This window comes from Cavia porcellus, unplaced genomic scaffold (genome assembly GCF_034190915.1).
Source record: "Cavia porcellus strain 051 isolate PalLab524CR breed Dunkin Hartley unplaced genomic scaffold, mCavPor4.1 scaffold_22, whole genome shotgun sequence".
Classification (NCBI taxonomy): Eukaryota; Metazoa; Chordata; class Mammalia; order Rodentia; family Caviidae; genus Cavia; species Cavia porcellus.
This window is the reverse complement of record NW_026947505.1, coordinates 65,610,855-65,682,943: the sequence shown is the minus strand read 5'-3', so window position 1 is coordinate 65,682,943 and position 72,089 is coordinate 65,610,855. Positions and strand designations below refer to the sequence as shown.

Below are 72,089 nucleotides of genomic sequence, written 5' to 3'. Positions count from 1 at the left end.
TAGCTGGTCTTTACCTCAGTATAATATAGGTCATCAATGACAAACCATCAGCCAGCATCATATTAAATGGTCAAAAGCTGAAGGCTTTACCTTACAATCAGGCACAAGACAAGGATGTCCCTTATCACTGCTCCTATTTAATATAGCACTGGAAGTACTAGCCAGAGCAATTAGACAAGAGAGAGAAATAAAAGGGGTAAAGATAGGAAAAGAGGAAGTTAAATTATCATTATTTGCGGGTGACATGATACTCTACATAGAAGATCCCCAAAACTCCACTGAAAGACTCCTAGATATAATAAATAAATTCACCAATGTAGCTGGATACAAAAATCAATAGCATTTATATACAGTATAAATAAAATTACAGAGAGAAATAAGAGAAGCCACACTCTTCACACTAGCATCCAAAAATATCAAATATTTAGGAATTAATTACACAAAAGAAGTAAAAGATCTATACAGGGAAACTATAATACCCTAAAAAAGAAATAGAAGAAAATCTCAGAAAATGAAAAGACATCCCTTGTTCATAGATAGGGAGAACAAATGTGAAAATGTCCATTCTCCCAAAATTTCTGTACAGATACAATGCAATCCCAATGAAAACACCATCAACATACCTCATAGACCTAGAGAAATCACTCTTAAATTTCATCTGGAACCAGAAGAGACCTAGAGTAGCAAAGGCAATTCTAAGCAGCAAAGGCAAGGCAGGAGGAATCACAATCCCTGACTTGAAATTATACTATAAAGCTAGTATAATAAAATTAACATGGTACTGGAATAAAAATAGATCTGAAGATCAGTGGAATGGACTAGAAGATACAACCATAACTACCAACACACTCAATCACTTTATCTTTGATAAAGGGGCCAAACAAGTTCACTGAAAAAATGACAATCTCTTTAATAAATGGTGCTGGAAAAATTGGCTCTCCATATGCAGAAAATTAAAACTGGACCCATGGTATCACCATATACTAAACTAAAATCTAAATAGATCAAATATCTGAATATTAAAATAGAAACACTAAATCTTTTGGAAGACAAAGTAGGTAAACATGTTGAAGCCATAGGTGTAGGTAGAGAATTCATAAATAGGAATCAAACCACATGGGAACTAATTCCTAGAATCAATAACTGGGAACACGTGTTATTAAAAAGTTCTGCATGTCAAAATAAGTCTCGAGCATAGTGAAAAGAAAACCCACAAAAGCAGGAAAAAATCTTAGTTAACTGTCCCTCAGACAGAGGACTTTTGCCTAAAACATATAAAGAATTAAAAAAAAAATCAGACCCCTGAAACTCAAGGACCCAAACCAAAGTGGGCATGCGAGAAGAATACACAGATTTCAGATGAAGAAAAAGAAATGGCAAATAAATACATGAAAAAATGTTCATCACTGTTAATCATTAGAGAAATGCAAATTGAAACAACACTGAGATTTCATCTCATTCCAGAAAGAATGGCCAGGATAAAGAAAACTACCAACAACAAATGCTGGAGAGGATGTGGGGAAAAAGAAATTCTCCTGAACTGTTAGTGGAAGTCAGTCTGGAGATTCCTCAAAAATCTGGGATTGTAGGTCCCATTTGACCCACCTATTCCACTTCTGGGCATATTCCCAGAAGAACTGAAAACATCATAACACAGTAATATATGTGCACCCATGCTTATAGCAGCACAATTTGTAATAGTCAGATGTTGGAAACAATCTAAGTGTCCATCAACTGAGGAATGGATAAAAAAGATGAGGTATTTTTATACAGTGGAGTACTACTCAGCTATAAAGAATGATCACATTGAGATATTTGCTAATAAATGGGATCAAATTGAGACCATACTCATAAGCAAAATAAATCAAACTCACATGTATAAATACCATATGGTCTCCCTAGTGTAAAAAATAGTAAGACTACATAAGAGTTTATGGTAATAGTGATTCCCCCCTTGCATTGTTTTGAAGCCTTATAATGATCACAGTTGTAATATGTTTGTCCTGGTTTTTTGATTTTCTTATCTGTGATGGTATGAACAGCTAATTTGAGCGGAACAAGTCATTATAATAGCCAGTACTGATATAATATCATCTTACTGTGAAGTCCAACCATGCTCTTGGGCTTCTGTTTCCATTGGCTCTATCATATTGTACCTTATTGGATTGAATCATGTGTGAAAGTATAAACAAATTTCCTATGGAAAATGAGATAATATAGTAGCCATTGTTTGTTTTCTGTTATTTGCTTCTGAAAACCCTGTATTTCTGTATTTCATGTATTTTGTATTTTTATTTCTTGTAAAATTCCACAGTGTATCTGTCTGGGCCTGGGCTCTTCTCTGTAGGAAAGGACTTAATTACATTTTCAATTTCATTGATAGAAATTGGGTTATTCATCAGTTTTATATCCTCTTGACCTAGCTTTGGTACTGCATATGTTTCAAAGAATCTGTCTATTTCTTCTGTGTTATTGAACCTATGAGAGTAGAGGTTTTTGAAATAGGTATTGATGATCTTCTGTATTTCTACAGGGTCTGTAGTGATTTTGCCTTTTTATTTATTGCATGAATTTGAGCTTTTTCTTTCCTTTTTTATTAGGTTGGCTAGGGGCTTATCAATATTATTTATTCTTTCAAAGAACCACTCTTTGATTCATTGCTTCTTTGGATTGTTTTCTTAGTCTCTATTGCATTAATTTCTGCTCTGATTTTTATGTTTTCCTCGCTTCTTTTGGCTTTGGACTTGACTTGTTCTTTTTCTAGATGTTTGAGGTATAATATCAGGTTATTTTTCTACTTCTGTCGCCAGTGCTTTTAGAATTTTGATTTTTCTAATTCAGTAGTACAAAATGCCTTTCTACATTTTTATGTCCTCCTCACTTCCTTTCATCATTATTTTATGCTTTTATTGTAAAGATTTGTCACTCCTTGGATAACTTTGTACTGGATGTTATTTGTAGGAATGGCAAAAGAGATTCATCTTTTATTTCAATTTCAAATAACTGGTTATTGGAACATAGCATCACTATTGAGTTTGTATGTTGACTTTATTTCCTGAAATTTAGTTGAATTCATTTATTAGATTTAAAAGTATATTTATGGGATCCTTGGCTATTTTTCACAGATTATGATATATGCAAGCAGTGGAAATTCATATTCCTGTTTTTCAGTTTGGATGATTTTATTTCTTCATCTTGTCTGATAACTATGGCTAAAGGCGTCCATTCAGTGTTGAATAAAATTAATAAAAGTGAACATTTTTGTCTTGTTTCAGAACTCAGAATTCTTTTATTGTGCGTGCATTCAGTATGATGTGAAATTAGCTTTCGACTTCTTATATATTACCTTTACTATGCTGAAGTACATTCCTTTTGTACCTCACTTATTCAGCAATTTTATCATGGTGATGCAAATCTAAACAGTGATGAATGTCATGAGGATGTATGAAGTGGTTTCACAAAACTAAAGACTGAAACTCAAGCTTCTGCTAGTTTTTAAAGGATCATCAAAGAATAACTCATATTATGAGGCTGTGGGAGAAGAATGTTTGCTGGAGAGAAATCAAGAACTTGACTTTGAGCATGTTTAGTCAGTGATGCTTATTAGATATCCAAAACATGCTATGTAAGCACTGTGAGTAAAACATTCAGTACTGAGATATGTGATGTGATAAATGTGTAAATCTGGAAATCAAAAAGTAGATGTCATCTTTAAATTCAACATAGTCAATAAACATACATAAAGAGTAAAAATAAATATCCAGTAGAAGGGTCCTAAGGGCTGGTGGCACACCAGATTTAGAGATCAAGAATACAAAAAACTGTCAAAGACAGAATTAAGACCTGCAAAGTAAAAAAACTGTGAGAGCTTTACTCAGAGGAAGTTAGATGGAGAGAGTCAGGTGTGGAGAGGGACACTGCATCAAACAGTTCTAATAAACTATGATACAACTAACAATTTACCATTTGTGTAATGGAATATCTGTAAACTCAGATTTATAGCACCACTATTCACAATAGCCAGAAGCTGGATACAACCCAGATACCCATCAATGGATAAATAGATAAGTAAAATTTGATAAATGTATTTTTTTCACTCTTAATAAGAAAGGAAATTGTAACATTTTCCAACATCACTGAACCTTTAGCTAAGCTAAGTTCAGCACTTAGCTGGGATACATTAAGCCAAGTTCAGTTTCAAAATAAAAAAATACCATGTGACACCATTTATATGAGGTAGCTAGTGTAGGCAAACTCCAGAGATAGAAAATAAAATGGCATTTGCTGGGGGCTAGAGTGGGGATGATGATGAGATTTTGTTTAACAAGTAAAACATTTCAGTTTTGCAAGATAAAAAGTGCTGTAAATAGATAGCGGTAATAGTAGCAAAATAATTTGAATATACTTAACATCACAGTCTATGATAGCAACTTTTATATATGCAATGTTTATCACAATTTTTAGAAATGATCAAGAAATTGGCACCTATGAAAAGCTGGAGAGCTGACAAAAAACATTATTATATGAGCTTTTGTTTTCATTTTGTTCAGCTTTTAAGAAAAGAATAAAATGTACATAATTTGAAAGAAAAAAGAGTTGCATATAAATGCTTATAACAGTTTTAAAGAAATAACAAGAAATAGAAGGACAGATGACAAGATTTATAGCAATGTCATTAAACAAGAGTGAGAGGATGCAATTCAGTTAAGTAAGTAAGCAGCATATGTATGTCTGAAAAAGGAATGAAACAAAAGCATAAGGCGTATAAGACCGCATAGAAGTTGGATTGTAATTTTTGACTACAATATACATCCTAGCAGAGCAGCTTTGTTCTTGCATTGTCCACAGACCTTTCCTTTTATGTTGGGTTTTTCCCTTCTAGAACAATTTGCCATTTTGTAATTAATAGGTTGTTTCACTGGATCTGGAAGAAAAAATGAACCACTTTAGCAATTTAGATTCCATTCACAAAATGATATTTAGTTTCCTAACTATACCTTTCTAAATTCTCAAATAGTATTTAAATATTAGTTGCCTATAAAAATTGTTATGTAGCAAAATCTAATCTGTCAATTCATAGCAGTGTACAGAGCAGACCCTGGCAGCTCATGTGACCACAAGGCCACACATACCCACCCATGTCTACTCTGCCTAAAATTCACTTGAGCTGAAAAAATCAAACAGTAAAAACATCCTGCTGTTGATAGAATGCCTGTGTTATTTGTGCATTTTTATGTATCAAAATAAAATCCACACAAGACAAGTTCTAAATATATGAAACAAACATATCTAATATTGTTCTACAAAATTATGGAAACTATTCAAAATTAAAATCATTCATGTTCCAAAAATACATCTTTCTTCTTTGTGAATGTTTGTAGTTCAACATTTAAATTTGCATCTCCCTATTTTGAGAGTCTTGTGGCGGGGCATGTGTGTAAAATCTATCTGCCAGTCCTGACCAGGGGTGTGTTGTTGAAATTGATGGGTAGGAAAGGAAGGGTGTGCCATGTGTCCCTGAGGAGAGGTCCTGGCACAGAGATCACAGGTGTGAGTCGTTTTAAGAATGATGGCTTTTAGAGAAGGGTGTGTGACTATTGGGGCCAAAAGTTTGTAGGGCCTGAGATCCTATATGAAAACAGTTGTGTAAGTCGGTGATGATGTCTGAGGCCTGTTGATGTGGGAGAACAAGTTTAGATCCCTGAAAAATCCATCCCTGAGTGTTTTGTGTGTAACCTGGTTTATGAAGTAGCTGTAACTGCTCTGGTGAATAATTGGGCTGAGGTAGACTGTTTGGGACTAATGGGAGAAGATGAGAAGGGCAGGGCCCTTGTGCAGCTAACTTGGCTTGTGAATCTGCAAAGGCATTGCCTTGAGCAATAGGATCTGTAGAGCTTTGGCGTCCTCTGCAATGGATGACTGCTGCCTGCTTTGGAAGTTGGGCTGCCTCTAGAAGCTTAAGGATAAGGGGGCATTAATAATGGGGGTTCCTTGAGTGGAAATAAAACCCCTTTCTTGCCAGATAGAGGCATGAGAGTGTAAGATGCTAAATGTATACTTTGAGTCAGTGTATATATTTATAATCTTGTCTTTTGCTAGTGTAAGGGCCCTTGTAAGGGCAATAAGTTCTGCCCTCTGGGAAGAGGTCCCAGGTAGCAGTGAATTTGCCTCTATAACTTTTGACTGGTTAACTATTGCGTATCCTGCCTTCTTTTGGTTGTCTGTGTTTGTTGAACTGCCATCTATGAACCATGTGTCAAAGGCCAAGGAGAGAGGTGTGCTACTGATGTGAGGGAAAGAAGTGGGAGTCATCTGTAAAAACTCTATACAGTCATGGTGAGGATGGCCCTCTGAGGTGGGAAGTAAGGTTGCTATATTAAGAGGACCACCTAGTTGCAATAGAGATGCAAGGGTCTTGAGAGAGAGCTAAGTGTACCTGTTGAAGGTGAGAAGGGGTCATTAGGGCGGGGAGCACCTTATGTGAGATAAGGTCACATAGGTGATGAGGTGAGTGTACTGTAATAGATTGTCCTAATGTAAACTTTTTAGCTTCCTGTGTCAGGAGGGCTGCAGCTTCAAGAGCTCGGAGACAAGGAGCCCATCCTTTTACTGTGTGATCTGTTTAGATAAGTAAGCTACTGCTTGAAAAGAAGGTCCCTTTTTGTGTCCTAGTCCACCTATAGCATTGTGGCCCTGACAAGTAGTGTATAGGATGAAAGCTTGGGTGGGATTAGGGAGGGTAAGAGCCAGAGCTTTTAGGAAAGCCTCTTTTAGTTTTTGAATGGGGGCATGTATGGGCCTAGTAGGGTCCAGGGGGTTCTGATAAGGAACCCTTAGCAGCCTTGTAGAGGGGTTGAGCTAGGGCTGCAAAGTTAGGAATCCAGAGACAAAAGAAATTAGCTAAACCTAGGAAAGATGTAACCTGCCGTTTAGTTGTGGGCACCTGGAGATCATGAAGAATTGCCTTACCATCTGAGGTGATGGAGGTGAGAGCAAGACCTAGGTATTTGACTTTTGGGGAGGCTATCTGGGCTTTGGTGGGAGACACCCTGTATCCACGGTTAGCAAGGAAATTAAGAAGACTGGCTGAGTGGTGTATGGCCAACATATGGGATGGAGAACATAATAGGAGGTCGTCTATGTATTGAAGAAGAACACTAGGTTTGAGATTGAGTTCTGTGAGGTCAGTAGCAAGAGCCTGACTAAAGAAGTGGGGACTATCCCTGAACCCCTGGGGGAGTACTGTCCAAATAAGTTGTTGAGACCTGAGAGTGTCTGGGTCAGTCAATGTAAACGTAAAGAGGTTCTGGCAATCAGGGTGTAGGGGGATAGTGAAGAAGGTATCTTTAAGATCTATAACTGTAAAGTGAGTAGTGGAGGGAGGGATATGAGAGAACATGGTATAAGGATTTGGCACCACTGGGTAAGTTGGGGTAATGGCACTGTTAATCACCCTAAGGTCCTGTACCAGGCGATAGGACCCATCAGCCTTGAGCACCAGGAGAATGGGAGTATTGTGGGGTGAATGGGTAGGTTTAAGAAAACCATTGTCTAAAAGCCGCTTAATGATGGGTTTAAGTCCTCTTAAATGTTGGGGGGGGGCTATGGGGTATTGGGGAACACAGGGAAAAATTGAGGGATCCTTGAGATGGATTAAAACAGGCATGGCATGTGTAGCCAGAGTGGGATTGGATGTGTCCCAGACCATGGGGTCAACCAAAGAAGGAGGGAGAGGGGGGAATGGCTTTGTGACGCATTGTGAGGCAGTTGGAGGATTAGAGATGTGGGGAGAGAGAAAGTGAAGGAAAAATTAAGCTTTTGAAGAAGGTCTCTACCTAAAAGGGCCGTGGGACATGTTGGGATTACGAAGAAGCTATGGGTAAAGAAAAGGGTCTGGAATCTGCATGGGATAGGCCCAGTCTGTAAAGGTTGATTTGGCTGGCCGTCAACGCCCACAACAGAAATCAGAGACTTAGTATAATGTCCTGAAAATTTATAAAGCACACTATAGGTGACCCCCGTATCTACAAGCAGAGATATTATTTTGCCTGAGACCTCCAGTGAGACTCGGAGCTCCGTCAAGGTGACTGGAGTGGGGGCTGTGAGCCCCGAGCCCCATCAATCTTCTGTAGCAAGTCCGAGCAGGTCAGTCAGCGACGAATCTGGCATTGACGAAGTCTCCTGTGAGAGCAAGGGATTAGAGGATGGCCTAGTCGCTCGCTGGTGCCTAGGACAATCTCTATTCTAATGCCCTTCATCTTTGCAGATTGGGCAGGGCCCAGGAGGAGTGCCAGGATTGGGGCAGTCTCGTGCCCAGTGTCCTTGCTTATTGCATTTGAAGCATGGTCCGGGTGGGACTTGGGCAGCCACACCTTGTTGTGGATTGCTTGTTTTGGGAGCCCCGAGTGCCACTGCTAAGAGGTCAGACTGATATTTAGCAAGCCTTAATTTCTGAGCTTGCTTCTCCTCTTTCTGAAGCTTATCTCTGTTGTTGAAGACATGGAAGGCTAATTTAAGCAGATCTCCTTGTGGAGTCTGAGGGCCTTGTTCATCCTTTTGTAGTTTTGCACGAATATCAGGAGCAGACTGTGAAATAAAATAGGAATTAACTACAATCATCCCTTTATGAGAGTCTGGGTTTACATTGGTATATTTAATTAAGGTTTCCCGAAGCCGATTTAGAAACACAGCCAGGCTTTCATTAGCCTCTTGGACCTGTTCTAAAAGCTTGTTATAATTACTGTGTTTGTGAGCAATCTTATTAAGGCCCACAATCAGACACTCTATCATCTTATGTAATTTTTTTGAACCTTGACCATTTTGATAGTTCCAGTCACGGTCTTGGTCAGGCACGGCTACAGGGTCAGGGTCATTGTCAGTAGTATTCGCCCTGTGTCTGCGGTCAGCTTCCTCGTGAGCTGCTTGCCACAGCTGATTTCACTCTTGCAAGCTAAGGGTGGTATTTAAAATCACATAAACATCTTTAAAATGCAAATCATAGCAATTGGTGATAAATTCAAATTGTCTGATATAATTTTGTGGGTCGACAGAAAAGCTGCCCAATTTATGGGTAATCTGAGACAAATCAGAAAGAGAAAATGGCACGTGAATATTTACGAGGCCTTCAGGGCCAGCTTGCTCCTGAAGTGGCAGCAGAGCCTGAGGAGAGGAACGTGGAGGAAAGTGCTATTGGGCAGCTATCCGCCTGGTAGACGTGTGTGAGTAATTATCTGAAGAGCGGCTACCGAGCAGCTGCTGTTTACCCTGTGAGGAGGAAGTATAGGCAGATGACATTGTATTGCGTGGCTTAAAATGGGTGTGACAGGGCGGCTGTTGCTGTTTCCAAGAGGAGCCACTAGAGGGCGCCCGTTGATCGTGAGACCAGAAAGAACATGGTGGCACCCTGTCGCCATGGCAACCAAATGAACATGGTGGTGTGCCATGTGACCCCTCTGAGCATGGCGGTGGCCCATCACCATAACAACTATCTGAACCCAGTGGCACTCTGTCGCCACGCGGCCTGCCTGAACTTCCGGAACATGGTGGCACCCCATCACTATGGCAACCAATCGAACCCGGTGGTGCTCCATGTCCACATGACCCGCCTGAGCCTCCGGAACATGGCGGCGCCCCGTCACTATGGCAACTAAGCAAACCGGACGGCGCTCCATGCCCACATGATCCACCTGAACTTCCGGAACATGGCAGCGCCCTGTTACCGATATAGCTGCCAGAGCATGGGGGGCATGGCGGCTGTCCATGGCGCAAGCTAGAAAAATCACACTGTGTGCCAGCGGGGCACAATGAACGTGACCTAGTGTGGTACGCGGGCAGTGAGAAGGTATCAGAAGGCAGAGCAGAGCTGCCGGAAGGAGCCTGCATCTCGGAAGGCAGAGGGGGAGACGATCCGCACAGAGGAAGGTAACTGTGACACATTGAGACCCGCACAACTGAGGGAACTGGGCACAGGGGGAAGGCCGGCGAGGGGTAACAGGAGAGAACAAGCTGGGTAAGCAGGTGGCAATGACGCAAAGACGGGGAACATCTTCAAGCGAATCTTGAGGACAGGATGGAAAAGTTTGAGCCGCAGTAGAGGTGGCCAAAAGGATCTCAGCGGGAGCACAAGATTTAATGAGGGATTGGCGCGTTCTCAGAACCAAAAATGCCTCTATGTATTGGAGTTCCATGACTCTTATCGCTGGCCTTACAGAAATCATAGAGCATTTGTAGAATTGAAACATCGAATGTCCCTTCTGGAGGCCAGCGTTTGCCAAGGAGTGGGTAGGTAGGCCAAACTTCCTGGAAGTAAAAAGTTAATAATTTAGTTTTTATGGTATTTTTAATTTTTAAAGTACGTAAATTGGAGATTAAACACTGTAGAGGCATTTTTTGGGATGTAGGAAGTAAATTTCCCATCAGTGAATAAGGCAAGCAAAAATCTGGTGGCCCAAAGGAAAAGCTATCACCAATCCCATAGCGCCACGAGGCGGGGCTAAAGCGAACGGGGGAGAGACCAGTCGACTGGGGCGGGGCCCAGTGATAAGAGTCTTTTGGAGTGTGCTCACCTTAAATCAATCGGGGCGGTGGTGAGTGGAGGCAGCTGGCAAGAGATGGAATGTGTCTTGGCAGGAGGAGCGCAGAGTTAGGCCGGGATGCTTTTGGTTCGTGAATCGGCGGGGGGACCCAATTGGGCGTGTGTCCCAAGAGTCAATCACCTGCTGATCGAGTCACAGGGCACCAAATGATAGGATTATCTTCAGAGGATAAAAGATGCTTCCAAAAGTTGAGGAGTATAAGACAAAAGAGGCCTTTATTCCGAGAACATTGGGAGAGAAGACTGGTACACTGGCCACTGGAATCTGGCAATCTCTCTCGTGGACAAGTGGTGTGGGGGAATATAAATAGCCTAAGCTTAGGGCAGTGCCCTAAGGCCATTAGAGATGCACAGGTATTTCATTGGCACACGTTTGGCACCAGGGACAGGTTCTTAGGGATGGGGGTATAGGGTTACAGGTAAATCTATAGGGGCGGGGGAGGCAGGAGTTCCCTAATTCTGGCTGAGGCTTTTCTGGCTACAGTGTCCGGTCTGAGCCAGCAACCCTTTCACTAAGGAACCAGATGTCAGTTCTGCATTTGGTGACTCATTTCTGGCCACTAACATGGGCAATGTGATATGGGCACTTCTGCCTCCTTTGGCAAAATATTGGAGAAGAAGGTCAGCAGCAAGAAGGTCAGTAGGAAATTCAGACAGGGAACATGAGGTTACTAACAAACCCTGCAGCCAGAACCAGTCTTTCTGACATGACAACACCCTGAGCATGGCATCTGTTGCCGATATTCTAGTACATGATCAATAGCACTGCTTGGATTAGCTGTGCAAGAAGACACAGGAGGAAGGCAGTGAGGACTTTTCAGCCACTGACCTCAGCTTCTCAAGGTCACCTGTGCTGAGTGCAGAACCTAATCTTCTCTCCTGTTCCTGAGTATTTCTTTCAGGCTTAGTCCCTTCTGACTTCTGCCCTAAAACAAATGATATTTGTTCAAATCCCCCAAGGGTGCTGAGTCACTCATTTGGACAGTAAGAGCCTAGGAAGCCGGGCTGTTCCTGTCTCACCTGGTAACATCCTGGTTGCTTCACTCCCCATGATAAGGGGACATTCATAGGCATCATGAGATACTTATCTTCTTCCTCCAGCTACTCCTGGGCTCTGATTCAGCAGCCCTCCAGGGTTTCCTGGAGGGAAACATCTCAGAGAGGAGAGTAAACCCAGAAGTTTTGTATTGTAGCAAACCAAATCTGTTCTGTGTACTTGCCTACTTCTACCTCTTTTTAGGCTGGGCAAAATCCTTCCAACTGCTGTTTCCAAGGATAATTCTATGCTCATTATGTTCAGCCTTCTGTGAAGCTTTAGGCAGTTCTAGACAGGTATGGCAAAGCAGCCAGGACTTGATTTAGCTTCTCACTTTATGTACCATTCCTCTTTGAAGCATATGACCTTCCTGGGCCCAGGGCACTGCCTTTCAAAAAGCAGCACAATATATCCTCCTGCCAGCCTGGGATGCCTTACCCAGTATTGTTCCAAAACCCAGTCAAGCTCAACCCCAGGCCAGCTAATGCTGCTCTTTGCCAGTGAGTGGGGGCCAAGGCCAAAATGGTTTTGGTAGGGCTGGGTTAGATGAATTTGATGTCCAAGCCCAAGTGTAAAAGGTCCTGAAGAGCTACTCAGCTTGGCTCCTTATGTTCTTGAGTCCCTGGAAATTTGCAGAGCTCAGTGGTCCAATTGGGATGTGACTTATCTGGTGGGGATGGTGCATGGCCCAGATAAACAGCACCTCTCTTCTCGGACTGACCAGTCAGCAACCAGACTGAGAGGACCTGCCAGGAAGCAGTCAGCAGGGCTGGGTGATCTTGGGCAGCCCTGTAGCACTGGTTGCTGTGCCTGCTCCTGGTAGCCAAAAGGGAGGGGCTTTTAGTCTAAATACCTCAGGTGATTTTCTAGGTGGCCAGTGGTGCAGCAAGGGGGAACCGACTTGTGAGGAGCTGTGGCCATTGTAGCATGACAAAGTGGTAGGCAACCAGGGCAGGGAAGAAAGACAGCCTCAGGATGTCCATGCAGCAGTGTCCAGAAGAATCCTGAGATGATGATATTAGAATGCCACAGGGACATAACAGGTGTAATTAAGAGGTGCTCATTAAGGCAGTGAAGACACTGGCCAGCTGTGTGTGGAGGGGGAGTGGAGGTGGGGATGGAACACTGGAGCAGAGCTGCAGCAGCAGCCTGCACAGCTCCAGCAGGGCTGCTAGGAATGAGGAAGTCGCCAGCCTGCCTGGGGTTGCTGGGCAGCAGCTCTTCTGGCCTGTAGTCTCTGGCTGCAACTGCACTGAGCCTGCCCTCAGCTCCAGCTTCTTACCATGGGAATTGCAGCCTCCAACATCCCCTGAGGAAATTCTCTTTGTTTTGCATTGTTTCTGCTTCTGCAAAATCTAACATTGGCTGAGTTGTGCAGGTTTGGGGTGCTGAATGCAGAGAGCATGGAGTCTGCATTGCCATAGGAGGGTAGGGGTGGTAAAAGGAGGATTTTCAGGTGCTGCTGGAAATGTGCAGGTGCACAGTGATTCTGGAGACTTTACACACAGAGGGAGAATGCTAGTGAACTGTAGGGAAGATAACCCTGACAGCACCATGGCAGATAACGTATCTGCAGCTTCTCCCAGCAGTGTCTGAAAGGGAGCCTGTGCCAGGGATGAAACTTTGGCTAAGGAGAGCAATCAGCAATGTGTCCAACTGGGATCTGCTTCTCCCTGGCTGCTGAGAGAAAACTATGACAGGAAAGTGAAGAATTATAAAACACAGACAGTGTCAGTGACTCCTTCCCTAACAAAGTAGCCATCATGTTTGTGTCCCTCTGCTGACTTAGGTCTGGGTGGTCCAGAGCAGCCTGGAAGGTCAGTCACTACTCTGAGCCCAGAGGTGGCTGCAGTGTGCTGAGCACACTTTCCACATTCCCCCTGGTGAGTTCTTTCCTCGAGCCAGAAGTGCAGCAGGGCTCAGTGCCCAGAGCTGGAAGCATTCATCTCAGCCATGGAAACACTTCCCTTTCATCACATCTTCTGTCCTCTCCCCAACTAAGGACACTACACTGATAATTTTTTTCTGCTGTTTTGAAATGTAAATACAGGCTTAAGTCCCCACGGCCCTTGCCACCATCCTGGTCCCTCAGCCTGAGTCACCACAGGGCTAGAGGTCATGGAGACCAGCAGCCTGGGCAAGGACAGTGCTTTACTTCCAGCCTCACTAGGGGCTGCGGCCTTAGCTCAGTGGCATAAGTGCTGCCTGGTAAACAAGAGGTTGTGCGTTCAATTGCTAGTACCAAAGCAAACCAAAACAAACCATTCCAGCCTCATTGCCGTAGATACAAAATGGTCTGTGGTTACCACTCAGTACAAAGGCCTTGGGGCAAACTCCAGGACTGAAAATATGGGTGGACAGGGCCTGGGACAGAGAGAAGGGGAGATCACTGCAAAAAATGAATGAATGAATGAATATGGAAAAATAGGGCCTGGTCTGGTGTCAACTGCCAGTTCCCCAGACTGCTGAGGCTGAGCCAAAGGAATCTCAGAGAGTTTGAGCTGGCCTAGGCTACAAAGTGAGTTCAAGACCAACCATGAACTGCATGGTATAATTCTATCACAAAAGATTAAATAAATCAATAGAAGAAACACCAAGACCCCAGGGGGCCACATCCCTGAGAATCGGTACCTGACTAACCATTTGTGCTGCTGCCCTATTTCCTTTCACTACCTTTCTCACCTTTTAGTGGTGGCAACTTTCACAGAACCAGACACATCCACAGCACAGAAGGTCAGCTAACAAATATCAGGGGTGGACTATGCCATCAAACACATGGACATCATGGGTATCCACGCACTTTTCCACACAAGGAACACCAGCCCAAGGAACTGGCTCTAAAACACACATCATAGCCCATAGAGCTTGCTTAAATAAATACAAAAGAACGAAATTACTTCAGTTATAATATCACAACATAGTGGAATGAAACTAGAAAACAATGGCCAAAAATTGAGAAATTCTGCAAAACATGGCAATGAAATAATGCAACCTTAGCTGGGGATTTAGCTCAGCAGCATAAGCGAGTGCCTTGCAAGTGCATGGTCCTGAGTTCGCTGCCTGGTACCAAAAAAAAAAAAAAAAAAAAAAAAAAAAAGAAAGAAAGAATGCAACCTTTGAATAATAAAGTGGTCACTGGAGAGATCAAGGAAGAAATCACACTTTTTAAATTCAGATGATAAGATCCTTACAACATGGAACAGCCTATGGCAGAAGCAGTCCTAAGAGGGAAGTTTACAGCTGTGGTTATCTATGGAACAAATACCTAAATGATGTACCTGAAGGGTCTCAGAAAAACAAGAACAATGCAAACACAAAGCAAATACGAAGAAACAGTATAAAGAGGAGAGCAGAAATTAAATTAACTGTGATAAAAATATAAAAATCAGTGAATGAAAGAGCTAGCACTTTAAATAATAAACAAAATAGATCAATCCTTAGACCAAATTTACCAAAATAAGGAAGAGAAAAACCCTTATCAACAAAATTAGAAATTAAAAAGGTAAAACCAAAGGGACTCAGCAAAACTTCAGCCAATAGAAGTACTCTCAAAACATGTAATTCAATAAATTTGAGAATATTGAAAAATGGATACATTCCTTGGCACACATGAATTATCCAAGCAGATACCAGGAAATGTGGCACACGTCTGTAATTTCAGCACTTGAGAGACAGAAGCAGGATCTCAGCAAGTTAAAGTCAGCTTGAGCTACAAAGTGATATGAAAGCTAGCCTCAACCATATACTGAAACCCTGTCTCAAAAAGGAGAAAAAAAACCAATCTTAATCAAGAAGGTGAAAGCTCTGAGCAGTGCTATAAGAGGTCACAAAATCAAGGAATCAATAAAACACCTACCATAAAAGAGAAGTCCAGGCTCAAGATATTCACCACTCAATTGGATAGAGCTAACGCCAAAATGCCTCAAACTCCTTAATGAAATTAAAAGGGAATTAGCACTTCCAAACTCATTCTTAGAGGGGAGCATTACCTTAATAGTCCCAAACCAAAGGATTAACTGAAAAAAAGACTACTTCAGGGCAATCTCTTTAACACATTCCCATGGCCCTGATCCTCCACTGATACACGAGTGATGGTCGTGGGGGCAGCTTGTATCACTGGTGGTATAAATCCTACACTCGTGCCCTGGGCACCCATACATGTTCCACTGCTACTTCAAGCAACCTGGCAATGAGACATAGGAAGTACAGCCTTACTGTGAATGTGTTAAAGAACAGAGATGCAAAAATCCTCAAAAAGATAATGGCAAACAGAGGATAACAAATCAATAAAATAGATCATACATCATGACCAAGTAGGCTTCATCTCAACAATATAAAGTTAGGTCAGCACACATAAATCACTTCATTACGTAATGCAGAAGCAAGTACAAAACCACATTATCTTCTCAGTAGATGTGCTAAAAAGAATAGCAAAATCTGATATCTACTCATGATGGAACCTTGAAGAAAACAGAAATAAAAGGAGTTTACCTCATTGTGATAGAAGCCACTGATGACAAACTTATTGACAATAATCATAGTAAGTGTGGGAATAATGAGAGCCTGTTACAATATCAGCCAAAAGTATGTTCATGATCACTACACTTCTGTTCAGTAAAGTTCAGCCTGAGGGATCAAGCAAGAGGAAGAAATAAAAGGGACAATTATAGGCAAGAAAGAAGTCAGACTATTATTATTCACAGAAGACATGATCCTTTATCCAGGAAATCAAAGAAACTTCCCCAGTAGGCTCCTACAAGTAAAAATCAAATTCAGTAATATAGGAGGATAACAAATGAATCCACAAAAACCAAGAGGAATCTTGTATACAGAAAAAAAGTACCATTTGAAGTAGTCTTAAGAAAAACCAAGCACTTAGGAAATAATCTAACCAAGCAAGTAAATGACCTCAAACATAAAAGCTACAATATTTTGAAAAATGAGATTAGGGAGCACATTAGAAAACATAAACGTTCCTTCATTTCTGAATAGGCAGATCCAATATCGTCAAAATGGCTGTAATCCCAAAATGATACCAGGAATAAACACAACCCCAAGGAAAATACCACAGCATTCCTCAAAACTAGGAAACAATCCTAAAATTTATGGAGAATCAAAGGACACGTAGAATAGGAAAAGGAATCATGGACAATAAGAGCAAAACACAATCTTGGATTTTGAGTTATATGATAAAGTTACAGTGAAAAAAGCAGCATGGTACTGGCAGAGAAACAGGCAAGAAGACTCAAGTGGATGGCTTAGAGGATGCAGAAAAAACCTAGACACATTCATCTTTGACAAATATGCTGAACAAAAGACAACATTTTAAATGAATGGTGTTGGGAACATTGGCTATATACACATGCAGAAGACTGAAGCTGGATTCCTATTTGTCAACATGTACTATAATTAACATAAAAATGGATAGAAGATCTAAATAATTAAACAGAAATAATTTCTTCAAACAAAAAAGGTAAAACTCTTGAAGTTATTGGCATAGAGAAGTTTTTTTTCTGAGCAGAACACCAACTGCACAAGAAACTGCAGTATATCACATTAAAAGGTTGCTGTATATCAAAGAAAACAATTACAAAATCAAAGAACAACCTATTGAAGCACAATGGTTTCCACCTAAAAAATTGATATATGATATTTTAAAGTATATTAGTAACAGAAGACTACAACTGACAGAATCATTCACATGTTCACACTGCTCTAAGAAATATGGAAGTAGAATAAAGTGCAAACATTTATACTAGAAAAAGCAACTGTTACTTAAAAGTACACACAGAATGAAAAATTTTCTGAAAAGGGCAGGTTCAGGATCCACAGGCTGTATGAGCTTCCCCTAAAAGCAGTGAGAACATTAACACAATTGCATGGTGTACAGTTGCTCCTAGTGAAGGGTGATTCTCCTGCAGAGGAGACAGCCCAACAAGAACCACATGTGGCCCCAGGACAAACCTGGCTGCCCTGTCCAGAGACTGAGTCCTACCCAACAACTGGCCACAGGCAGCTTCCCCCAGGTTGGTGCACTCTCCTCTTCTGCCCCTACCAACAAACTGACAAATTTCATAGCCTCAGCTCTGGTACAGGTGACCGTTTAAATAATAGGCTGCAAATAAAACTACCAGCTACCTTGCATACACACACACCACATAAAAACGTAAAATGATCTGGAAGTAACCTTTAGAACTGGTCGACTAGCGCCATCTTCTGGTTTAAAGACGACCAAACACAGCCTTGTCATGAATGCCTGGTACAAGTGCCCATCGGGCCAGCAAGGCCATCCTATCAGCGTCCACTCCCTGACTATCTCAGGATTTGGGAACCGACCTGACTCCGGAAGTCCTGAGGATGAGGCCCGGACAGCACGGAGCTCGCACAGTGCAAACACAAACACTGGACCCAGGGGTCGCCCCAGTGTGGCGCTGGCTCCTGCAGGTGTGGGATGAGGAAGGGAGAGGAGGATGGGAAGGCAAGACAGCTGGGTCCCCACCAACGCTCCGGTGGCTCCTCAGTCCCTTCCTCTCCCCTGAGGACTCCTCAGCAGGGCTGGAAAGCCAGCCGCCCTCCCACGGTAAAAACTCCATAGGTTGGAGCCCCTTTCCCACACAGGGTATGGCCGTGCCCCCCTTCCCCCACATACCTCAGCCCTCTTCCCTGGGCCCTGCACCCCGCAGGAGACTCAGCCCCACCCCTTAGAAGGACAGAGCAGAGGAGAAGCTCAGAGTGCAGGGCGAGGGGGAGAAACCATGAGGCCTGCCTGCTGCTCCCAGGCCCCGGGATCCCCCAAGCAAGGACAGGAACACCTGGAGCCAGGGCGACCCTACAGGCAGAAAGTGGGAGCCAGGATCCCCCTGCTGGGGCCTAGAGGCTGGCCTGCCGCCCAGATTTGGGACCCAGGTTTTTGGGCCTGTTCTGCTCACCACATCCTTTCCACAAGCAGCTGGTCAACTTCTTCTTGGGCCAGCCTCTTCTGACCCTGAGGCTCTTCTCCCCCTCTGGTGCTGAACCCAGGTCACCACAGGGCCAGAGGTCACAGAGACCACAGTGTGGGCATAGACAGTGCTTCACTTCTGGTCCAAACTCTGCACAGATACAAAATGGGCTGGCAATGCCACTCAGTGCAAAAGCCCTGGGGGTAATCCCAGTAACACAAATAGAGACATGCATGAGGACAGAGGAAAAGGGGAGGTCACAGAAATTAACAAATGAATGAATAAATAAGGAAAAACAGGGCCTGCTGGGTAGTCAAACACCTGTTCTCAGGACTGCTGGGGCTGATCCAGAATGCCAGAGAGTTCCAGGCCGTCCTGGGCTACAAAAACAGTTCAGGGCCAGCCTAAACTGCACAGCATAATTCTATCCCCAAAAGATCAGCCAATTAATAAATGAATAAATCAATGGAAACACCAATACCCCAAGGAGCTAGAGATGGGCAGGGCCAGGGACAGAGACAAGGTAGATCACTGAAAGCAATAAATTAATAAACCAATATGGAAAAATAGGGCCAGCCCTAGTGGCAAAGCCCTGCTCCCAGCACTACTGCGGCTGAGGAAGAAAGGTTCTGGAGAGGTCCAGGCCAGCCTGGGATACAAAGACACACAGGGAGTTCTAGGTCAGCCTGAACAGCACAGTGAAACCTGCCAAGTGAAAACCAACAACTTGCTATTGTGAAAGTCACCATGTCCAAATGAAATGCCCACATCAAGCCCTCTAAGGCCAGGGTGAGGATTGGTGGGGGAGCAAGTGCTGAGCATGTGTGAGGCCCAGGGATGCACCCCCAGCACTGCACCATCTGAAGTCCCTAGGAATGAACTTCCATGCATGAACGCCTTTGTCAGATCTTGTCACAGAGGTTAGCATCACAGCATTCAGATCAGCTACTTGTGCTACAGCCCCTCACCCAGTACCACAAACCCTAAACTAAGGACTTCATTTCCAGATTTCTTAGCTGGACAGCCTCTCTTGGTCTGTAGAAGTCCTCTTTACCTGAGCCTGTTGGATATGTCTGTGATGGCTTCTGTTTTTGAGACCAGTTCTTGCTCTGTAGCTATGGCTGGCCTGGAAGTTACAGTTCTCCTCCTGCCTCAGTCACACTAGTAAATAGATTGTAGGCTTACACCACCACTTCCAGCATGAGGCAACCCTTTAACACAGAGATAGGGGTGGGCCCAATGCTAAGCTCCTACTTTTGCACCACTGAGCCATGCTCCCTGGAGCCTAGTAAAATTTGTTCCCTGAAACCAAATGCTCTGTGTGTGGAGGAGGGAAGGCATTTACTTCCCATAAATATCAGCAGAGAAGAAGGAAAAACCATAGCACTACAGGGTCAGGGAAGAATGGAAGGAAACAGAAGAAGGAAGCACGGGATGGGTCTGTCCAGGCACTCACAGTTGAACTGTACATTGGCTGCTGTCCACATCCATTCTAGCCTGGAGACTCTCCTCCTGTTGCACCCATTCTGGGGTCTCCCCAGAGATTCCATAGTGGTCACAAAGATGCCCATGTTTTTGCCTGAGGTTGTCTGCTGCCTTTCAATTCCCCTGAAGGGCAGGAGGCTCAGCCAGGCACCTGAAGATCATGCTCAGTAGCCAGGCCCCAGTCCCAAAGTATGGTAGGCAGGAGCACCCCAACTCTGTGCCTATGGCGTGGATGACCCTTGCTGAGATTAAGAATCAGAAGACATCCAGGAGGCAGGAGACTCTTGGAACTTGCCTGGGATATCATCTGGCATTTTCTCATACTGAATGGACAAATGCCTGGCACAGGCAAGTAATGTGGAAAGCCAGAATGGCACCTTACTTGCAATCTTGGTCATTGTAGATGAATAGCATACAGGTGAGGTCATACTTGGTAAGGATGGGCTAAAATCCTATGGCTGGTGGTCTTAGAAAGGTAAAAACCAGGTGTCTTTGTGCACATCTGCAACTCCAAGTAAGATGGGGGGCTGAAGCAAAGGTTCAAGGAAAGGGTGAGTGTGGATGAAGCTCAGTATGTACAGAACAGACACAGGCACAGACACAGACACAGACACAGACACAGACACAGACACAGAGAAAGTCACAGGAGAGGCACAGGAGAGGCACAGAGATGGGTACAATGCTGCGGCAGTGCCTGCAGCCTCCAAGACCAGAGAAGCAGGAAAGAGCTTTCTCTAGGATAGCTACAGAGGATGGCCCCATGACGCCTTGGGTTTATACTTATGCCATCCAGAACTAAGAGACAATGCCTTCATGTGGGGTAACTGGAGCCCAAGAAACGTCAAAGCATATACTTCCTTACTGGCTGAGGAACTCAGGCTGTGTCACAGGTGGCGCGCTCTTCCCTCCATCACTGCATGCAACTTGTCTCCTCCAGGACTTGTGATTCATGGTGGTTCTCCTCGAAGTGCTGATGCCACCATTGTGTACTGGCTCTGCACTTGGGGTCCAATGCCTGTGCACACACCACTCTATAGGGCACACTGAAAACAGATGCAAAATTCATAACCCCACAAGCAGAAAATTATTTTCTAAACACACAGATAACTTCATGTCTGTCAATAATCTAATGTCCTTCAAGCTTTCTAGGGGTCAAGGAGGTGGACTAAGAGTATAGATGAAATCCTCAGAGTTCCTGATGCCACTGTGAAAATGCTGCAGATGAACTCTGTGCAGTAACCAGGTGTGAGGACGCTCCATGCTGTAGAGTGAGTGAGCAGCAGTGCAGTACATTTGAGTCTCAAAGGCAAATCATGCTGTAGACAAGGAGGAAGAGTGCAGTGCAAATGTGCTACAGGTGACGGGGTGGGAATGACAGTTTAAATGCCAGGTGTGCTGGGTGGAAGTAGAGAAATAACTGCTCAGGGAGGCACTTTATGCTGGAAGGTGTCTTGAAGGATGTTCACTGACAAGCCAGCTCTTAGACACTTGTCAAATAAAGGAGGCCACAGAAGTCTAAAGTGTTCTTTAGAGAAACTGAAACACAGATTCTCTCTGAATTCTGAAACACACACTAATGACACAGAGAAAGAACTGCTAGGCAGACGATGTACAATATATGATAAAGATAACCTAACATGGAGACTCCAATGATTAGCGGGTTGGTCAAATAAAGGTGAGTGAAGGCACAAATATATTCTTAGGATAACTTGAGTATGAGCTGTATACCACTTCCTAATTACCAAACAAAAGATACAACAACAGGGACAAAAAACTCTAAGAAATATACATTGTACTGCACATGGTAAAATCTGGGTCAAAGCAACAGGTCTGGAATGTTTAAATAAAGTTTATCCACCCCAATGTGCATAAAATAAAAAGACTGCAAAAGTGAATTATCTAAAAATTATTATGTGGTAATAAAAATAATATCAACATAAAACTTCCTGTTAGTCTAATTTAGCATTAAAATTGCAATTTGAGGAGACAAACTAGATGAAGGTCTGAAGTTTTTGGAGTATTTGTTACACATCAACTTGCAGGGACTACGTTTGTGAAAAACAAAACAAAGCTGGCCTTTGAAATAAAAATGAAGACTCCAGTGGCAGGTGGAACACCAGCAAGGTCAGGCCAGAGCCAGCAGGGATACACAGCTGTGACCAGTGAGACCAGGCCCCTGCTGAGTGCTCATGCAGGCCCTAATGGGGCCAGCAGCAGGGGAAACTTCTTAAGCAGCAGTGAGGGACCAGCAGTTGCCAAGTTAGTTGAACCAGTGTCGAGCTTCAGCACATAGACATCGCAAGTGAAGCAGGCAGGTCTCCCACTCTGTATCAAAGGGCTCTGGAGACCGCCACCAACAGAAGACAAGCCCCATACCAGCAGAATGAGAAGTCAAGAAGACAGACAGACAACTAATGATGGAAAAAGAGCACAACAGAAATGAAGCAGAGAAGGTTGGATATAATTTCTAATCTAGATGGCCTATATACACTAAATTAAGGAAAAAAAGAGAGAATCACAGGCAGAGTGGATCAAGAGATAGGGTCCACCAAGATGCACTTTGTAGGAAATATTATTAACCTGAAGATGGGTATATGGACTGAAAATCAAATATGAGAAAACAGTACTCTGTGTGATAGAGAACCAGAGAGTAATAGGGGCAACTGGACCAGAATTTATGGATAGGTTGGAAAAACAAGCTTTAATAGGTAAAGAAATCCAACTAGAGATCAAGTCCAGGGGTGAGAAGGTTTGGGACCACTTAGGTAAATTGCAGGTTGCCCCCCCAGTGTAAAACCAAGGATGTTGGGGAGACCTAAAAATGTACAGTACACCATGATGGAGTGAAAATGGAGGCATAGTCTTAAAAAAGACAGCAGAAGATATTGCTAATAGTGTATCAGAAAATAAAACCCATATTTCTCACACCACTCTGCTTAGATAGAACTTATTCCATCCCATTTCGCATAGAAGCACTAGATCTGAGGGTACAGACAGCTATTCCAAAAATATCAGGATATAGCATAGTAATCATCTTTAATTTCCTATTTACTTAATCTGGGCCCCTGTATAACCTATACTGTTATATCATGACTGATCTTAGTTAAATCTGATTTGTTTGATTACTGTTTGCTATTGACAGATTTTATTCAAAACTGTTAAGGTTGATAGTATCAAGTCTGAGAGTATAGAGAACTATACTGAAAATGACAATGACTCACTATGATAACCATTCTGGTTTGATTACTACCTGTTTTGTAGTTGTACATTATCTACAAAGTTGTATTTCTATTAATACTGTTATGTACTGATATATTCAATTATACTATATCTGATAATATAGCCAATTCTATTGACAACACAGTAACCATAACAGAACTCCTTGTACAGCAGTTTTATATGTCTTTTTCATTTTATGCATCTATATGAATATGTTTTGTTCTGCCCTGCTTTGTTCTGTTTCTCCCTCTAATATAGAAAGGATAGAAATACATGTTAAGACTCATGCTTGCATAAAACCTATAAACCTGGGCAGCCTGTGTGCCCGGTGCCGTGGAGGGGCGGGCAGGCAAGGAACGTGTAGAGTGGGCAGGGCTAACGCGGGACACGGTAAGCAGAGAACAGAGGCTTACTATGACGCGCTAAGCGGCTGAGGGAAATGACGTCGTTTCGCTGCGACCACGTAAGGGGGTGGGGCTTGGAGGCCCCAAGTGGTGATCCCAGGTGGCACCTGGCGCCAGACCAATGGGAGCTGCGGCTCGAGTTCGGTCCCCCGGAGGGGTGGGGCGGCGGCCAAGGCAACGGCAGGGGCAGTCAGAAGCACGGCCTGCTGCAAGGGGCCCCGCGCGTGGGGCGGGGCGAGTACTACGCTGTGGCTGCGGGAGAGGCACAGCGTGAAGTTAGGCGGGCTCTGGTCTGAAAGGCTCACGGGCCGCGCCAGACCTGGGCGCACTGTGAAAGCGACGGCTTCCGGGCGGCTACGGCGGGCGGGGTATGGTGCAGGGACACTGTGGGATGCTGCGGCTGGTGCGGCCGCGCGGGTCGGTGAAACATGAAATGGGCTGGGCTGGAGGCCAAAGCCGCGGGGCCCACAGAATTGGAACGCGATGTGAGAGCAAAAAGAAAAAAAAGGCTGTTTAAAATCTAAAGCAGTTTTATGTGAATCTCTTATTGTCTGGTCTCATTTAACCTCGGCAGAACTGCGGTGCCGGATGGGCTGGCGTAAAGTGGGAAACAAAGGAAACTATAATGTGGGAAGGGCCGCAGCTCGCGCCCAGAGCCACTGCGCCGGCTAAAGAAAGGGAGCTATAACGCGGTTGGAGGGGGAGGGAGAGGAGGAGCCGGGCGCGGGGCCCCCCTGGGGTGACTAGGCCTCGCTGGCCACGCGGGAGACCGGGAGACCGTCCCATGACTGTCGGGAGCTATAACGCGGTGGGAGGGTGACCAGCAGGGGACTATAAAACAAAACTGGGAAAATTATAGTCTCTCACCTGCCGCCGCCGAGTCACAGGGCACCATCTGTTAGGTCTGAGAGAAGGGAGAAGAGGATGGGAGGAGGGAGAGAGGTGGAGGTCCGAGGTCCGAGGTCGAGGTCCGTGGAAGGAGTGGAGTGTACGGCCGTGAAAGTAGTGGGCAGTGGTGGCTTTATTTCGGGAACACGGGAAGAGAGACCCTCCCCCCGCCGGCCCCGGGCGCAGCCTCTCCACTGCACCCAGGGCCGTGGTTAATGCGGGGAGAGGAGACTGGCGTACTGGCCGCTGGAATCTGGCGATCTCTCTCTCTGACGATCTCTCTCTTTCTGGCGATCTCTCTCTCGGACATGTAGTGTGGGGGAATATAAATAGCCTAAGCTTAGGGCAGTGCCCTAAGGCCATTAGAGATGTACCGGTATCTCATTGGCACACAGGTTTAGCGCCAGAAAGCAGGTTCCTAGGGATGGGGGTATAGGATTACAGTCAAGTCTATAGGGGGTGGGGGGAGGCAGGAGTTTTCCTGGTTACAGTGTCCGATCTGGCCCAGCAACTCTTTCAAACACAATCTTGGATTTTGAGTTATATGATAAAGTTACAGTGAAAAAAGCAGCACGGCACTGGCAGAGAAACAGGCAAGAAGACTCAACTGGATGGCTTAGAGGATGCAGAAAAAACCTAGACACATTCATCTTTGACAAATATGCTGAACAAAAGACAACATTTTAAATGAATGGTGTTGGGGATATTGGCTATATACACATGCAGAAGATTGAAGCTGGGCTCCTATTTGTCAACATGTACTATAATTAACATAAAAATGGATAGAAAATCTAAATAATAAAGCAGAAATAATTCCTTAACACAAAAAAAGGTAAAGCTCTTGAAGTCATTGGTATAGACAAGTATTTTCTGAGCAGAACACCAACTGCACAAGAAACTGCAGTACATCACATTAAAAGCTTGCTGTATACAAAGAAAACAATTACAAAATCAAAGAACAACCTATCAAAGCACAATGGTTTCCACCTAAAAAATGATATATGATATTTCTCGGTTTTAAAGTATATTAGTAACAGAGGACTACAACGGACAGAATCATTCACATGCACTGCTCTAAGAAATATGGAAGTAGAACAAAGTGCAAACATTTATACTACAAAAAGCAACTATTTACTTAAAAGCACACACAGAATGAAAAATTTTCTGAAAAGGGCAGGATCAGGGTCCACAGGCTGTCTGAGCTTCCTCTAACAACAGTGAGACACAATTAACACAATTACGTGGTGTAAAGTTGCTCCTAGTGAAGGGTGATTCTCCTGCAGAGGAGACAGCCCAACAGGAACCACATGTGGCCCCAGGACAAACCTGGCTGCCCAGTCCAGAGACGAGTCCGACCCAGCAACTGGCCACAGGCAGCTTCCCCCAGGTTGGCGCAATCTCCTCCTCTGCCCCTGCCAACAAACTGACACATTTTATAGCCTCAGCTCTGGTACAGGTGACCGTTTAAATAATAGGCTGCAAATAAAACTACCAGCTACCCTGCGTACACACATACCACATAAAAACGTAAAATGATCTGGAAGTAACCTTTAGAACTGGTCGACAAGCGCCCTCTTCTGGTTTAAAGACGACCAAACACAGCCTTGTCATGAATGCCTGGTACAAGTGCCCACGGGGCCAGCAAGGCCATCCTATCAGCGTCCACTCCCTGACTGTCTCAGGATTTGGGAACCGACCTGACTCCGGAAGTCCTGAGGATGAGGCCCGGACAGCACGGAGCTCGCACAGTGCAAACACAAACACTGGACCCAGGGGTCGCCCCAGAGTGGCGCTGGCTCCTGCAGGTGTGGGATGAGGAAGGGAGAGGAGGATGGGAAGGCAAGACAGCTGGGTCCCCACCAACGCTCCGGTGGCTCCTCAGTCCCTTCCTCTCCCCTGAGGACTCCTCAGCAGGGCTGGAAGGCCAGCCGCCCTCCCACGGTAAAAACTCCATAGGTTGGAGCCCCTTTCCCACACAGGGTACGGCCATGCCCCCTTCCCCCACATGCCTCAGCCCTCTTCCCTGGGCCCTGCACCCCGCAGGAGACTCAGCCCCGCCCCTTAGAAGGACAGAGCAGAGGAGAAGCTCAGAGTGCAGGGCGAGGGGGAGAAACCATGAGGCCTGCCTGCTGCTCCCAGGCCCCGGGATCCCCCAAGCAAGGACAGGAACACCTGGAGCCAGGGCGACCCTACAGGCAGAAAGTGGGAGCCAGGATCCCCCTGCTGGGGCCTAGAGGCTGGCCTGCCGCCTAGATTTGGGACCCTGGTTTTTGGGCCTGTTCTGCTCACCACATCCTTTCCACAAGCAGCTGGTCAACTTCTTCTTGGGCCAACCTCTTCTGACGCTGAGGCTCTTCTCGCCCTTCTGGTGCTGAACCCAGGTCACCACAGAGCCAGAGGTCACAGAGACCACAGTGTGGGCATAGACAGTGCTTCACTTCTGGTCCAAACTCTGCACAGATACAAAATGGGCTGGCAGTGCCACTCAGTGCAAAGGCCCTGGGGTAATCCCAGTAACACAAATAGAGACATGCATGAGGACAGAGGAAAAGGGGAGGTCACAGAAATTAACAAATGAATGAGTAAATAGGGGGAAAGAGCACCTGCTGGGTGGTCAAACCTGTTCTCAGGACTGCTGGGGCTGAGTCAGAATGCCAGAAAGTTCCAGGTCAGCATGGTCAGCCTAAACTGCACAGCATAATTCTATCCCAAAAAGATCAGCCAATTAATAAATGAATGAATAAATCAATGGAAAGACCAATACCCCAGGGAGCTAGAGATGGGCAGGGCCAGGGACAGAGAGAAGGTAGGTCACTGAAAGCAATAAATTGACAAATCAATATAAAATAGAGCCAGCCCTAGTGGCAAAGCCCTGCTCCCAGCAGTACTGCGGCTGAGGAAGAAAGGTTCTGGAGAGGTCCAGGCCAGCCTGGGATACAAAGACACACAAGGAGTTCCAGGTCAGCCTGAACAGCACAGTGAAACCTGCCAAGTGAAAACCAACATAAATAAAAACAAAGTAATAAATTCTTAGAAGAAGGGCTACGACCCCAGGGGCCTGAACACTGAGTAACACACCCTGACCAAGCCCTGGTGCTGGTGCCCTTTCCTTACCCCATTTCCCTGGCCCTTTCACCAGCTTCCATTCACATAAAAAGGACAGAGACTAAGGTTGGAGAACCAAACCCAGACCCAGGACTGAACTCAGAGAACTGAACCCAGACCCAGGCCCTCTGCAAAGACGAGTAATGGTCACTGAGGTGGGGTGTTGGCTAGCCCTGCCCAGCTCAAGTCTTGGCCCAGCCAGGGTGACTTGGGTTCCTGTCAACATCCAGACATCTGAGCGGCAGCACCAGAGACCTCACAGAGGCCACATGGAACCGTGCAGGTGCCCTGCTCTGAGGCAAAACATGGTGCACAGCCCGGTCGCTGCCCTACCTGTGATGAACAGTTTTCAAGTCTCTCTACACTGTGGGTATCTGGAGAAAGAGCAGGCACTGTCTTTGGGTGCTGCCTGGCCTCTATGGAGGATTTCTGCCCTCCCCATGTTTGTGTTCTTTTTCCCGGTTCTCAGTCTTGCTATTGTGAAAGTCACCATGTCCAAATGAAATGCCCACGTCAAGCCCTCTAAGGCCAGGGTGAGGATTGGTGGGGGAGCAAGTGCTGAGCATGTGTGAGGCCCAGGGATGCACCCCCAGCACTGCACCATCTGAAGTCCCTAGGAATGAACTTCCATGCATGAATGCCTTTGTCAGATCTTGTCACAGAGGTTAGCATCACAGCATTCAGATCAGCTACTTGTGCTACAGCCCCTCACCCAGTACCACAAACCCCAAACTAAGGAGTTCATTTCCAGATTTCTTAGGTAGACAGCCTCTCTTTGTCTGTAGAAGTCCCCTTTACTGGAGCCTGTTGGATATGTCTGTGCTGATTTCTGTTTTTGAGACTGGTTCTTGCTATGTAGTTCAAGCTGGCCTTGAGCTCACTATGTAGCCCAGGTTGGCCTGGAAGTCACAGTTCTCCTCCTGCCTCAGGCACACTAGTAAATAGATTGTAGGCTTACACCACCACTCCCAGCATGAGGCAACCCTTTAATGCAGTGATAGGGGTGGGCCCAATGCTAAGCTCCTACTTTTGCACCACTGAGCCATGCTTCCTGGAGCCTAGTAAAATTTGTTTCCTGAAACCAAATGCTGTGTGTCTATGTGGGGGGGGGGCATGTACTTCCCTTCAATGTCAGCAAAAAAGAAGGAAAAACCATAGCACTACAGGGTCAGGTAAAGAATGGAAGGAAACAGAGGAAGGAAGCACGGGATGTGCCTGTCCAGGGGCTCACAGTTGAATAGCACATTGGCTGCTGTCCACATCCACTCCAGCCTGGAGCCTCTCCTCCTGTTGCACCCACTCCGGTGTCTCCCTGGAGGCTCCATAGTGGTCACAAAGATGCCCATGTTTTTGCCTAAGGAGGTCCTGCTGCCTTTCAATTCCCCTGGAGGGGAGGAAGCCCAGCCAGGACCCTGAAGATCACATTCAGTGGCCCCAGCCCCAACGTATGGTAGGCAGAAACGCCCCCACATTGCCAATGGCACAAGTGAGTCCTCACTGAAGTTAAGAATCACAACATGCCCAGGAGGCAGGAGACTCTTGGAACTTGCCTGGGACATCATCTGGCATTTCCTCATACTGAGTGGACAACTGACTTGCACAGGCAAGTAATGTGGAAAGCCAGAATGGCACCTTACTTGCAATCTTGGTCATTGCAGAAGAAAAGCATACAGCTGAGGTCATACTTGGTAAGGATGGGCTAAAATCCTATGGCTAGTGTTATCTTAGAAAGGTAAAAACCAGGTGTTTTTGTGCACACCTGAAACTCCAGCAAGATGGAGGGCAGAAGCAAAGGTTCAAGGAAAGGGTGAATGTGGATGAAGCTCAATATGTACAGAACCAGAGAATGAGAGTCAGAGAAAGAGGGAGAGAGACAGACACAGACATAGAGAAAGTCACAGGAGAGGCACCAAAGTGGGTGCAATGCTGCTGCAGTGCCTGCAGCCTCCAAGACCAGAGAAGCAGGAAGGAGCTTTCTCTAGGATAGCTACAGGAGGATGGCCCCATGATGCCTTGGGTTTATACTTATGCCATCCAGAACTAAGAGACAATGCCTTCATGTGGGGTAACTGGAGCCCAAGAAATCTCAAAGCATATACTTCCCTACTGGCTGAGGAACTCAGGCTGTGTCACAGGGTGGCACGATCTTCCCTCCACCACTGCATGCAACTTGTCTCCTCCAGGACTTGTAATCCAAGGCGGTTCTCCTGGAGGTGCTGCCCCCACCATTGTGTACCGGCTCTGCACTTGGGGTCCAATGCCTGTGCACACACCACTCTATAGGGCACACTGAAAACAGATGCAAAATGCATAACCCTACAAGCAAAAATTTATTTTCTAAACATACAGACAACCTCATTTCTGTCAATAATTTAATGTACTTCAAGCTTTCTAGGGGTCAAGGAGGTGGACTAAGAGTACTCCATAGATGAAATCCTCAGAGTTCCTGATGCCACTGTGAAAATGCTGCAGATGAACTCTGTGCAGTAACCAGGTGTGAGGACGCTCCATGCTGTAGAGTGAGTGAGCAGCAGTGCAGTACATTTGAGTCTCAAAGGCAAATCATGCTTTAGACAAGGAGGGAGAGTGCAGTGCAAATGTGCTACAGGTGACGGGGTGGGAATGACATTTTAAATGCCAGGTGTGTTGGGTGGAAGTAGAGAAATAACTGCTCAGGGAGGCACCTTATGCTGGAAGGTGTCTTGAAGGGTGAACCAGCTCTTAGACACTTGCCAAATGAAGGAGTCACAGAAGTCTAATATGTTGTTTAGTGAAATGAGAAATACAGGATTCTCCCTGAATTCTGAAACACACAGAAATGACACAGAGAAAGAACTGCTAGGCAGACGATGTACAATATATGATAAAGATAACCTAACATACAGACTCCAATGATTAGCGGGTTGGTCAAATAAAGGTGAGTGAAGGTACAAATATATTCTTAGGATAACTTGAATATGAGCTGTATACCATTTCCTAATTACCAAACAAAAGATACAACAACAGGGACAACAAAACTCTAAGAAATATATATTCTACTGCATATGGTAAAATCTGGGTCAAAGCAACTGGTTTGGAATGTTTACATAAAGTTTATCCACCCCAGTGTGCATAAAATAAAAAGACTGTAAAAGTGAATTTTCTAAAAATTATTTTGTGGTAATAAAAAAATAATATTAATATAAAACTTCCTGTTAGTCTAATTTAGCATTAAAATTGCAATTTGAGGAGACAAACTAGATGAAGGTCTGAAGTTTCTGGAGTGTTTGTTACACATCAACTTGCAGGGACTACGTTTGTGAAAAACAAAACAAAGCTGGCCTTTGAAATAAAAATGAAGACTCCAGTGGCAGGTGGAACACCAGCAAGGCCAGGCCAGAGCTACCAGGTGTGGCCAGTGAGACCAGGCCTCTGCTGGGTGCTCATGCAGGCCCTGATGGGGCCAGCAGCATGGGAAACTTCTTAAGCAGCAGTGAGGGGCCAGCAGTTGCCAAGTTAGTTGAACCAGTGTCGAGCTTCAGCACATAGACATTGGAAGTGAAGCAAGCAGGTCCCCACTATGTTTCAAAGGGCTTTGGAGACCTCCACCAACAGAAGACGAGCCCCATACCACAATACTACTCAGAAAATGAAACACTTAGGAGTCAACCTAATAATGGATATAAAACACCTATACATTCAACACTACACCATCTAGATAAAAAAGTTCTAAGAGGATATCACAACATGGAAAGATACCCCTTGCTGCTGAATATGAAGAGCCAACATATGAAAAATTGCCATCATCTAAAATTGCTATATAGATGTAATGTGATCTCAATCAAGGTATCCCTTTAGCACATTAGCAAATCTCACAGAACTAGAGAACATGTTCTGAAAGTTCATTTGGAACCAGGTAAGACATAGAATTGGAAAAAATGTTATGGGCAACAAAGCCAAGTCAGAAAACATCAAAATCCATGACTTTAAATTACACTACAAAGCTAATGTGATAAAATCAACATGATATTGAAAAAAAACCCAAAACAGATCTGAGGATCAGTGGCACAGAAATAAAGGTATAGACCCAATCCCAGTGACATTCAGCCACCTCATATTTCAGAAAATGCATCGACCCAATGGAAAACTGTGCATGAGATGCACACACACTTTTCAGGTGGAAAAATACAAACAGCAAATAAAAATTGAAAAAATGTTGAACAGCACAGTTCATTCAACAGATGCAAATTTAAAACTCAAGTGAGACTGTCACTCTGCAGAAAGATTGACTTTTATTAAGAAATCTACCAGTAATGAATGCTGGAGGGCCTGTGGGGAAAAAGGAAACTTCTCCACTGATAGTGGGAGTGTAGACTTGGTACAACCACTGTGAGACTCAGTATAGAGATTCCACAAAATCTAGGGTTCAAAGGTCTTGGTGAGACCTGCAGAGTGTACCTGGGCGAGTGAAAGGGAAGGGTATCAGGATTTAAAACCCACGTTACTTGTACCACTCTACTTAGATAGATTTTATTCTGTCCCAGTTTGTCTACTTGCATTAGATTTGAGGGCACAGATAGGTATCCCAAAAATATTAGGATATAGCACAGTAATCATCTTTATTTCTTATTAACTTAATCTGGGGTCCTGTATGACTTATACTGTTTTATCCTGAATGAGCTTAGTTAAATCTGGTTTGTTTGATTGCTGTTTGGTATTGATGGATTTTATTCAAAACTGATATGATTGATAGTATCAAGTCTGAGAGTATAGGCAACTACACTGAGGATGACAAGACTCACTATGATCCACATTCTGGTTTGATTACTGCCTGTTTTTGAAGTTTTATACTACACACAAAGTTGTGTTTTTATTAATACTGTTATGTACTGATATATTCAATTATACTATGTCTGATGATATAGCCAACTCTATTGAAGATAACAAGAGACAACACAGGAACTATGGTAGAACTCCTTGTACAGTGGTTTTATATGTCTTTTTCATTTCATGTGTTTATGGTAATATGTTTTGTTTTGTCTTGCTTTGTTTTGTTTCTCCCTCTAATATAGAAAGGATAGAAATACATGTTAAGATTCATGCATGTGTAGAACCTATAAACAGTTTGTGAGAACTGATCTTATGACACATAATGAAATGAACAGATACTTTGAAGAAAAAGAGACACTAAAGCACCCAGTGCTGATCCTGGAGGGTTATAATGTGACACTCAGCAATAATATTATTCTTTATTTAGAGTGATATTAGCTTGCTTGGGTTTGTTCAATCTCAATGTAATTGAAGATATAGATAACTGCATATATGTTTAAGTGTATAGGATTGATAACCATATTTCTAAGTTTTTGTTGGATAGTTGAACAGAACTGGTTGTAGTCTCACTGTTTGAATCCCCACTTTATATGCCCCACTTTAGTATCTTCAATAACTATTTAAAAGAGGATAATATGTAATCATCAACTAGTGATTTCTTACTGTTATTTTTTTCTTTGAAAGCATGTATTATTTCTACCCATTTTCTGTTTTGTTTAGTCTTTCTTTAAATAAATTTTTTTTAAAAGACACTACAGTACTCAGTGCTGATCCTGGAGTGTCATGATGTGAAATAGAGCAACACTATTATTCTTTGTTCAGAATGATTTTAGCCTGCTTTAGTTTGTTTAATCTCAACATAAATGAAGATATGGATAACTGCATGTATGTTTAAGTGTATAGGATTGATAACAATATTACTAAGTTTTTGTTGGATAGTTGAACAGAACTGTTTGCAGTCTCACTATTTGAATTCCCATTTATATGTTCCAATTTTGTATCTTGAACAACTGTTTGTAAGAGGACAGTATGTAAACGTCAACTAGTGATTTTTTACTGTTCATTTTTCCTTTGAATTTATGTATTATTTCTATCCATTTTCTGTTTTGTTTAGTCTTTCTTTAAATAAAATTTTAAAAAAGTAGGATAGAGACTGAAAAGTAAACAGTTGCAACTTGATCCCATACATGTAAGTGAAATAAATCAGATTCACACATGTAAACATCATATTTTCTCCCAAGTGTGAGAAGCTGAAAGAGAAAACAAGATCTTAAAAGTATAATAGATGACATGAAATGGGAAGAAACTGTTCAGAAATAAAATTTGGATGGCAGAAATCAGAAAATGTGGAAAGGAAAAGGAAAAAATATGTGTATTTGCAAAAATAGTTAAGACATAGTAGTATTGTCTCTTAGTTCATTGAAAAGAAAGATTTGCACTAATTTGGTTTGGACAGTATTTCATGCCTCTATTTCCTATTATGAGTCACTATTTCAAAGATACCAACACATATGAACTTTTATTATCCTCTAATATTCTTGTTTCAAAATTTTCTTTATTTTAACCTTAAAACTAGGAACAGGTGCAAAGTAATAAAAAGAAAAACAAATCCAGCTCCATCACTGGTTGTGAATGCAGTTTTCTCATAGGGGCTTTCTTGAATCCTGATGGCATTTTTGTTATAGATTTGATGGTAAAGTGCAGGAGGTCCTGTTGATGCTGGCTTTCCTTACATAAGCAGCATCTTTCCTCGATCTGCAGGAGAGACCAGAGAAAAGGAGAGAGAATGAAAAGACAGTATTGGCTAGGTCCTGTGGACCTAGAGGACCTTGAGGTTCTGCTCAGTACTGACAGAGACCAGAGACTGCTTAGGATCTAAGGGGGGAGGGTGCTAAAGGGCCAGGGCTCTGGAAACCTCAAGCAAAAGTGACATCCACAAGGGAGAGAATACCCTCCTGATCTGTAGTCTCATCGCTGATGCAGGATGTTGTGTCCTGGGTTAATCCACGTTTAGCTAGTGCTACCAGTCCCTGTGTTGATCCTCCTGGGGGGAGCACAGTGAGGCCTTTTCACAGCAATCAGGGAGGGGTGCTCTGTTTTTTTTTTTTTTTTTTTTGTACGAGGATTGAACTCACAACCTTGTGCTTTCCAGGTGAGTGCTTACACCACTGAGCTAAATCCCTGGCCCGGCAGGAGTGCCCTTAGCCTCAGTTTTGCGCATTTAGAAAGAGACTGCTGCAGGTAGGAGAGGGCACGTCCCAGAGAAACACAGGGTCTCTTGACTCTGCACTCTAGGATAAGGAAGATGAGTGTACCACGGGTAATGGGAAGCCTGCAGAACCATCAGACTCCGTCCTCCTCCAGTCCTGCATTTACTGAAGAGGCATCAAGGACACAGGACAAGGGTTGGAAGGACAGCAATCATAACATCACACAGCCCTCCTTGACAGCCCTGGTTCTGGAGCCTAAGCCCCACGTGGTTTCCCCAAACATGTGGTGGAAGGAGCAGAGCTCCGATCTGTAGGTCTCCTCATGACCATGGCTATTGGGGAACTTGGAGAGATGGGGATGAGGATCCCCAAGGCTTCAGTAAGTGTTACTCCAAAGTGCTTCAAGGAAGAACATACAAAAGCATCACTCAGAAGAGAAGGAAAGGACAGGCCTGGGGATTTAGCTCAGTGGCTTAAGCGCATGCTTGGCAAGTGTGTGGTCATGATTTCAATCCCTGGTACCAAAAGAAGAAGAAGAAGAAGAAGAAGAAGGAGGAGGAGGAGGAGGAGGAGGAGGAGGAGGAGGAGGAGGAGGAGGAGGAGGAGGAGGAGGAGGAGGAGGAGAAGGAGAAGGAGAAGGAGAAGGAGAAGGAGAAGGAGAAGAAGAGGAAGGGGAAGAAGAGGAGGAGGAGAAGGAGGAGGAGAAAGAAGAGGAAGAAAGAAGAAGAAGGAGGAGGAGGAGGAAGAAGAGGAAGAAGAGGAAGAAGAAGAAGGAGGAGGAGGAGGAGGAAGAGGAAGAAGAGGAAGAAGAAGAAGGAGGAGGAGGAGGAGGAAGAGGAAGAAGAGGAAGAAGAAGAAGGAGGAGGCGGAGGAGGAGAAAGAGGAAGAAGAGCAAGAAGAGGAAGAGGAGGAGGAGGAGGAAGAAGAGGAAGAAGAAGAAGAGGAGGAGGAAGAAAAGGAAGAAGAGGAAGAAGAAGAAAAAGAAGAAGGAAGAACTTCAAACTGGGACTGTGTCTTAAAAATATAAATTAAAAAAAGGATGATTTAATCATAAATCACAGTAAGATGATTTAAGATGTGCAGCTGATTGAATCACTGATGGGTGGAATAAATACGGTGCAGTGTAAACTTCAGTGAGACTCTCACTTGTGTGTTTAAACCACTGGTCTTAGTGAACATCACCCATGGGCAGCCCATGGGAATTAGAGTCCATGGGGCTTACAGAGCCTAGGGGTGACCTGCCCTCCACCTCAACATCTCTAACCCATGGCTGTCTCCACGCTGGTCCTCTGGAGTCTCCCGTCCCTTCTACAGTGGCTGACAAACCCTCCCTGGACAGTCCCACTGCTCTAACGTGCACCTGTCCTGGGAGCTTCTTCATCTCATGGATACTGAAAATGGCAGGCTCACACACACACAGGTCCCACATTAGTTCATGGAGATGCTCACTTCTGTCTCAGACCATGACAAAGGGGAGCTGCACTGCATACTCACCTGCTCATGGAGTTCAGGAAGCGGATGCAAGAGGGACTCTCAGTGCCTAAGGAGCTTGTGACCCGTCTGATTTGAATGGCTCCTTGAGGCATCTCCATCTGGACTGCTGTGCCTTTCGGGTGCCACAGAGCACACTCTTGTTGGTAACAGCTTCACTGAGTCTACTGGGCCCTGGCACAGATCCTGAAAACCAAAGTTGCTGTTTTAGGCCTGCACTTCTGGGGATGGACACAAAGCTGGCTCTAAGGCAGGGCTGGGCTCCCAGCTTACAGCCATGTGTGCCTTTCCTATTCTGAACAGGGGCTCTTTCACATCAATTTAAACTTGCCCTTTATGGGTCCCAGATCAGAGGTGAGGAGCCTGAGTCTGGCCCACAAAGGAGGCCAGGAGGAGGAGCTGTGGGCCTGTGATTCATGAGGGCGTGCTCCTAGGAGGAAAAGAGGGTAGAGCTGGGGAATCCAGAAAGACAAGGTAGCAAAGGCAAGCAGTGTGTGATGTCAGGAAAAGTAGCCAGGCTCTGAACCTTGAAAGAGGCTCTTTGTGTCATGAGGAAGACAGGCAGGGTGGGCTTCCCTGTGGCAGGGACTGGTATACTAGGACAGCAGAGCAGGTAGACCAGAAATGACACTGCAACAGGACATGGAGAATGAACTCCTGGCAGGGCACAGATCATGCATGACGGTGGAGCCACCACACAGGGTTCCCACAGCTGTGGCAGAGCACAGGAAAACAGAGGAACCATAGGCATTGGAAACGGTCCTAGGGGACAGTGATCTAGGATAAGTGCACCCAGCAACCACAGATGTCATTACCTCTGCACCATAAGCCTGAGAGCTGGGGAATCTACAGCCTATGTTCCCCAGCTGCAACCTAGGAGCACTGTCTGCCTCAGGGCAGTGGCAGGCTCAGGGAGACAGAGGGAATGAGTTCCATGGGTGGCATCTTCTGCCTCTGGGAGAGCATCGCACTCCATCTTGGGAGGGTTCCTCAATCCAATGGACACCTCCAACTTTAGGTCTGAAACACAAGGACAGCCACCTGGACCCACAGTTATCCAAAGCCTTACTTCAACACATGCTTCCCCCAAGTGGCCCATCAAATAAAGTGGCCTTCGTCAAGCAAACCCAAAGAGAGATGATGACTACAGAAACTCATAGTGGTCTTGTTGGGAATGTTTCCAAATGAGCAGTAATTATTGGACTGCAGGGAGGCAAAGCACACCCAATTGATAATCAGGTAATTTAAGGAAAAATATAACAACCCACATGTAACAGGAAATGAAGCATCATGAAATCCTGGTGGGTGTGTGATGCAATGTGGTGAGGAAAAGGGGAGAAAATCAAGAAAACTTGAAGTGCGGAGAGAACCTTGGTAGAGAAGAAAGAGGCCACCCCATCACAAAAAGATGCACTGTGGGGATCAGGAAGGCTGGTATCTACACAGTGTGCATGAAGCCTGTCAGAGAGGGCCGGGTCCCAGATGTACCCTGGCCCAGAAAACCTGAGTTACTCAGAGGGCAGAGGTGCTGTGATCATGTTGTGTCAAACCACCAGAACACTTCAGGTATTCGATTTGATATTCAAAACTGAAATTGTGCTATTTGTAAGGAATCAGTTACTGTAGACCTTATGGGAATTACAGGTAGCATAAACTGTCAGCATGGATAAGTACTGTCAAAGCAATAGGACACAGGTAAGATGCATGGGATGTAGCTTGCATTTCATGTCCTCTGATACCAAAACTGAGATGGGAATAACTATGAAAACCCACTGCTGCTCAGGGAGACTAAATGACTTGCAGGACGGGGCCTGCGGCTCTCTCAACCTGAGGCACTTGAAGGTTTCATGTGATGCCACTAGAGAGTCTCAGCCCCAGCCTGGACCTGAGAGAGCACAGAGGGCCCTGTCTCCTCCTGCCCACAACACCCTGGCAAGTCACACACAGGAAGGAGTCTCTGACATCTCCTACCTGGCAAGAGCAGCCATTGTTTTTCAGCATCAGTGCGGACTGCAAATCTCCATGCGGCAGAGGAAAGGCTCAGGGTGGCTTTGCCTACTGTATAACCCAGGTGTGTACCCACACAGTGGTTCATAGGGATACCTGAGTCGCCAGGCTCCTGGGACACAAGGTGGCAATGTGGTCCATTGGGAAGCCCTTGGGGACAAGTTGTTAGGAGAGGAATTGAAAAGAAGAGGATACCCCAGAACAAATGACCTCACTTCTCCTTTTGCAGAGAATTTCTGATGGCCCCACTTGTTGAGGACACTACGAGATGAGCTAGGCACAGAGGGAAAAGTTGTGTGTCCCAGGAGATGTCACCTTCTGTGCTTCCACAGATGCATCAAAGTCAGTGCCCATACAGGATCTGCCATAATGAGCAGTAAAACACCCGAGCATGAGTGATGTGATTTGCTGTGACAGATGAGGTCACACCTAGCATCCCTTCCTCACAACAACACTGCTCTCTTCTAGAGAGAAGACTGCAGAGTGTGCAGGTCCCAGGACAGAGAGTGGGCAGCTCTCCCTGCACAGGAACAAAAGGACATGAAAGACAGAGCCGCAGGACCTAGGTCTGTATAACAGGCTGTGAGTCATGGGCAGTCTCCTGGGCTTGGACACTAGTGACCTCAGTATTCTCTCTGGTGTCCACCCACGGAGCATCCATGCAGTTCACTGCCTATGGGGGTGACAACAGCTGACATCAAGGTAGAGAAGGTGCCCAACCCTTAACCAGTTGCTGTGAAATCAGGATTCATGGATCTCTGGGGAGAGGTGTGCCGAGTGTGGCCCTTACGTTACCTATCCCTCCCATGGGGATCGTGCCACAGTCTTGCCTGTCACTTTTACTTCCATATATATTGGAGTGATTGTCCCTGGTCAGAGGGACAAGGAGAGTCTTCTCGGAGCTTTGGGCCAGTGTCACAGTGTTGAGGGCATGAATGAGGCAGGCTCTACCTGCTGCACACTGCTCTGAGCCCCTCTGCTCCTCTGCACATCCTCATCCCACTGAGCTCTTTTCCTGTCTCCTTACAATATTCTTCAGATAGTTGTCCTGCCCCTTCCTCCTACAGGGATCCTCACTCTGTGTGCATTTCCAGTCTCTCTGCACAGCTTGCTTTCTCCATCTGCAGCCATATCTCATCAGGTTGTTTGAATTCCTTCAATATCCGTTTCCATTTTCTGCATGGGAGACTCTGAGAGCTGTCCAGCCTGATCTCCACATCCTCACCAAATGAATTGCTTGCCTCAGCTTCCAGAGCAGTTCAGCCTCACCATGCTCATCATCCAAACTCCTGTTCTGGCCACAGTCCCTGTCTTGTGGCTGATAAAATTGTCTATGCTGCCCACAAAATGATTGTAATCCCTCACCGTGCTTCAGTCACCCTAATTTCTGGCCTCATATGCTCATAAAAAGCACTTCCCAGTGCTTCCTCACATAGAATCCTTGGATACTGGCTGCCTGTGCATGTGCCTGGCCTAGTACCAGGTGGCAACACCATCTGGGTCACTGGCTTCCAGGGACACAGGGCTTGATGTGTCTTCCATGCTTACTGAAGGCAGTTTGTTCATCAGCCATCTAAATGTTCTGGACACACAGCAAGATTATGATATGGCGGCTGCTGCATTGAAGACTCTCCTGTGGTCAATCTGCAAACCTCAGTATTTAAGGCAGTGCCAGCAGGAGACACAGGATGTGAGTGTTGCAGGGACTGAACAGAGTGATGAATGCAAGGATCTCTAAGGACCTGGCATGTGCTGCAGTTTCTCCTCCAATGTCCTGTGAAGCCAACTCACAACCTTCTTCTCTGTAATACTCATCTCTGGGCTCAGGAAAGCACCAGCTCATGGCCTCCCCTGCACAGCCTGAACCCTTGTGTAACAGGTGTTAGTTATTTAGACTTCAGTAAGCAGGAAAGAAGACAGTTCTCTCTCCTTGAATTCTTAAATGAATTGAAGTTGGATAACCTCCCTGTGTGGATGCCTCACAAATGTGAACTTTGGCACTTTCTTAAAGGATGGCCAACCCTCTGGGAACTGTGTCTTACAATAGGCATCAGAACAGCGCACCAATGGAGCAATACCATGGAGGCTCCACTCAGGTGAGCCCTCTTCCTGTCCCTTCTGAAGATGGATGCACAGCCAGGTTCCTCTGTCCTGGTTCTCTGCAACGCAGAAGCATTATCCTGTGATTCCTTTTCACATCTTTCAGAGTTGACACTGAGGAGCTGGCTTGGAGCTACTCAGATCCAGGTTTGGGATGACTTCACAGGAAAAGGGGCACCCACAAGCTGCAACTAAGACACAGCATACTCCACAGCCTCCCTGAGGGTTTCACAGAACAGTGTGGAATGACAGATGGGACCTACACACACAAGGCTCACATGTGGGGGTGTATCACAGCATGCTGGGAGGGTGACTTGGCCAAGTTCACGGGTCTTGGTCAGCTGAGCCTGGACACTTTTCACTCCTGTCACCCAGCTGCACTGCAGTGTCAGTGCCTCTACACTGCAGGTGTTTTCACCTACTTCCACCTCCTTTCATTAAACTCAACACTGTCTCACAAAATCCCATGCCAGAGAACCCCCTAGCCCCAAATGTTTCCCCTCTCCTTTCATTTCCACAATTTCTGTCCTGTTATCTGTTGAGAATGTGACTGTCACCACCAGCTAACAGCCACATGCTATTACATTAAGCTCCTAAACCATGCCTGGGAGTCACAGTGTCCCACTGAAAACACTCATGGAGATTCCCTATTGGAATACGACATGGGCCACATTCCAGGCTTCATGGCTGTTGAAGAGGTGAGGGCCAGTGTGATGGCACAGGACAGTAACCCCACAACTAGGGAGGCTCAGGCCAGAGGACACAGAGGAATGACAGTGCGGCCTGGGATGGAAAGTGACTTTAAGGCATGAGGAGCACAATGATGTCGTGTCTCAAAAAATACCAAAGGAAACAATGCATTCTGGAACCATCCATGATGCCTTGCACCACAGTAAGTCATCACCCTAAGCCCAGGCAGTGGGGAGTCTGACCCGTCTGTCCTGCCCTGCCTCTTTCCTGTCAGGATGCTGGGTGATGCTGCTGCTCTCGAGGAGCCCTGCTCCACCAGGAAGGATAGTGAGAGGGGCTCCGTGGTTTCCCACCCCTCTACTTCTGCTTGCTCCTTCACTGAGGCATCCCTTGTCCACACTCAGAGGAAGATGTAGAGGTTAAAGGAAGTACTGGCAGACTGTTTATTGGCTGCACTCCCCATGAGCTGGGCACCTAGGAGAGGTACCCGACTGACCAGGGCCAGCAGTCAGCTCACCTGGATGGAGCTGGAGGGTGATGTGCTCAGCTATTGAATGCCACACAGCACAGAGATGGTGGCTCGGCCCCTCGTCTTTCACAGGCTTCTCCTAGGACAGGAGGCCCCTGAGGTTGCATCACAGCAGAAAGATGACATCCCTCCATTTCAACAAAGTATTCATTTTGTGGGTCCTCATTTGGGCATCAAAATCCATTGCAGATCTAAAATCCATGAGGAAAGAGAGAAAGTAACATTTCCGTGTAGAAAGAAGTTTTCAGGCATGGCTATGAATGCTGACACAGCGTGTTCAAAGGGAGAGGAGGAACCCACACAGCGTGAGAGGGGTGACAGGGAAGTGATTTGAGTGGTGTCAGGATGATCTCCCAGTACATCTCAGAGAGCTCTCCCAATGGAATACTGCCATGTGTTTGGCAACTGCACCATCAGCTATGTGACAGGGTAACATGTAAAAGGAACCACATATTTTGTAAATAACTAGCAATGATGCCTGCTGTAAAGCATTCCTTATGGACAGGTTTCTATCTGTGACAAACCTAACCATGGGCTAAGGTGCCATATGCAGAGGTCATATCTCTCTTGTGAAGTTTTTTTCATTCTGAAGACAAGTGGCCTTGTGCGTGTGCAATTTTGTAAAGCAGTGATCATTTCCATTCTACTGAATTCTCTGTGTAACAGGTATACAAGGCAAGCAGCAGAAGAAGCACCGTGCTTCATTCACTCCCATTGTTGCTGCCTGAGTAGGAGCACAGGGGCCCGAAGGGAACTGAGCACAGCAGAAAAAAAGCAGCATAGGCCTCCAGGTCGCCTTCCATTACTGTAATTTCACACAAACATCTTTCTTGTCCAGTCCCGTGTGTGGCTCTGGAATCCCAGCCAACAGAGTGAGGTAAACCTCAAACAAAGATGGGGAGGACCTCACCATCGCCTCCCGCAATAGATGGCAGGGCTCCCCCAAGCACAGCGAGGAAACCCTCACTTTACTTCACCATGGGGAAGAATGCTGCTGGGATAGTAAACGTGAGAGGTAATGCAGCTAGGAACCAACAGGAGCAACTGTAGGAACACAGTCCCATCCCCGGCTGGCTTAGAGAAGAGGTAAAATACACAGCCCTTCCTGCTGCTCCTGCACCTGTGAGCACAGAGGGCTGCCCTGGGATCACAGGCCATGACTTTCATACTCACGTGAGCACCTGTGTTCTCTCATTCTTCTTTGTTTCCCTGATGATTTTAGCATCGCCAACAACAAACACACATGTCACCAAACAGATTCGTTCTATCCCAAACCCTAATCCTTCCACATCTCAGCCCTGTCCTTGACCACTGAGGCATCAAAATAGGGGACAGAGACTCAGGTGGGACTTGTGCACACCTGGGGTTCCAGATTCGGTGAGCACATTGACTGGGGACACCTGGGCATGCATGTAACCTTGCTGAGTCCCAATGTGCTGAGCTATGACATAGACACCCTATCCCTGCCTGAAAAGGGTGCTGGAGGATGTTGTGACTGGGACCAGAAATGGAGCTACATTGTTGTAGGTTCTGCACACAGCACATGCCAAGACATGAGTACTGTATTCCCACTTTGCCAGTGGCTGGAGGCTGAGAACACTCTGTGCTCTCTTCCACCTCAGCAGAGCAGGGACAGCAACAGTGTGGACCACACTGTGAAAAGGTGTTGGCTGCCACACAGAGAAATAGAATCATGTGTGTCCTGGCTACTTCCACTCTATGGCATTCAGATTCACAGTATAACATCACAGCTTGGTCCTCTCTAATAGTTTATGTAGTCAGCAAATACAAACAGAATTTCACAGCTTTCTGTGACAAAAAGATCAAAAGACCTTAGGTGGCAGGAATAGTGATCTGATGTTTATATTCACATAGGCCTGCACAAGGCCTGGCTAGGGGGCTCCTTTTCATTAAAACAGGTAATTGGAATGATGGCACACAGTTCTGTTCTCTACCTGTCACTTAGGACAGGCTGATAGCAAGCAGAACTCTGAGATGAAACACATGATGGAAACCAAAGCCTGACAGGTGGGACACCCCTGAACCTGGGAATAGGATGGGATCTTGTCAGTGGCAGGGAAAGTGATGCTGCCTTCTGGGGAAAGGCAGTGATTTGGGGGGACAGATGCTGGGAGCTGGGAGACTCATCTTTCACAAATACAATGTGCAGAGAAGAGGAAAGACTGGTCTGGAGAGGCCATAGAGGTGCATGATAGAGTCATGGAGGCCATGGAGGCACATGACCCCTTCAGATAGAGGTCTGGGCCCATGGAGAACAGGTGTCAGAGGGCTTTGCATGGCTTCACTCCCCTCTCCTCACTGTGGTCCATGTGCAGATGTGAGGTCTGCACTGTGAGACCCAGATTGACAGTCTGATGGACACAAGGAACTTGGAAAAGCTCCTGAGTCCCCAGACCTCTGACTCTGCTCTGCAGCCAAAGGGCACTGCTGCCTGAGCTTTAGCAGACTCTTTCATCTGAGACCCTGAGAACTGAGAAGCCTGGACACTTGGGCTGCGCTTCCAGCAGGATGACGGGTGACTCACTGGTGTCATCAGGCAGAGATCCTGCTTCAGGCTCAATTTCAGGGATGTCACTGCTCAGAGGATGTTCTTGTGGTGCTGGTGAAAAGGGCTGCCCAGAACCCAGGAAAGACAGCTCCTCCTCTGATGTCTCTGACAGGTCATTCAATTTTTCATCATGTACATAAAAACTGAGATGGGGTTAGGTGTGGACAAGTTTAAAAAAAGAATTTATGATGGAGGGGAATGTACAGTTCCCTAGGTGAGCCTCCATCAAGCTCCAGGGTAAATTCCAATAACTTGGGCCTTCCAGACAGACAATGAAGGAAATTGTTCTCTGACTTGGGCATTGCCTGACTGCTATGTGAATGATAGTGAGAGCAAGAGATAGAGACAGAGAAGCAGGAAAACAAAAGAGGGACACAGGGAAGAGAGAGCAGCCCCTGCTCAGGCACCTGTCTACACAAGCAGCTGAGGAGGAGACAGAGCATCTTCCCTCTGAGATGCATCAAGATAGGGACTTGCAGTGAGAACCATAGCAGGGGCCGACCTAGTGCAGCAACAATCGGGAATTTCCCAGGTTCCAGGGATGACAGGCTCTGCAGTGACTGCAGGAGAACTTGGGCCCTCTCAGCCTGTTCTCATCAATACTGAGACATGGCTCCCTGTGGCCACCCCATCTACTGTCCTTTCTGTCCATAAACTCAGACCCATAGTTCAAAAAGACAAGGTGTATGGAACACTGACTTTAACCTTTCAGAGGATAAGAGGTGTCTTTTAAGGCATGAAGACAACAAGACTGCTTACTCCTCCTAGGCAGACACCCCCTCTAAACACCCCAAAGGAAACAGAGCACTTTGCTACAAGGCCACAGTAGCTCTGGATGGGTGAATGATGCCATGACTGCTAGTGGGCAATTCTAAGTCTTGAGGGTCACATGTGTGGGCACTGCTGACCCTAGATCTTTACTTTTACACAGCTCCTCCTCTGTCACATTTGTTTATGACCTCTAACCATATATTGTTAACTGGGGTCCAGTGACTGGGGTCCAGTGATTGAGACTACTTCTCTTCTTCATCTCCATCACAGTGATGCTCTGATGGCAAATTCAGGAAGATCCAGAGGGCCATTGATTTTGCCAATGAACCCAAGACACCTATGGCTACTTCAGCATATGGACACAGTTGGGCGTGTATGATTTTCAGATGGATGTGGGGAACAGTACTTAATGACCTCTGTGTTGCCTCACAGAAACAATCTGTAGTGACACCCTGCTCTGTGGTTCACACTGTCCCTATTTGGGGAAGATAATCCTGGCCTACCCTGACTGGTACTGGGCCAAGTTTACTTTGATCTTGGTTTGCAGAGACTGGCATCCTCCTCATTCATGTCATGCACCTGGACCAGAGGAGTAATGGATTCACATCTCTTCATGGCTCCCATCTCCTCTCCTTTTCTCCAAGGACAGGAGAAACAAGCCTGTCCCACAGTGTCCACAACCTGATCCCTTTCCAGCACCCTCCATCTGCCTTCTGTCATTTACATATGGGAGTTGTTACTCTGTTACCCAAAATTCGAATACAATTTTCTATGATATCTGATCCATAGATAAACCCCAGGAGTGACAAGAGCCCTCCTAAAGGACACTTACAGAAAGTCCCTACTCCAATGATATAATCACAGTGCAAACAGCAATCAAGGCAGGATCAGCCTGCAGTCCTACCTGGGCCAAGCTAGATAGTGAGGTACTTGCCAGCTTTCACCACTCCAAATGGTTTTCCACATGACTTTGTCCTAGGCACCTCACAGGGCCATCCTGAGATATCAAGTCTTTGATATTCTATCTTAAGGAAACCATGATCGACCTCCATTTTGAAAATGGCTCCACATTCTTCAAACATGTGAAATTTTCAGTGATAACCCTGAAATACACAGCAGACAAAGGAGGACAAAACACATCATCAGAGCTCACCCCCCAGGCATGATCAAGAATGAAACAGCATGTTCCAAGGACAGAGGGAAACCAATACAGTAATTGGAGTGCAGGTTAGTGATCAAGATTTTCCTGAGTGCACACCAGAAAGCCCTTCCAAATAGAACTAGCTGCCATGTGTTTGAGACCCACATATAAATCATTTGGTGCAGTTGCATGCCTATCAAGTGAATTCCTGAGCACAGTTGCACATCAAAATCTGAGAAAAGTGGTTTCTTGTAGATGAAATTCCCTGCCAATGAAAACCTACCAGCGAGTGAAGTCCCCATGTGCAGAGGACAGTTGCACATCCCTGAGTTTCATCTTGTAGGCATCAAATCACCATCTGCACATGAATGCTGACAGCCATGGTCATTACAGGTCCTCTGTATTCAGTTATTTCAGAAATTAGTAAAAGCAGTATTCCATACAAGAAAAGACACAAAGGCAGCAACACACTTGCAACATATCCTCTGTGGCCACCTGAGGGTGAAGGCAGTGGGTCAGAGATCTGACTTTGTGGGGTCTACATTCCGGGCCTCAGCAGCATCGTAGTTAATATAACAAGCAGCACATTGTTGTTGTTACGTGATGGCTACTGGCTCCAGGGCTTCCTCAAACTCCAGGTGACTCTGATCTTCTGGAAATAAAATTAGTGGCAGATGGTGTGTTTACATCATTTCCGCCTTATACCCTGAAAGCCCACAATTGTCATCATTTAAAGAAATACACAGAAAATCTGAGATAGTGCTGCAGGAATCCTATGAGAATTTCAATGACAGTTCAAGGGGAATGATTGCCCAAGCCTCTGGACAGACATGGACTCTGTTGTGACCGGTGAACAACACAGGGTCCTGCTCTCCATGCTGAGACACACAGATGTCCCAGGAACTGGTCTCAAACCATCTGATCATCTTAGAAACACCAGACTCATGAAGAACTCCCAAGTTCAGCTGACTGAAGATGTCTCAGGATGAGACTCAATTGAAGTAACAAACTCTTTAAGGAAAGGATCCCTGGTGTTCCCTAGGACAAATATTCCTCAGAGAGTGGAAGATGCTAAGGGTTTCAGATTTGGTGTGGTTACTGTGGAGACTGTTAACTCAGTCGGGGTGCATCAAGGACTCTACATAGTGTAAAGGAGGTTAAAGCCCTGCGGCCACTGAGAGAAGACAGTGCTGGCATTGAAGAAGCAGAGACTGCCAAGGCTCAGAAGCACTGCCATGATACCAGCAGGCACAGTCATCATTGTTTATGCCTTGGCAGGGAACTGACACCTTTCATGGGAGAGAGGACCAGAAGAGACAGAGATGCTGGCTGGGAGTGGAGGAACTGAAGCATCACCAGTGAGAGCCTCAAATGCCATGATATTTCCACATTAACTAAAGTAAAAGCACAGCATTCAGGAGCAGAAATTGGCAAAAATACTGCAAGACAGCACAGCTGTTCCAGCTTGAAAAAGAAAAACTGAACAAATGACCAGATGCCTGCAAGGCCTGGGTTACAGTGACAACTGTGAGTTGTTACAGCCTCTTCATCCTGTCCCCTCTGGATGTCTTAGGTCTGTCACCTTTCATTTGCACTGAATGCACAAAAATGGGGGCAGCGTGTATGCAGTTCTCTTAGTAATACAGGACTCAGCAAGAGCCTGTGGAGAAGGGGTATTAGCTCATCAGCCCTGTGCAGCAGTGGCACAGGGAGGCTGCTGGGTGTCCACCACCAGGGAAAGTCTTGTGCTCTTCACCCTGGGAGGCCTGAAGAATGTCTTCCTGCTCCTCATAGTGCTGGTTGTCTTTGTTCACACTGCTGGATGAAGAACAGGATTAAACCAGAAAGGTGAGATGCGAGATTTCCAGGGCTCTGGGAGAGACACAAGGAAGTGGAAAAGAGACAGAGCACACAAATTTCAAAGATGAATTTGTCCACCTAAGAAGGCAGAGTGCAGCTGCCTAGACAGCAGGGATAGGAGGAGATACATGGTGCCTGGGCTGGATGACCAGCTGATGAAGACTCAGCCTCCAACACCACATGACACAACCACAACCCCAAGCGCAACCAGACACCACATCAGGGCCCAGCTTCTCTGTGAACCAGGTGATTTTCTACATGGTCTCAGTCACTGTGGCTGGGAAACAAGTGTGTAAGTGTTTGTGAAGCCCAGATCTCTTTCCATACACACAGGAACTGTTTTTTGATCATCTTAGGTTTTGTAGCAGGAAACTTCTGCCAATAAGCTAAGGACAACAATCCAGAACCAGACCCAAATCACAGCTTGGATTTTTTTACACAACGGAGTAGAGTGGAACTGTTTGAATTCAAAGTACTGGTGAGGTTGATTAGGTCCACATGGGTAGAGATGAGTTCCCAGGGACAGGACACACACCGATAGAAAGGTACTCCTCCTGGCTTGAGGAAATGGACTCAGAGTGCCAGCTTCAGTTTGCCATCCTGCCTGTGCAAGCTGGGCCCTGTTGATCTCCTGCTTTTTCTCTTGGGGACCCATGCCACGTTGTCCCCATAGGAGTCCCAGCCCTGACTATCCAGTTACCTGGCAGCTGTTGATGGATCTTCTGTTCCTTCTTCCTCCTCTTCTGGAATCTCTGCAACCAAATTCACAAATGTGCAGTCAGGCACTGAGTAGTTCCCTGTCCCCATCACAGACCTCAGGTCCACTCTGACATGGAAATGGAAACAGAAGCCTTTACATTGCGGTTTAGGAAACTTTAATTCTTAGTGTAGAGTAATTTTTCTTCAAACCAGCTGTCTCCCACCACATCTTCCTTCTCAGATTTAAAATTAGAAGGATGAAGCCTCCTCAGGGCACAGCCAGGGTCCCTCAGGGACAAATCCCAGGTTCGGTGGGATGCTGTGACATCTAGTTGTGCATTCTTCCCTTGAGTTCCCCCGGAGCATTCCTGAATTTGCCAGTGCTCGGAGTGACAAGGGCACAAAAACAGTTGTCAAACACGCTGCTGTATGAGTAGTGTCCCATTGTTGTATCCTAAAAACAAGGCCCCAAATGTTATTCACAAAGGGAAAAGACATCTTTTAAAAAGAAAAAAAAGAGCGCTTTATTTAAGCTGGCACCAGAGACATAGTGCAAATGGAGTTTGCAAAGCTGTGTAACTTGGTTAGAATTCTGACAGATTTTTATAGCACATTAACCTGCAAAGTGAACAGTGACCTGACAGAGCAGGAATGCAGAAGACCTTTGTTCTCCTTTGCTTGAGGTCAGCTAGGTTTTGCAGTTGGTAGTTAGCTCTTTCTTTCCTTAACTTACAGCCCTTGGTCTGCTAATTCCAGGAATATTTGTCTCTCACAAAGCAAACAAAGGTTGACACAGCATACAGGTTACTAGGGTGACAACATAGAGCGGTATGATGACACTTCAGTTAATTTATAGCTATGTAGGCGGTGTTCCAGTTACATGGTTACTAGGGTTATGAGCAAAGCACATAATGATAAAGCTCTTTTTGTTAATAACAAGCTTCTCAATTTTTAAATTTTAAAACAAGCTTCTCAATTTTTAAATTTTAAAACAAATTTGTTAAAACAAGCTTCTCAATTTTTTAATTTTGCATTTTAGTTTTTCAGCATTTTAGTACAACACCCAATAGCTGGGGACTTTATTCAGGGCCTGGGCCTTCCTCACCTGAGTCCAGGCTGTGGATTAGACTCTTCACCAGCCTGAAGCCCTTAAACAGACACTGTCTGTAGCCATGGCCCTTGGTGGTATCAGGGTAACCTCTGTTCAGGAGGACCTCCAGATTTTTCTTCATTAAAATTGACAGTTCTCTCTCCAGAATCAGATTGCCACTTCGTTTGGAGAGGTCCTGTTCCTGCTTCCAAATGAGAAGCATGGAGTGTCTAGGAGGGAAGGAAGCCATAGTGGGAGCCTACACAGTGGTTCAGAGGCACTCATAGGCCACTGATGGAGATTTTTGGAGAAGAACCCAGCATTCTGTAAGCAGAACTCAGTCACATGCAGAGCCAGAGCTCTGCAGCCTTAAGGAAGACACTGTTCCCCTGAATGAAGGCTGGATGCACCATCACCATGCAGGAGGTGAAAGAAGAGGGACGAGGCAGGGCTGGCAACACACCAAAGCCTGCCAGCTCACTAATACACATTCTCTCTCTCTCCCTCCCTCCCTTTCTCTCTCTCTCTCTCTCTCTCTCTCTCTCTCTCTCTCTCTCTCTCTTTCTCTCTCTCTCTCTCATTTTCTTACTTAGTTTTGAGTGATGTGATATGACTTCAGTGCATTTCTAAAAGGTGAAAAGGAGGGGACATCAGAGCACTATGGTCCATCAGTTACCACCTCTTTCTTCCCTCAACATTTTATGAGTAACTGGAGCCTGTGCCTATGATTTGTTTGCCCTACCTGACCAGTCCCAGCTCTTGGTTTCCACAGTCTGGCTGCCCTCTGCAGGGACTCACATGCCTTCCCCACCTGCACTGCACACACCCCTTCACCTCACCTGCTAAGTCAGAGAGAACTTGGCAGACATGTTGGGCTCCTCAGTGTGCAGCCTCTTCTGGAGAAGAGTGATGATGTTTGTATCCTGTACCCCCAGAGAGAAGACACATGTGCCTGACTCAGTGGGCAGGTGGACACGCCCTGTGGGTACTGACTGCAGGGAAGCCCACAGCTTAGCAAGGACAAGGATAGTCCTGCATCATCTTTGATTTCCTAGTCTCTTACACAGGAAATATGTGATAAACCCACTTTAGAGATAACAAGAGAGAAGCTGGCAGGCAAGAAAAAACAAATAGCTCAGCCAGCAGGATGCACAGTCAAAATTCACATCCTAGTGGTCTCCCTGGGCATCTGTGACCATGGTGATGACCAAACCTACAGCCTCCAAACTCACACTCTTAACTGGCAGCACACATCACCAGTTTTGTTTTTGCATGACAGCTCAAAGATCCAATGGGCTGGGATTAAAGGGAAAAACAAGCTTCTCAAGATGAAAACTCTCACCTGGCCATGTAAGGCAAAGCAGCCTGAGGGACGACAGCAAATACCCGACACTGTAACACAGTGGTTCAGGTTGACCAAAAAACCCCAGCCTGAGTGTGGGCCTGTGCCATGCAGTGCTGCAAGTGTGCCAGTGCATAGAACTCATGAGCTCACTGCAACCCTGTGCAGAAGTGACTGGTACAGATCACAGCACAGGATGCTTCTGATGGCCCAGAGCACCAGACTCCTGGACTAGACCCTGGGACAGCACAGTACCCATGCTCCACACAGTTCATCTACAGGGCCTGGGGGTGGCTTTCTCCCTTGTCACCATCAATATTTTTCAAGCTATAATTAACTCTGATTTTAGGGGTGATATTGATGAAATACACAGCTGGTCTCCTCCCAAACCTAACCTGAGAAGTTTCTTCACATGGTTCCCTTCTGATTTTCTGAGATGCTTTCAAATGAAAATAAAAAAAAAATCAAAGAAAAACAAAACAAAACACCCAACCAGTGAATTTTTGTAGAGATTGCTGAAGCTCAATATTGGAACTTCAGAATTAGAGAGGTGTCGTTCCCTCTGGTGACAGTGCTGAAGCACCTTCTCTGATTTCCCACTTACCCCAGCCTCTGCACAGGTCAGCAGCCCATTGCTCTGCGCTGACTGCAGGAAGGGGTGCCCTCCTTGTGACCTAGGTGTGGACAAAAGCTGATACTCTCCTCCTCATGCCTTCTCTCACTGCAGCTTTATATTTCAGGGCTCACACCCACGAGGTCCACCTGGACCTGCTGCCCAACCCCTTCTTGAGAGCCAATGGCTTATGGTGAGACAGATTGTTGGTACCATCTCCTACCCAAGACACACTTTCCACTGAATGAGCAGAGTAGCTCTCCTGGAGTCCTAAGGAGAGTCCTGGCCCCATCAAGCAGGTTGTCTTCCCCGACATTCTACTTCCTGGTCTTCATGGTGACAATGATGGCTGTCACCAGTTCAGTTAGGAGCAGAATCTTCCTGAGCTCCTCTGAAACCTGCTATAAGCACTGTCCCCTACGTTCTGAACATGGGATAAAGATCAGGGTGCTATGCCCACTGGGATTCCATAGGAACTTCAGTGTAAGGTGCGACCCTTGGTCCCAGAATTATGTGACTAATGAGGCTAAGCATCTGGAGGATCTGATTAGGGGATCTGACTTGAGGAACCTCAGAAAAATGGCCTGACATCTCCCAACAGTTTACAGTTTCTTTTGGGTGGCTGGGAAGTTTGCTCACTGTGTTTCTGTTATGTTCTACAAAACCAAGATCATTCAATGTCCTCAACAGGAATTTGTAACAGAGATTTTACACTTCTTCTCCTTACTATAAACTCAAGAGAAACTGGTATGTGCTGTAAGTCTCAGTATTTAAATCAAGTTGCAGGAAAAAAAGCACAATTCTGTTTCTAGGAATGTGCAAAGGCCAGTTGATTTTGATAAAGCAAAGAGAAGAATCACATTTAGAGACCTCTTCATTTGTACAGGGAAAACAGAATCATTTATCATTTAGTTCACTGTGAAGCTACAGAACTCACCACATTTCAGCAACTTGTCCAGGGAGCCAAGAGCTGCTATGGGTCTCACTGAACTTGAGCTGCAGTGCGCAACCTGCACTTCACATTCTCCCATCTGAGAGCACATTTCCTCTGTGACTGTTACCACACTCATCTCAGCTCCGGAATTGGGCTGTGCAGTGCCAACATAGGGACCACGGTGAATGTGGATTTACATACAAGGACTGTGGAGAAAGCCAAACAGTGGGTTATAATACAAGGGAAAGAAACTGAGCATGGTGGTGCAGGCCTGTGATCCCTGAACTCAGGAGTGTGAGGCAGGAGCATAGCTGACACTTCAAGGCCAGCCTGTGCTACATAGTGTATTCACGCAAAAGCTGAAATACATAGTGAGATCCTGAGTCAAAACAGAATTTACAAACAAAACAAACCAAATTGAGATAAGAGAAAAAGAGACTGGCTCAGGACAGAAGGACAGGAAGCACAATGATGAACTCACTGTTGAAAACAAGTTGATCAACTCTCAACAACACTTGTGAATTTCACTGACAGTAATCCAAGTTCAGAGAAGGTCCTACCTGTTGCTCAGATTCAGACACCTGGGAACCAGTTGTGCCCTGGGGGCCAGGGCACCAGGCAATGGTTCACAGTCACAGCAGAGAACTGGAAAGTGTTGATGTCATAGAATGTCAGGATTCCCTGCCTTCCAGCAGCCCACTGTGCTAATGCACAAGGTCCCTTGTCTCCTTAGAAAGTCACCACTAATAAGGTCCTCTGTCCCATCCACCTGTTCAAAAAGTTACCTGTGTAACCTTGGGAAGATCCCAACAACCTCCTTCCCAAAAACCCCAGGTATATTTCTCATTCTTCTCTCTTCTGCATGTGTACCACCATCCTAACACATACCATCTCCTAACAGTTTACAGGTTTTTTTGGGTGTTTATGAAGTTTCCTCACTGTATCTCTTATTATTAAAACAGTTCTTGGAGGTTTTGATGAAATCCAAATAGTAAAGTTAAGAAAAGGTAAACATGTAAAACTATCAAGACTTTATGCTGAATATTCACCCCTTTTTTGTGATTTTTTTGTTTTGTTTTTTGGAGGCCAGGTCTCGTTACATAGCTGTCCTTGAAATCACTGTGTCACCCAGGCTGGCCTCAAACTCTGAGATCCTACCACCTCAGCTCCCCAGTGCTTGGGATTATAGGTGTAAACATGTATTCCCAACCTAACCCAGCCTTTTTATAGCACAAAAATGTGTAGAACATCATAAGGCATTATACAATACTAACATATTACAAATTAGTAGGCATTTTCTTCTTTGTATTTCTCACCAGTATGATCCTGGCTACAAAACATGCATTTTTTAGGTTGCCACCTTTGTCCTTGGAAAACTTCTTGTCTTTTCCAACAGTGAACTTTGACATCACTACCACTTAGCCTCCCCTTCTATGTTGGGTTTCTTGTCATTTTCTTTTTGATACCACTAAATTGTAATTTCTGGATATCACCTTAGCTACACAAGAACTTTTCCACTTGTGGACATGAATAAAATACTTCATACACCAAAACTTGAGTATTTAGTTTCTGTTAATGGAACACATGTATTCAGGTATGGAATAAAACATGGAACAGTATATGCTGTTGCTGGACACTGCTGATGAATGCATGTAAACTAACCTGGCACTGCTGATGGGGCTGAAACCTGTGAGCACAGTGTGGTAAGGGCGTGGCCAGGATCTTGGGGGGATGAGAGCCACAGTGCAATATGTCTTGGGGCCTTGTGATGTTGAATCTGAGATTGAGGAGGGGAGGGGAATAAGAGGGGATGATGCCTGGCCACACTGTGACTTTCACAGCTCCATCTGAAGATTTGCCAGCCTGCACTCTCAGCAGAGATGCTCACATGGCCAGAACCTTCCACTTTAGCTGTGAGACTTCCAGAATCAGGGGCAAATAGGAGTGATGCAGAACCACAGAGCATCTATGTCCAAGTGAACGAAGGAGGACTGGACCAAAACTGAGAAAGGGCCTTCCTTCAACCCACACCATCCTCCAGTTACACCGTGGGGATACCAGTAGCTTTCAGATGATCTCAGCTGCTGAAGATTCTGTGGTCTACATGAGAAAAGTAGGATTTGAGAAAAATAGAGGAGAAACTTAATGCAAATGATTGCAGGCTCTAGGCTAAAATTTAGGGGGTGGTGGGTTCATATTTCTACCACACACCCTGTTCCAAGGTTCCACGCAATGTTGATCTATGGCAGATCCTTTCCCATTCCAAAGCCCCTCTCTCCATCATAATGGGCTGATTATATACTGAGTTATGGTTTTTCCTCTCTCACTCACACTGCAATCAGTTTTCTTTCCCTGGAGTCACACCAGGTAGGCTGAACAGTGCAATACTCACTTTTCTGTATTATCAACAGAAGCGAGATGTACTATTAGTTTTCTGGAGTATACAATCATCATGGTGGACATCTGGATATGATGCTTTCTGCAAGGGTCAGCAGCAATGTTAAAGGCACTTTAAGGTCATTTAATCACAGTTTATTCAAGTTATAGATTTTAAAAGCGTGCTTCTACATAGGTTGCCAGTTGGCCAAAATGAAGGCAAGGTCTCACTCATAAAATCCCTTGGGATGAGGAGACATTGGACAGGATTTAAATTGATGAATAAGAAAGTGGCCACCTGGTAACTTGAACCAGCTCTTATTCATTAATCAGAGGTCCCAATAGTCTCTGTCACCTTATGGGAGACACCCCAACTAAAGTTCATATAACTAAGACAACTCATTGTTGCTGATCTGATGGTATATTCATGCCTTCAAATATAAAATTGGGATTGTTTATGGTGATAAATATTTACTTTCAGATCCAGACATCTGCCTTTCCTTGTGCTCCAGCCAAGACATTCAGGTCAAGCCAATTATCAGTCAAATGATAATTTTTAAACAAAAATTTATGTAGTGTCCATCAACAAAAAGACCTAAGAGCCCATGAGTTACAATTACTATCACCTAAAAAAGCTTTATATAAACTTGACTGTTAGCTCTACTGCTCATGCTTTGATTATGCATGCTTTATACTTTAATTATACATGCTTTGATTAAAATTTGTTCTTGCCCAAAAGGCACCAAACCCCAAGGCATTATAACAATTATAGTAAATTCTTTTTAAATTCCTTTTACTGGGATCCACCAGATTCTTTTCAGAAAAAGGTTATATGATGCATATTTGGGCCATAATTAACTGTAGATCACAGGTAAGACACTCTCTGTACTTGTAGACATAGAGGCCATGTATAATGTTCTTCTGAGTTTTCAGGCCATTGTATTAAGTCCTGCGTCTCTGTAGCAGGTGTTGACAGCCAACCTACCCAGCAAGGACTTATTCCATGCAGTTCCAGACTCTCTTCTTTACCCATAGCTTCCTAGTAATTCCAACATGTATCACACCGCTTTTAGGTAGAGATCTTCTTCAAAAGCTTAAATTCCCCTTTTCCTTCTCCCTCCCCACAGCTCTAGTCATCCAGACACTCTCACAATGTGCTGGAAAGCCATCCCCTCCTTTCCCTTTTTTTTTCCTGGTCGATCTCATAGTTTGGGATACCTCCAAGCCCACCTACTCTATCCATGCCACGTCTGTTTTAATTTGTCTCAGGGATCCCTCAGTTTTTCTTTGTGTTCCCCAATATCCTATAGTTCCTGAACATTTACAGGGATTTAAACCTACAATCAAGCATCTTTTAGACAATGGTTTTCTTAAACTTACCCATTCACTCTACAACACTCTCATTCTCCTGGTACTCAAACCTAGTTGGTCCTATCATCTGGTACACAACCTTAGGGTAATCAATGATGCTGTTACCTCAATTCACCCAATGGTGCCAAACCCCTGTACTATGTTCTCTCATATCCCTCCTTCTGCCACTCACTTCATAGCCCTAGACCTTAAAGTTGCCTTTTTTTTTACCATCTCCCTACACCCTGATTGTCGGAATTCCTTTGTATTTATGTAGACTGATCCAGACACCCTCAGGTCTCAACAACTTACACCCATCATCTCTATATTAGAACCTCTCATTAGAGACACATAGCACCCCCTCCCTTTCCTACTCATCACTTTGCAGACACACCTACCAGGACTGGCAGGTAGGTTTCACACATGCCCCACCACAAAACTCCCAATATTCTCTGACCTTTGTTTGTACTTTTTCAGGATAGGTAAAAGCCTTTCCCATACCAAGGAGAATGCTGATGTTGTTACTAAACTTCTGTTACAAAAAATCATCCCAAGGTTTGGTTATGTCAGAATATTCAGTCAGATAGTGCTCCCACCTTTATTTCTTATATCTCTCAACAGGACTACAACTAAAATAGAGTGGACCCTACCTGGTCTTTCTGAGAACCTCAACAGTGGTCAAGGTCACTGGACTGCCATCCTGGTTCCACATCTTTCAAGCTAAGTGATGCTCTCCTCGCTCTAACTCCCTTGACTCTAACATCCTGAGTGGTCATCTCATCTCCTATCTCCTGTCTCCATCTCACCAAGGCCCCACAGCCACAACTTTTAGGCTAGTTCATGTTTTGTTATCCTGTTTGGTTCCTGATCCCTTACATTCTTTTAGTTAATCTCAGTTCTCTCCACTCTCAGCTGTGTTGTTAAGCATGGGACTCCTGTAGGTCTAAGATCTCGTGTCACACAGCCATGGCCCTTCCCACCACTACACTATAATTTCCCAAACATGAATCAAGTGTCAGGCCTTATATTTCTCATACTTCTTATTCTTTCCAGCTCAATTCCAGGAGTGAAAACAAGTCCTGCCTACACATTTAACTTTGACCCTTTCAGATGGGGGATAATTACTTCTTGTAACTCCAACCTCCCAACTCTATACTTATTTTTCAGATTCTTCCTCACCATGGCCCTGATAGAACAACACATTTAGATCAAGGGCACCTTTCCTTCTACTTTTCCTGGATCCTTTAATTATGACAGTGATCTATCTCCTCATAGCACCTTATGTTTTTATTTCTCCAATCTAGATGCGAGCATTCGCCAACGATTAATTCCTTGTCCTGGCTGAAACACCTGGTACCAGCTTCTACAGGGGCATCAACCATCATCCCATCAACCTATCTGAACCCCAATATGGCACCCCTTTTCAGCAGGAAGTAATAAGAGAGAAACTTTGCCCTTTTCTTAACAATACAAAGATGCGAATGAAAGGTTCTTGCCTGAGTGTAAATTACTGTACAGTTCTGGCGGAGGTCTAACAGGTGGAAGGCCAAAGCAGGAACACCTACCACTTCCTGTTTCTTCTTCAGCCCTAATTACAACTTCCCTTCCTGTTTGCAAGCACAGAGAATTCCAATCAGTTCCTCACATGTCATCAATATCCACCCCATGTGTCAATTCCAATCAGAGGTCATATAACCCCCTGCCTCTGTGTCAAAGGAAACAGCCCAACCACCATGGCTTACATGCTCCTTCCCACTTTCTCAACTCCATAAACCTGTGCATTTTTTGTTGGGTTTCTTTAGGTTTTTGTTGGGGGGGGGGGGTGTCCCGGGATTGAACCTTGCACTTGCCAGGCAAGCACTTAGGCCACTGAGCTTAATACCTGGCCCCTAACCTGTTCATTTTTGTACTTTTGTACGTTTGCTTCTCTATTGTGTCAAAATACTCTAACACCAGGCCCATAGTAGATGCTTAATAAATGAGAAGTACCATGGCTCAGTAATGTTTCGGGATGCGTGGGGGACTCAGAGCAACAGTGCTGCTTCCATTCACAGTAAGAGCTCAGTAAGCATGCAGCTTAAGAGGGGCACAAAAAAAAACTGTCTCTTTACTACTCTGTGATGCCCTTGACATCACTACTCTGTGATGGCACACAGTAGGTGCTCACAACATGGCATTATTTGCACTCCTTAACAAGGCCCAGGGGCTGCTTCTGGTTGCAGTCACCATGGGGATGCCCACTGGGCTCCCTGGTTGAAGTGCTCAATGCATAGCTGCTTGTACCCCACAAAAGCACCCCCAGTTCCTATCATCAACTGTTATGAAGCCCTCGATAGCATGCCCAGCACACAGTAGGTATGCAGGAAATAAGTCCACATAGTGTTAGCTACAAAGCCCTTGGCATGAGGCCTGACAGCAATGCTCAATCATATGCCTTTCATTGTTGGCCCCATTGATATACACTACTAGGCACACACAAGGTGTGAACAAATAGGCTTTTATATGCTACACGGTGAAGCCCGTGGTGAGCACATGGCACACAATGGGTCTTTGATAAGAAGGAGCCCTTATTGTTACTCTTGAGGCCCTTGGCAAGTGTGGGGCACGTAGTAGGTGCACACAGTGGGGCTTTAGGGCTGCTTCCCTTGGCATATGGTGGCTGGTGCACAGTAGGCACTCAGGAAACAGATGCATTTACTAATCCATGAAGCCCTTAAAAAGGGGCGAGCACTGAGTAGGTGCTCAGTAGATGGAGCACCATTGCTATTCCCCTTGGGAAGTGACGCCTGGCACATAGTAGGTACCACATAGGTGAGGCTTTTCTTGTTCTTGACGTGACACCTGGAATGTAATAGCTGTTCAGTGAAGGATGCTTTATATATTTTACATAGCCCTCGGCATGTACCTGGCACATAGTAGCTGTTCCCTAAACAAATTCTTTCACCATTAGTCTCTGAAGCCCCTGGAAAATGGGGCCAGTGCACAGTAGGTGCACAATAGATGGGGCTTCCGTGCTGTTCCCCTCAGCATACAGAGCCCCCCACACAGAGTAGGCATCCAACAGGAAGAGAGCTTATCAGTCTATGAAGCAAAGCGGTTGGCACATGGTAGGTGCCCAAAGGAGAGGGCTTCCATTGCTGTTTCCCTCATCCCAGACGCTGGGACACAGCTCTGTGCCTGAGACCTACTGTGCACCAGCAGGTGCCTCCCCGGCATGGAGGGTGCGTGCAGGTTCTTGACCAGGCCCCATCTCACTTTTGGTTGTTGTCTGCACCCCTCCCGCTTCTTTTGGGTTCAAATTCTTTTTGGTTTGGTTCTGTTTTGTTTGTTATCATCTTCTCTTTTATTTTCTCTTTCCCATCTTTTGTTCCCACACCCCCTTTTCCTGCTTATCCCACCTCCCTCTCCCCCCACATTCTCCCCTCCAATAGAACCGTAAGCCCCCCTCAAGAGGTTAAATGTATCAGTATGTGCTCCATGGCCATTCGGGTAAGTTGGCTGCTGGACACACACAGTGGGGCCCTAGTGGACTACAGTGTCCCCTACAGACTGCTGGGATTGGACAATCCTGAGTCCATGGAGGTGAATGGCACCCCCCAACCACCACTCAGATTCTCCTGGAAGCCCAGAAGTGCGCTGAACATTGTATCACTGCTGTTGTGCACACAGAAGTGGGGCCAGGACCCAAGAGCTCATCCATGGTCATCCTCACTGAGGAGGATGGTATGCCCTGCCCACCTGGCCCAGAGACCCAGCAGTTTCTCAGCCTGTCTTCCACCTGGGAAACACCAGGCTGTAGGCCATTCGCCAGGACCCGCCATCCTCCCCAGACAATGCCGGCTGGGTTCTTTGAATTTAGAATTGATGATTTAGACCTGAGCAATCTTGTGTCTCCAGGCCCCAGAGCATTGTGCCTGGGGGCTTGGCTGGCCATCCCGTGTTGGACCAGCCATGGTAGCCATAGAAACGGGATGCAGGCAATACCAAGTGCTCCCATCCTTGGACCCAGCAGCCTAAGTTTTAAACTCTTGGGATAACGCAGGACGTGCAGCCCACAGGGTCTGAGACGTCCTGCCTGGAAAGCAGGTGGACTGGTGGTGCCAACACCACCTGCTCTTGGGGGCAGAGGAGGGCGTGGATTGTCATGGTGTCTGCCGTCCATGCTGGCCAATTAATTGCATGGTAGAAAGTTGGCGAGCCGAGGTAGTGATCTGATGTGGAGTCTTGTGGTAGGAACTTGGCTGACAGGAAGAAACAAAACCACCCTTCAGGTGGTTCATGCCATACCCCAGGGTGACAGGGTGATTCTGATCCCAAAGCAAGAGGAAAAAAATCCCCCAAGCCAGACTGTTCACCTGTCTGGCAGAGAGAGCCCTTAGGAGCAGGTGCCCGGCCCAAGCCCCATCTTGTTCTGGGATGAGCTCCCTGGACCTCAGTTTCCCCACAGGCGAGCAGGAACAGTGGTTGTCACAGGGAAAGCTCCTAGCACAGGGTGTAGACGGCTGCAAGCCCCTCTCGGGTAGGAGTCTCCAGGGGGCATCCCGGTAACGCCGCGCTGCCCCCTCCTGCCCGCAAGTGCCCAGCGCGCTGCCACAGAAGGTGGAGGAGGAGGCACTCAACGCCATGGCCAGCTGCATGCTGTGGTGCTCACCGGAGCCTGGCCTGCACCAGGATCAGATTCAAAGCTACCCGGCACTCTACTTGCACATGAAGGACGCCAAGGCTCTAGGGCCAACGCGCATCAAGGACATGATGCTGGCCAATGCCCATGTGGGCAGGTGGGATGGGGAGGGGATGGGCGGTGGGCCTTGGTGCTCACGGCACCCTCTGGTAGCCACGGTGAGGACAGCCTGAGGAGCCGCCAATGGCTGCATGTGCCCTGGAGCATGGTGTGCACGGCGGATTCTGCATGGACTCGTGTGCTGGACCCTGTGCCCTCCCTGCGTGACTTCCTCGTGGGAAAGAGGGGGTAGGACTAGCCCTGGCCCCGCTGACCCACACCCTGTCCCACAGGAAATGGTCATCACAAACCTCGAGTTTGAGACCGTGTACTCCATCACAGTATCTGCCTCTACCATGAAAGGCGACGATGCTCACAGCAAACCTAAGGTGGTGGTGACCAAGAGAGAGGTATAAAAGCTAGCACCACCTGCAGCCACTTTGGCCCCAAGAGGACCAGAGGTCCCTCCAGAGTCCTTTCGGGCAGCTATGTGGGAAGACAGTAGACCAGGCAGGGCACCAGTGATACCACAGGTGCACGGGCTGCTCAGAAGGGCCCAGTGTGGCCTCCTGACATCCTTTGTCTCCCCATCTTTCCCTTCTTAGGCTCCCCCAGATAGACGTCCTTTTAACCCGGCCCCTTACGGGCCTCAGCAGGGCTGCTCCCTCTGCCAGGGCCGCTTTCCTGCCCCACTGCATCCTTCCCATCCTGCCTGTGTTTCTGCCAGAGATGCTATCACAGAGCCATGTTTTGCAGATGGCCCCCTGCCACAGGTGGTCCCCGAAGCCTGGGAACCACAGAGCAGGGACAGTTTGGGGCACTGCTATGTCCCCCCACCCGGCAGAGATCAGAAGCCTGGAGCCACTTAGGCAAATGGAGAAAGTAGATGCCCCCCCCCCATCCTATGCATGGCTGGTAGGGTCCTGGGATGCTGTCCCCACTGTCCCTCTCTCTGCCTGGAACACTGTCATCCCAGCTTCCTCTGCAGGTCCTTTGAGACCCATGTTCGGAAAGTGTGACCCCCACTAAGGAGGCTGAGGCAGGAGGGTGGTGAGTTCAAGGCCAGCCTGGGCCACCCAGCAAGACACTGTCTTAAATGAGGGCTGAAGATGTAGCTGAGTGACAGTACATCCCTGGGTTCCATCCATCCCCAGTGCTAGGGAAAAGCCATTGCAAGCTTCTGGTCCCTACCTGTAGATCCAATCCTTGGACACCTGAGACAGGAGAATTTCCTGAGCCCAGCCCAAGTAACTGGCAAAACCCTATCTCAAAAAGAGAAAAACAAGCTGGGGTTGTGGCTCTGGGTGGCCACCGTCCTTGTCCCTGACCCTGTCCCTGTCCTGCAGTGCTGGGCTACCCCACTCTCATGGTGCAGCAGACCCTGGAGGGCAGCCTCCTGGCATGCTGGGAGCCCCCCAGTCAGCGTCCCCGCCAAAGACCAAGTGCTGGGCTACTGCCTGGAGTTCAGCCTGGAGAACACCACACTGCTGGCCATGCTGGAGTTCCTGGCCTCCCAGGACCACTACCTGTCAGCAGGCGTGCACAAGGGGCCACCTACGTGTCCCAGTTGGTGGTGTGCAGCCACAGCGGCCTGGGCGAGGAGGCAGCCGAGGTCCTGAGCAACCCAGAGGATGTGCCCCGCAGCCACCCGCGCGGATCCTGGAAGTGGCCGGCACCGTTCTGCTCCGCTGGCTGCTAGCTGTGCCTGCTGAGCACAGGTGCTGTGCTCATCAAGTACTTGGTGAACGTATGGGAGGCCAGGACCCTAGCGTCCCCCAGAGACAGAGCTGCTTGATGTGGCCTAGGCTGAGAACACGCTCACCCTGTGGGGCCTCAGGCCAGCCACAGACTATGACCTGCAAATCCAGGCTCACGGGCAGCGAGGCCCCAGCCCCAAAAGACCCCTGTCCACTACCACACATCCATGCATGACCAAGGTAGGTGCGGAGACCCCGCCTGGCTCCCCAGTCCCTCTCTCCCTGCACCCCCAGGTAAGTGTCACTTTTCTGCTTCCAGCGGGCACTCAAGGGAGAGTCCAGATCCTGAGGCTCCCTGCGGCCTTGGCAAAGGTGGGACATGCCTGGTGGTGGCACAGCTGCCTCTACTGCCACCACATTCCCCCATCTTCCTCTCTCCTCCCACTTTGTATCTTCTCTCTGCAACCTGTGCAGTCTCCTGCAGCAGGAACCAGGAAAGGGCAGGCAGGGCCGGGCTGGGCCAGGCAGGAGGGCTGTGGGCACAGTGGTGACAGGAAGCTTCTGGGCTGCCCTGTGCTCAAGGGCCTCCCCTTTCTGTGCTCTCCTCCCTCCCCTCCTCCACTTGCAGATGCTGTCTCCAGTCTCCCCAAAGAACTTCAAGGTGAAGATGATCATGAAGACTTCGGTGCTGCTTAGCTGGGAATTTCTTGACAGCCCTAACTCTCCCCCGCCCTACAAGGCGAGGCCTGCAGCCTGGGACCCATCATCCTCCTCCTCCTCCTCCCCCTCCCCCTCCCCCTCCTCTCCCTCCTCCTCCTCCTCCTCCTCCTCTTCCTCCTCTTCCCCCTCCCCCTCCTCCTCCTCCTCCCCCTCCCCCTCCTCCTCCTCCCCCTCCTCCTCCTCCTCCTCCTCCTCCTCCTCACAGCTTGGGACCTGAGATGGGGTCAGTGCTCAGCCAGGGGCCTGAGGGGAGCCAGCCCTGAGTACCCCACTACTGGCCCCCACTGAGCTGGCCTGGCCCACAGATCCAGTACAACAGGATGACCCTGGACATAGATGGCCAAAACCCCAAAAAGCTCATCATGCATATCAAGCCCTATACCTTCTACAACTTTGTGGTGACCAACTGCGGCAGCAGCCTGGGCAGCCTGCAGCGGAGGGTCACCACATGGATGGCTGGCCTTCAACACACTCAATGCAAGCCCAGTATCTCCCCCAAGCCCGATCCAGATGGCTATATCTTTGGATACTTGCCTCATAGCCGGAGCCACGTGCCTGTACAGTACACTCGCCCAGCTTCCCCAGGCCCCCAGTGACAGAAGACAGAACTGGGGAGTGGCAGGGAGGGGAGTATACCCTGGTTGAAACAGAACTAAGGATAACAAGGTGATGTGGGCATTGAAGCTGGGAGTTTAAGGCATGTGTAGGAGTTTGTGAGCCAGAAGTGTCAGAGGTAAGCATTTTAGGCAAAAGATGCACGATGACCAAGCAGGGGCTTGAATTGGGAACTGGGAGGCTGGGGGGGGAGCACTACAGCCCCCATGACTCCAACAGGGGGAGTCCTAACAGGGACTACTTCATTGTGATGGTGCTGCTTCAGAAGACTCACAGAGGCCAGTTCCTCACCCTGCTGGGCAGCGCAGAGGATTTGGATCTGGAGGAGGTGAGGCCACCCACAGCTCCATATGCCCCAGCCATGCTCCAAGCAACCTGCCCCTCTGTGCTCGAAGCTCATCCAGGACATCTCGCTGCTCCAGAGGAGCCTGGCTCTACATCGATGCTTGCCTCTCAGTCCTGCCCCAAATCTTCCGTCTTGGGAACCAGAAGCAATACAATGTCTTTGACAGCCAAAGCCTGGAGCCTGGCCACCGATACATCCTTTTTGTGCTTGCTGTGTTGCAGAAGAGTGAGCCTGTAAGTCCTGAGTGGTACCCATCTATCCTGAAAGGAAATTCTTGGAGGAAGGGATCTTATAGCTTGAGCTTTGAGGAGTATGTAGGCATTCAGCCAGAAAAGGCAGCCCAGGATTTGCATGAACAAAAATGTCTGCATGAGCAAGAGGAGCAGAGTTTCAGAGCACTGGGACAGAGAAGGGAGTGCAGGGAGCAAACCTGGCCCTAACTGGGCCATTTGGAATCCTTGGGAGACCCCAAGGACCTAGAGCCTGGGAGGCTCCATGGGCAGGGGTGGGAGGCGCTCACGGGTCCCGCCCTCTGCACCTGCAGACATCCGCGGTCAGCCTCCTTTCAGACCCTTTCCAGCTGGACAACCCAGATCCCAGGCCATCGTGGACGGTGAGGAGGGGCTCATCCAGATGATCGGACTGGTGCTGGCCTGGTCTTCATCATCTGTATTGTCATCACCATCCTGCTGTACGAGAAGTGAGCACTGCAGTCCTGGCGCATGAGGAAAATGGGGAAGGGGGGCACGTACCTGGCTGAGGCAGCGGGGAGAAAGGTCACCCACAGCCTTGTGGGTGCAGAGGTCTGGGCCCTCCTCCGAGGCCCAGACTGGGGAGGTGGGCTGGGGTCCACTTTCTATGCTCCAGCCCCCACCTTAGTGAGTGTCCAGGTGGGAAAGAGACCAAGGCTCAGAGTGGTTAAAAAGGCATCCTGGGGCTGGATGTGGTGGCTCAGGTTGGTAATCCCAGCACTCCAGAGGCTGAAGCAGGAGGAGCACAAGTTCAAACCAAGCCTGGGCAGCACAGCAACTTAATGAGGCCCAGTCCTAAAATACAAAAGGGCAGGAAATGGTGTTCAGGACTAGTTCAGTCCCCAGGTCAGCCAAAGAAGGACTGTGGGGATAACAGCATTCCAGGTCAAAGAAGGGGACCCCACCACTCTTCTTTTCTCCCTTCTCACCCATCTGGTCTGTGTTGCAGGAAGCCCCACAGGTAAGCACAGGCCTCTGCAGGCTGGAGGGGAGCTGGCTATGCGAGTCCCGGAGAAGCCAGGGGTGAGGCTGGGACCTCAGCCGTCAGGCCCCAGCCAGCCTGGCCGTGGCTGATGCCCTCTCTTGTAGCCGGTGCAGATCAAGGATGACCTATACTGGTCCAACCAAGGCACCGAGACCTATGACTTCATGGAGGTCACTCTGTTGGACACCATCCAGCTGGGCATCTCCTGCATGAGGATCTTTTCCTTGAACAAGGTGGCCAGCGGGGCATGACAGCCTGCCTCCTGGATGGGGAAACTGAGGCTCAGGCCGGCCTCACTGTGTCTGGCCCCCACAGGAAGACAGACAGCACGTGGTGTTAGGGAGGGGGTCTTTAAACCATAGTTCACTGGAGGCTTCTGTCCAGGGAGCAATGGAGATTCTGACTTAGTGCAGCTCCCTCTGCCCACAATGGGGCTCGCTGTTATTGTCACCTGAGGACAGGGGCTACCTGTGTGTCCCTGACACCCAGACAGGCCTCTCAGTATCACATACCAGCCCAACCCAAGTGCTGAGAGCTTGGTGCAGGGGGACAGGAGGCAGCAGGAATTCAGCTCCTTTATGCAGAACGATGTGCTCTTTGTCACAGCCCAGCCTGGGCACCGGGATACAGCAGGGACAAGACAAACAACAAATACACAAGATGACAGTGACTTCAGCATGTGGAGGGAAGAAGAGGAGCAGAGGAGCAGAGCAGCATGTGTGCTGGGCAGCACTGAAGGGCTAAAGACTGAGTGAGAGAACACTGAGTGGGAGAGACAGTCGTGCAAAAGTCCTGGGGCGGGATGAAGCCTGGCAAGGTACAGAAACATCAAGGAAGAGGCATGTGGCTAAAGCAGAGGGATGATAGGCAGAGAGGGGATGGGCAGGGGGCAGGGAGCACTGGGGCTTTGGCCCGGGTGGGAGCCATGGAAGGCTGAAGGCAGAGGAGGGAGGAACTGAGTCCCACTTAGGCAGCGGGCCAGTGTCGGCTGACGAGTATAGCGGAGAGGGCAGGCACAGGTAACTCCCGTGTTCTGGCCACAGCCCCTTGGAAGACAGCGGCCATGCACTGAGACAGCGGGGTTGGGCACCGGTTAGGCAGGAGACCTAGGTCAGGCACCTCGAACCATCAGGTGATCTGGGCGTCCCCTGTCCCTGTGCTGGGAGCCACGTGGTGACAGGTGCTGCCCCTGTGCCCTCAGAATGGCTCCACCGAGAAGTGTGAGGTCCTCCAGCTCCCATTCATGGCGTGGCTGGACCATGGGGTCCCTGAGTACCCGATGTCCTTCCTGGCTTTCCTGCAACCCACCTGACGCAGGCCCCATCATGGTCCGTTCCGGTCCCCATCCCCATCCCCGGCCACCCCCACACCTCCCTGGGCCTCACAGCTTCTTAGCTCCGCTCACTCACTGTCCCCCCAGCGGTGGCACGGGCTGCACGGGCTGCTTCATTGTCATCAATGCCATGCTGGAGCGCATCAAGCCAGAGAAGACGGTGGAGGTGTACGGGCATGTGACACTCATGCGCTCTCAGCGCAACTACATGGTGCAGACCAAGGACCAGTTCAGCTTCATCCACTGGCGCTGCTGGAGGCCATGGGCAGTGGCAACACCGAGGGCCTCGCATAGCCTCTACACCTACATCCAGAAGCTGGGGCAAGCAGAGCCTGGCGAGCAGGTCACAGGCATGGAGCTGGAGTTCAAGGTGGCCCCACCCACCCCTTTGGCCCCCCCCCACCCTGATCATCAGCCCTCCCTTCTGGCTCCACCCAGCCCTGGCTGGGTGGTTCAGGCCCTGCCCCGTCCTGACCAGCAGCCCCGCCCCTGTGCCTCATGGCCCCATTGACTGCTGGCCCCGCCCCTTTGATTCAGGCCCCAATCCATCCCAATTTTCACCCCGCCCCCTGGTTCAGGCCCCACACCCTGGCGATTGTCACCTGGCCCCTCTGACTCAGGCCCTGCCCCATCATGATCAGGCCTCCGCCTGGCAACTCCCGGTCTGTATCAGCAGCCACTCCGGGGGCTCAGACCCCGCCCACCTTGATCATTGGCCCCGCCCCATCCCCACCGCCGCCCCGCCCCTCTCCCCCGCAGGGCCTGGTGAACTCCGAGGCGCGCAAGTCCAGCTTCATACAAGAGCACCCGCGTCTGTCTGCAGCCCATCCGAGGCTTGGAGAGCTCCGACTGCATCAATGGCAGCTTCATCGATGGCTGCGCACCCCACCCTTTGTCCTGCCATGGCCTTCCCTGAGGGGTCTTCGGTGTGGCCGGAGTCTCTGGGGCAAGGAGGCGGCTTGAGCTGTGTGTCTGACTGGCTCCTTCAGACCTATCACGTCCGGGCCTCTCCGGCTTTTCCGTGGGGACCTTTCTAGTGTCCCGCTGGGAGGCGGCGTGGGGGCCTCTCATGGGACTGAGTCGAGTGGGCCAAGGATTCTGCTCAGCACCCTGCAGTGCCCCGACACAGCCTCTAGGGTGAGCATGCTGGGGACTGAGAACTTCTGGCCCAGGGAAAGGTACTGAAGCAAAGAGAACAGTCCGTGCAAAGCCGCAGGACAAGATTGAGTTTGGGCTTGAAAATGACTGGAGGTAGTTCAGTGCTGTGGGAGGGACATGGAGGAAAGAGGCAGGAATCATCCTGCAGCTTCCGCAGTTGAGGAGTCTGAACTTCTGCTGAAACCACTGCATTCCTTGTGGGCCCAATGGACTATGAAGAAATAGCTAGTACAGTGGCAGCCTTGGTGGAGTCTTGACCTGACTCCTGGTCACTAGACCTCCCTGCCGGACCTGGGCTCACACACCTCCCACCCACAGGCAGCAGAAGGCCTACACTGCCATGCAGGGGCCTCTGGGGAGACCAAGAGGACTTCTGGCGCATGCTGTGGGAAAACAACTCCACCATCACGGTGATGCTAAGCTGGAAGAGATGGGCCCGTGAGTCGGGGGGCATGGAGGGTAGGGCTGGGGCTGGGCCTGGGTTCGGACAAGGGCTGACCACTGCAACTGCCCTCCGACAGAAGGCCGGCCCAGCGCTCTGCCCGCTACCAGTACTTTGTGGAGGACCCTGTGTGGAGTACAACATGCCACGGTACATCCTCTGGGAGTTTAAGGTCACCAACACCCGGGTGAGAGACTCGAGGACAGGAGGGTGGCATTGGAGATGGGGTCGGCAATTGCTGGCAAGTGGTGACAGTGGCTCAGTGGGTGGCCCTTGGGGCTGCAGGCCCAGTGCTGAGGGAGATCAGTGATGCTGGGGAAGGCAGAGTGGGAGAACGGTGTTTGGGGTAAGGTGACACTGATACATGCTAGGCGAGCTGGCGGCACCCGCCTGTCATCCCAACACTCTGAGAGGCTAAGGCAGGAACGTGGCATGGAGGTGGAAGAGCAGGGACCACAAGAGGGGCAGATTTAGGGAGGGCTCCAGCGACAGGGTGGAGGGGACAGCAGAACTGGCATGGGAGTCTCCAGCGAGGGGCGGCAGGGTCCCTGCTCGTGAGGCAGGGTCACCTCCTGTGGGGTGAACAGGAGGAGACAGGGACAGGTGGGTGGGGTGGGACCCCCGGAAGGGATAGCTGCCATTGGAGCTGGCTAGAACCTGGTGTCATTGGATGGTAAAAGACAAGGCTGGGGCTGTTGCTGTGGTGACAGCAAATAGGTTTGGGCTGCCTGAGGCCAGGGAGCATCACGGCTGAGGTGACTGTTGGGGTTTTGCAAGCAAAGGAAAAATAAAGGGTCACGCACACTAAGGGTCAGCAAAATGGCTGCCACCTGACCAGCATAAGCAAGTAGCTTTTATTGAGATAAAGAACAAAGAAACTCAAACTGTGCATGCTTATGTATATAACTCGTTTATTTTGTGACCTTACAGGACCTTATGTTTTACCTTGGGGTGGGGGGAATGTTGCAAGGCTTACACTCTTCCCATAACATTGTTAACAGGATGTGTCCAGGACAAAATGGAGTCAGTGTGGCCTCTCCACATATGACCTTTTAGGTGACAGTTGGAAGCCACCGTGAGGGTCCCATGGCCTCTGTCCCCCCAGGACGGCCAGTTGCACACAGTGCAACAGTTCCAGTTCACAGAGTGTCCAGAGCAGGGTGTGCGCAAGCCTGGCTTCATGGACTTCATGGGCACCAGATCAAGGAGCAGTTTGGCCAGGACCAGCCCATCTTGGCGCACTGCAGGTAGCCAGGGACCCAAAGGCAAGGCAGGGGATGAGGCGTGGTCAGGGGCAGGTGAGCCTGGGGGCGGGGTCAGGGAATGAAGGCGTGGTCAGGAGGCAGGGCCAGACATAGAGCATGGTAGGGGAGGGGCTGGGTTTGGGCAGGGCCAGTGGATGGGGCGTGGTCAAGGGCAGGGCTGAGGGCAGGACCTGGTTTCTGTTGGCTCCTGCCTCCCACAGTGCAGGCATGGGCAGAACGGGCATGTTCATCAACCTAAGCATCATGCTGGAGAGCATGCGCTGCGAGGGCATGGTAGACATCTTCCAGGTGGTGAAGAAGCTGAGGACCCAGAACCCAGCAACAGGCCATGATGCACCTGAGGTAGAGCACGCCTGCTGCAGTTTCCTGCATCCTGCTGTAGCCTCCAGGGTGCCCTCGTCTGGCTAGGAAAGGGGCTGAGGCTACTCTTTCATGTAGTACCTGGGATTGAGTCCAGGGCTTTCCCACAAAGTAACATCTCCAGCCTTTTTTGGTTTTAAATTATTTTTAATTATTTTATGGGTGGGAGGTAGCGGGGATCGAACTCACAACCTCGTGCTTGCCAGGCAGGCACTTCTGCCACTGAGCTAAATCTCCAGTCCCTATTTATTTTATTTTTTATTTTTCTTTGTCTCTCTGTAGCTCAAATTGGCCTTGAGCTCACTTTCTGCCCAAAGCATCCAGGGACTGAACCCTCCATAATCACGACCCAAAGAAACTTCCTCCTGTCAGCAGGTCCCTTGGAGTATTGGTTACAGTAGTGGAAAGTGACAGCCACAGAGTCTTTCCAGGGATGACATGGCCCACACCGCTATGACTCAGGGACCTCAGAAGGACCCCACATCCCTGCCGTGGCCTCCTCCTCAAGAGGAGGAGGCAGCATGACAGCTTGAGTTTCACAAAAACACAGCAGCTCTCCGGAGCGAGCTGAAGTCATGAGTGGAAACCGTTGCAGACCAGAGGGCAGCAGGCTGGAGTGGGACAACTTAGGCCACCTCTGCATGGCCTGGGCAACCTCATGACACAGAGCAGGGACCACAAGGGGCATTCAGAAGGAAGTTTCTAACAAATACCTGTTTCAGGAGGAGTAGGGCTAATCCCAGAACTCGGGGAAGCTGAAGCAGGAGGATCTCAAGTTTAAGCCATCCTGGGAAAATTAGGGATTTACTAAGACCTTGTCAAAAAATAAAAATTAAAAAGGGCTAGGGATACAGCTCAGGGCACAGGGCATGGATGCCATCACCAGCAAATCCTGCTGTTTTAAGACCCTGTTCAAAGACAGGGGTCCCCGGGAATCTAGGGTCAAATTAGCCATGATGCAGAGGGGTGAGTCAGCATTTTCAAGTTAACAGTACTGGATCAAAAGTTTCCTGAGACAGGGTCTCACTATGTGGTGCGGCCTGGACTCAGATTTGCAGGCCTCCTGCCTCAGCCTCCCAGTTGCTGGGAGGAGCAGACTGCACCACACAGCTAGGCTCAGATCACAATTATTCCTTAACAGCTTGCGTCTGAACAAGTGTGGACTCTCTTCTTTGTCACATTGCCCTAAATAAAGTCATGAAACAGCTGTCTCCACATTGTTCACATCGTCACCTGTGTTCTAAATCATCTAGAGGTGAATTAAAACCTACAAGAGCTGGGCATGGTGGTGCACCCCTGTCATCCCAGCACTGGGAGGCTGAGGTAGGAAGGTCACCACAAATTTGAGGCCAACTGGGCTCCACAGTGAGTTTGAAGCCAGCCTGAACTACTGAGTAGTACCCTGTCATGTGCCGCTCCTCTGGAAACAAAAAACAAAGAAAAAGAAATGCAAAACCCTTCCAAGGAGCACTGTATTTGTAGATTTTTTTGATTTGTTTTGTTGTTTGTTTTGAAACAGGGTCTTGGTATTGCTATGCAGTTGTGCCTGGCCTTGAACTTGCTTAGGTACTCACAGCAGTCCTCCTGCCTCAGCCTCGTGAGTGCTGGGATGACAGGTGCCTGCCATCCTGTCCTATCCCTCAGGTTGGTGGCATTCATCTGAGGACCCCAGGTGGGCTTTCCCCAGTTTCCTCCACCCATGCAATGGGATCCTGAAGGGAGGAGGGGGCAAAGGGAAGAAGAAGATGCAGACTGTGTCCAGCTAAAATTTATAAAACCCTTCTTTTCATTTTTTTGTTAAATCTTGAATAAGGATCTCCCTACATTGCCAGGCTAGGCTCACACTTGCAGTTCTCCTGCCTCAGCCTCCCCGGTTCCTTCAGCTCCAGGTGTGCTCCACCACACCTGGGGGTTTTTAGATTCTGCACATCATGAAGACGAGAT

The 72,089-nt window shown here is 47.4% G+C and overlaps 1 pseudogene; it reads left to right on the top strand.

Moving 5' to 3' along the window:
• The first annotated feature begins 23,714 nt into the window (after positions 1-23,714).
• LOC100715303 (receptor-type tyrosine-protein phosphatase S-like) lies at positions 23,715-70,193 on the top strand (annotated as a pseudogene).
• The last annotated feature ends 1,896 nt before the right edge of the window (positions 70,194-72,089 follow it).